Source organism: Diadema setosum, chromosome 12 (assembly GCF_964275005.1).
Source record: "Diadema setosum chromosome 12, eeDiaSeto1, whole genome shotgun sequence".
Classification (NCBI taxonomy): Eukaryota; Metazoa; Echinodermata; class Echinoidea; order Diadematoida; family Diadematidae; genus Diadema; species Diadema setosum.
In genome coordinates, this window is record NC_092696.1 from 18,929,840 (window position 1) to 18,980,378 (window position 50,539).

Here is a 50,539-nt window from a genome sequence, read left to right on the forward strand (position 1 = left end):
CCATAGTTATGATAACATGATAAAACTTTCATTTTACGACGGTTTTAAAACCATGGTGAAAAAATCATTGTTATACCACAGTTCTAAGACATTAAAAAAACAATGGTGAGAAAACCACGACAAAACCATCGTTCTACTTTGGTAAAAATAACATAATAATATAACAATGGTTGTAACCATGGTTTCACAATAGTTTAAAAACAATGGTTAGGAAACCATGGTGTAACTCTCGTTCTACCAAGGTTGAAAACCATCGTTATTAAACCATGATTTCATCATGGTTTTATGATAGTGTAAAAAAGATAGTTATAAAACCATGATTTTAACCATGGTATTATGATAGCACAAAAACACTAGTTATAATACCATGGTTAAACTTTCGTTTTACAAAGGTTAAAAATGATGGGTATTAACCATGATATTAACCATGGTTTTATCATAGTTAAAAAATGATGGTTATATAACCATGGCTCTAACAGTGGTTTAATGAAAGTGTTTTAAAACCATGGTTAAAAAATCATCGTTATACCACAGTTTTAAGAAATTAAAAAAACAATGGCGAGAAAACCACAACAAGACTATCGTTCTACTTTGGTAAAAATAACATAATAATATAACAATGGTTGTAACCATGGTTTCACAATAGTATAAAAACAATGGTTAGGAAACCATGGTGTAACTCTCGTTCTACCAAGGTTGAAAACCATCGTTATTAAACCATGATTTCATCATGGTTTTATGATAGTGTAAAAAAGATAGTTATAAAACCATGATTTTAACCATGGTATTATGATAGCACAAAAACACTAGTTATAATACCATGGTTAAACTTTCGTTTTACAAAGGTTAAAAATGATGGGTATTAACCATGATATTAACCATGGTTTTATCATAGTTAAAAAATGATGGTTATATAACCATGGCTCTCACAGTGGTTTAATGAAAGTGTTTTAAAACCATGGTTAAAAAATCATCGTTATACCACAGTTTTAAGAAATTAAAAAAACAATGGCGAGAAAACCACAACAAGACTATCGTTCTACTTTGGTAAAAATAACATAATAATATAACAATGGTTGTAACCATGGTTTCACAATAGTATAAAAACAATGGTTAGGAAACCATGGTGTAACTCTCGTTCTACTAAGGTTGAAAACCATCGTTATTAAACCATGATTTCATCATGGTTTTATGATAGTGTAAAAAAGATAGTAATAAAACCATGATTTTAACCATGGTATTATGATAGCACAAAAACACTGGTTATAATACCATGGTTAAACTTTCGTTTTACGAAGGTTAAAAATGATGGGTATTATAACCATGATATTAACCATGGTTTTATCATAGTTAAAAATGATGGTTATATAACCATGGCTCTAACAGTGGTTTAATGAAAGTGTTTTAAAACCATGGTTAAAAAATTATCGTTATACCACAGTTTTAAGAAATAAAAAAAAAATGGTGAGAAAACCACAACAAGACTATCGTTCTACTTTGGTAAAAATAACATAATAATATAACAATGGTTGTAAGCATGGTTTCACAATAGTATAAAAACAATGGTTAGGAAACCATGGTGTAACTCTCGTTCTACTAAGGTTGAAAACCATCGTTATAAAACCATGATTTCATTATGGTTTTATGATAGTGTAAAAACAATAGTTATAAAACCATGATTTCAACCGTGGTTTTATGATAGCACAAAAACACTAGTTATAATACCATGGTTAAACTTCGTTTTACAAAGGTTGAAAACGATGGCTATTAACCATGATTATATTAACCATGGTTTTATCATAGTTAAAAAATGATGGTTAGGCTATATAACCATGACTTTAACAGTGGTTTAACAAAAGTGTGAAAACAACGGTTTTAAACAATCGTTCAAATTCCATTTTAGCAAGGAAAACGATGGTCATAGCTACACCAGGATTTGCACCATGGTTTTATCATAGTGTGATATAGGAGGGGCGAATGAGGGCATTGCAAGAATAGGGGGAAAGGCGTGTCGATGCCTACTAGATACGGGCTCACAGGTCAGTACTTTGTCAGAGGGGTTTTACAGACGTTATCTATCGAGGTTCCCACTACACGAGATAGGCAACCTGATAAGGGTTGAGGCGGCAAATGGGAATGCCGTCCCTTGTTTTGGCTATATTGAAGTAGACATTTCATTTGACGGGGCCCTCCCCCAGGCAGGGAGAACCCCAGTAAGTAGTTTGATTTTAATTGTACCCGAGACCCCGTACAACAAAACCGTCCCCATGTGTGTAGGTGTCAATGTAATACGCGAATGTGTTAGGTTATAGGGAAGGAGACCGTAGGACCCCGTTTTCTCGAAGAGTCTGGGACTATGGAGGGCGTGACTGCCGCCTGGAAGCTAGTCTACGCGGCCGTCAGCGGCCCAAACTCCCCGAACGCTAAGGGCAAATTAGGTGTAGCTCGAAATGCCAGCCGGAAAGCGGTCCCCGTCCCGGCCCAAAAGGCCATTATCGTGTCCGCTAAGATTAAGTTACGTCCATCCCCAGTCCAGTATGACGTGGTATTTGAGCCAAAATTTCACAACCTCCCGTCGGGGTTAGTTGTCGAATCAGGCTTAGTGACGGTTAGTGAAGAGGTGCAAAAGGAGCAGAGTATCCCAGTTGTAGTTCAAAATCCGACAGACGGCACATTGTGGATTCCCCGACACGCCAAATTGGGGGAGGTATATTTGTGTGAAGAACTCGTTACTGTACAGTCACAAGAGCAGGTAATTGAGATTCCCCCATCTCAAGCAGAGGTAGTTGCCTCCCAGCTAGACTTTTCGGAGTCTGGCGCCCCGAAGGCAGCTATCGACCGCGTCAAAGAGCTAGTAGGGCAATATAGTGGTGCGTTTAGCACCTCAGAGACTGACATTGGCCATAGCAAAATCGTGGAACACAAAATCCCTTTGGAAGACCCCACCCCCATAAACGAGAGATATAGGCGAATTCCTCCCGGGGTCCGTTTCATGAAAGTCTTAAGAGAGACTTTCTCTCTCCTAAGTCACACTTAGGAGAGACTTTGCTAAAAACCGTTTCATGAAAAAGCTATCGCATAAAGCTATCACATAAACTCAGACTTAGGAGAGACTTTTTCTACAAACCATTTCATGAACGAAGCTAGCACATAAAGTCTCTCCTAACTTGGCAAAGCTATCACATAAATCTAGGAGTGGTCAGGAGCACTCCTAAGTTTATGTGATAGCTTTTTGAGAGTCATTGTATCAAACTTTTTTCTCATTTTTGGAGTAATTGACCCCAAATTTGGCATGTGTGACCACTGTCAAAGGTAGATGTGCAAGACATCTTTTTCGTTAATATCGCGTAATGCTTTGCCATGGCAACGACATATTTTCATAAAAATCATACAAATTATTGTGGATTACACTACTACACTCAGTTTTAAAGCAATGCAGTTGAAATTCAGCATAGAATCAGATCAATGTAATGTGTAGTTGTGCAAGACGCTTTTTTTCCCTGTGTGGATGTGAAGAAATCTGTTGCCATGGCAACAACAGTTTTTTCTATACCAATCATACAAAGAAATATGTGGATTGATCTAACTTCGTATAGTTTTTTAGCATTTGACCTAAATTTTGGCACATGTGACCGCTACAGTATGTAGATGTGCAAAACTAATCTTTTGTTGATGTTGAACAATGCGTTGCCATGGTAACAGCATTTTTTTCACTTAAAAGCATCTAAAATATTGTGAATTCAGATAAATTTGTCAGTCTTTGAGCAATGGCTTGAAATTTGGCACATGTGACCGGTATAGTACGTAGATGTGCAAACTTCATTTTTCGTCATTGTTGAACAATGCGTTGCCATGGTAACAACAGACTTTGAATAAAAAGCATACAAAACTATTGTGGATTCAGCCATCTCCCTCAGCTTTTGAGCATTTGGCTTGAAATTTGGCACATGTGACCACTATGATATGCAGTTGTGCAAACTTCAATCTTTCATATATAGATATGGAACATTGTGTTGCCATGGTAACAGCATTTTCAATGAATACAAAAAATTTGTGGATTCAGTTTACTCCTTCAGTATTTGAGCATTTTACTTGAAATTTGGCACATGAGACTGCTAAAGTACATTGACTGATGTGCGAATTTCTTCTTTGATCGTTGTCAATGTGTTGCCATGGTAACAGAGTATTTTGAATGAAAATCATATAAAAATACTGTGGATTCAGCTAACTTCCTCAGCTTTTGAGCATTTGACTTAATATTTGACACATGTGACAGTCATAATATGTATTTGTGCAAACCTTTCTTTCAAATTTTCTTCCATTAATATTGGACAGTGTGTTGCCATGGTAACATCATTTTTTAATGAAAATCATAGGACTTACCAGTTTATTCATCCAACTCCCTCAGTTTTTGAGCACTTGATTTGCGATACGTAATTATGACACATAATTTAATGACGAACAGATTTTTTTAATAAACAAAACATGACTTTATTCTATGTTGAACAATGCGTTCCCATGGTAACAACTTTTTATAAAAAATAAAACCGTATAAAGTTAGTGCTGGTTGAACGAACTCCCTCAGTTGGAGGTGGGGGTAAAAATCACAATGAGTGATAGTTCAAGTTTCTGCAGGTATTCATGGTTTCATACTTGGATTTGATTTTACTCATCAATTGCCACAATTGAAACACATTTCATTTAAAGATGCATAATGATAAGCGCCGATAATGATTCAATTATTTAATTCATTCACCACTATCAATTTCATACTCATTAACCCTATTAAGCCCAAGCTATTTTGACCCTTCCCAGGCCCAAGGGGGGGGGGGGGCACATTGTGCCCCCCTATATAACTTTGTTATTGTTTGATGTCTCATCGTCATATCTAGCACATGGGTAGAGCAACTCATACTCTACATGACCGCATACTTGAGTTGTTTCAAGGTCACCCATAGAGGGCGCTATTTATCAAAATATAAAGAAATACATAGGAAATATGCTAAAAACATGATTTTTTTTGTATAATTTCTTTATCCCCAGTATATATGTCTTATCATAGACCAATATTTTTCATATTTGCCACAAATGATGTGCAAGTCAAAGCTGATTATTTGTTATGGTTGAAATTTCTCAAGGTCACCACATGGGGGCGCTATTCATAACAAAATAAAGAAATACATTATGAGACCTATGATGTATTGTTTGGGATAGGTACATGCATAGTAATCATATTTCATATTCCCATAATATTGGAATTTTAAGTTTGCAGATTGATAATGTGATAAACAAATGATATTAGAGGTATAACTTGGGTGAAGGAATCAAAATGACACAAAATAGAACGTCAATCTTTGGAAAATACTGTTATTTTCAAGCATCTCTATTATATCTATTGTTTTATGCTGTTGGCACAGAAAAACAAAGGAAATAATAGGAAAAACATTTCAAGGCCATAATTACTTCACATTCTGCTTCTTCAGCAAATTTCAGCCAAGAAACGCCCATTTCATACATTATAATATTGTAAATTTGAATTGGAATAGAAAAATACGCAAAAATCTGACTGAGATGGTTGTCAGTTTATGGTTGCCATGGCAACCAGCAATATCAAATATAGCTAAATTATATATCAAAACGTTCGGAATAAGATTTTAGGAAAAGTCACCAAATTTGGTTAAAATTGGATAAAGGGCGAAGGAGTGGCGAATGAAAATCTGGTAGGGGGGGGGCACAATGTGCCCCCCCCCCCCTTGGGCTTTATAGGGTTAATATTAGTTCTACACAATTTAACTACATGTCATGTGACAGATTATGTAACTGCAGAAACTATTGAAACAGTTGTTGCTGTCAAATTTTCATATTCTGGTTGCCTGATTCATTGGAAAATCTGATCTTGAAAACATGTATTTCATTATTCAATATCGTCATAATCACAGCACAATTATCATAACCACAATGATGATACTGGTAAGAGTCTTTGTGAAATTATTATCACTCACAGTATTTTCTGGTATTACACTCTACTTCATTTCTACATAATAATTTATTCTTAATTATATCTTTCTGATCAAATTATAATTGCCCGCATAGATATAATTTTCTAACTTGGTTACATAAAGTTTGCCGTCACACGCCTGGAAACAATAACAAAAATAATGCACTGCAACGTTCACTGATGTATTTATGTTTGGATCACTTATACCTCAACACATCTTTCATAATCATTTGAAATATTTTCATGGTTTATTAATCAAATTGTGAAAGCAGCTGAACTTCAAGCAATTCTATCATTGCAAATATTTGGTAAGCATACAATGATATGTGTTGCAATCCACTGTTTTTGCACTCTGAGGTTCCCTACATCAGAATACTAATTATGATAATAGTACTAATAATAATGACCTTGTCTGCTACACAATAGCTTTTATTCATCAAAGCAATCAGAAATCAGACTGTTATGTGCTGACAGAGATTTGCATTTGTCCATTTTAAAATGGTTTCTTCCACTTTACTATAAATCTTCTTTTCGGTTTTTTTTTTAATCTTTTTTTTATTTATTTATTTATTTTTTTTAGTGTGCTTCGATTCACCCGTTTGCTTTTCACCGACTTTTTTGCATGCTTAGCTGTTCTGTTTTGTTTTGCAATGCATTTGTTTCTCTTTTCTTCTAAGGGGGATTTGTCTCATTTCTGGTTTTGGTTAATGCCTGGCAAAGCACTTATGCCATCACCAATGGACTCATCTATGACAAAACTCTGAGTGAAGTTCAGCAGTCAAACTGCAATAGTCTGATTGTAGCTTCATATCTAACACTGCAATTGCGACTCTGCATCACAAAACCCCCAAAAAGTCACAAAAAGTCACCAAACATGGATTTCTGGTTAAAGGGATGGTGTAGTTTTGGTTGAGACCTGGTTTCAGATTTTTTTTTTGTGTGTGTGATATAATGAGAAACCTCTTCTGAAATATGAAAGGGCACATAATTCCAAGAAGAATTCAATGTTTACTTGATGAAATTGGTTTTGAAATGGCTGAAATATGCAAAATAAAGCGATTCCTAATAAAAGGTGGAACCAACCTTTCATTAGAATCGCTTTTACTTTGTTTTACTTTGTTTTCGGATGTCTCAGCCATTTAAAAATCGATTTTCATCAAATGAACTTTGAATTCCTCTGAGAATGGTATGCTCTGTAGCACTTCATTAGTGGTTTCTTAGTATCTTCCAAAAAGTTAAAAGCTCAATCCTCTTTCTGAAAGAGCAGACTCTAAGATTTAAAATGATGTACAACTCAATTCAGATGGACTCTCCTAACCTATTTGTATATTAGAAAAGCACAACCTCTGCAAAATCATAATCCTTTCCATGTTAGTTCCGACTTCCAGTTGTTTTGCTGGTTGTGAAACATTGATGTGTATACTACGTAAAAGATTACAGCCGAAATAATTAATGAAATCATCGTGATGTTCATATTATTTCACACTGTATTTTACAAATGAATAATTTCATTCTTTCAGAATGGTCCGTTATAATGAGGAAGAGATAGTCGTAAAAAGGATCACGAATTCAACCATGTCGTGTACCTTTCAAGGACACATGTACAAAATGCGAAGAGATTTTGGGGAGAAAAATACAAAATGCATTTTCAACCCCTGCTGGTGCAAACATCATGGAATACAGCCTAAATAATTAATAATGTAATCATCGCGATCCCGCTGGGCGCACACAGCGTAAAATAAGTTTAATAATGCATGTTACTCTGCTTGCACCCATGTTCAGAAAAAAAGTAACACATGTTTTTAATACAATGTGATTTTGTTTATTAAAATTTTATACTGTGTTTCACAAATGATATTTTCATTCTTTCAGAATGGTTCAATACACGAGGAAGAGATACGTGTAGAAAGGATTACGAATTCAACCCTGCCGTGCACTTTTCGAGAAGGCATGCACAACACACGCGAAGAGATTTTTCAGAAGAAAAACAAAGAACGCGTTTTCAACCCCTTCTTTTTTTTTTTTATTCTTTTGGTATCAACTCACAAATGATTCCTTTTTATCCTTTCTCAATAATAATGATCCATTTACTTGTGTAATAACAACACAAAGACTGCTCATAAGTTTGATTGCTTGGTATATGTGACTCCATGCTTATGTTTTCTTTGTTTTTAGTGCGTACGGTTATAACGAGGAACCGGTTATAACGAGGCAATATTGGCGGTCCCACGGACCTCGTTATAACGGGGTTTCACTGTATATACATTGATTTTGAAAGATTAAATTCATATATATATATATATATATATATTTACAGCCGTAAAAACTATCATATGTTGCATTCAACCTGTCTGCATCACCCTCGGCAAGCTCCATGCCTTGAGAATCTATATGAAAGAAAAAAGAAATACAAATATGGAAAAACAAATATTGGTTACATACTGAAATTTTATGACACGCCATTCATCCCCTCTGCCTGACATTATACAGAGTGTTAAATATGTGGGCTTACAGTTGAATGAATACACACACGACTGGCACACATATCATTACACAGAACTACTTTTCAGCAATTTCTTATACAGTATATTAGAAACAGTTTAACAGCATCCACGAAAAAAAACTAAGAAAATCGTCTGGGATGTCATACACAAGAATTAGTGTAGCAGATTCTTCCTGATAACAAAAAAGGTGTGACACAGACTCAAAATGAGAATGTGATTGTGACTTTAAACACTCGTCTCACAGAACGTTATACATTCATGACTTTTTAAAAAGGATTGTAACTTATGTCAGGCAAGCTGGGGGTTCCAAAATAAACAGAAAGATGATTCAATGGGTTATGCAATAAATCAGCTGCATTGCTATGTCAGTGCGTTAATCAACTAATGTAAGCCGTACTGAATTCCCAATTGTGGCTGATATAGACATAAACATTAAATCAACTCCCAACTGGGGTGTATAAATGCACTAATTTCTTCATTTCTCGTATGGAACAGTTCACATATAGAGGTGACATTGTTTGTCCACCAAGTCTACAATAATTGCTAAAATAAGAAAGACCGAATTACCTGTAACTGATATGTCATCAACAGAGGTTGCCCTTTTTCAACTGTTCTTCAAGTTGTTTATTTTGTAAAATCTTTATACTTTCAAGTTTAATTTGAGAAAAGCATACCTGTGTTCTGTCGTAGATAAGATGCTGCTATACAGTTTGTAGTCCAATTGTAGTCTGACTCTGACCTGGGTGAAGTTCAGCTGCAGTTGTCTGTCCCAAGGCTTGGTGAGGTTCAGCTCTCTTCAGGCCTTTGGGTGTGCAAATTTAAGAACAGTTAAATACCATACAAACAGAAACATCGGATGCACAAATGGGATAGTTGGAAAATATTTGAGATGAGTGTACATCTTTATTAAAACAAGCAATAATAACAAAATGTTCATTAATGATTATCAATTTTGTAAGATATATTATGTGAACAACAAGTTGTAATTGCCAGTTTTCAAAGTTTGAATCACTATGTAATGAGCCCCTGTTAGCAAATTGTAAGAGTATGAGGTAATTTTAGTAATGAATGAGAGGGTAAATTAATAACAAGCATTCACTTTATTCAGTTGGCAGCAAAATTATTCACCCCCCTTGCATTATGGACACTATAGCAAAATAAATAACATTACAATTACTAAATCATATACAAGTGGTGAACAGATAGTTTATGACAAATGCCTACCTGATCAATAGTCTTTGATTTGCATATAGTTAGAAACTTTGATCATTCATGCATGAAGAGATAAGGTCCAGTGAGCACATTATGGTCATTTCAGACCTTTCTGTGATCACTGAATCATGACGTGTTATGGTCTGATGATAACGATTAATTTCTTTTGTTTTTATGGAATTTTAAATAGTATCTTGCCATTCTATGCACAACTCTTAGCATTTCATTGGGTTATATTCATTTTGACATGACTTAAACTTTGAATTATTAATATCACGGCTAAACCTCTGTACAAACTCTATGGTGGCAACTTTCACTAGAAATGAGTTCATTTAGATATTTTTGTACAACGAAAAATGCCAATTGAAATATTAAGAATCCTACATCAAATTCCATCATATTGTGTCACCTATCAAAACATTGAGTGAACAAACCATATTCAACGAAGCATTTCAGTGATCACTGAAAGGACTGAAAATGACCATAAATGTGCTCATTGGACCATATCTCTTTATACATGAATGATCAAAGTTTGTAACTATATGCAAATCAAAGGCTACTGATCTGTTATTTACTTGTAGCAAACTATCTGATCACCACTTGTATGATTTAGAAATGATCTCAGTTATAATGTAATTCATTATGCCAGAGTGTCCAACATGCAAGAGAGGGGCTGAATAATTTTGCTGCCAACTGTAGATGATCAAGATAACATGATTTCTCAACTTGCTTCAATAGCTAAAAATAATCATTTAACACACCAAATGAAGATGGTGGAATATCCATGACACTGTCACTTGACTTTTCCATTTGCATCTTGCCCCCAGTCCTTAACTCTGAAGTGGATGAAGTTCACATGTTGTCTGGTCCTTGGCTGTTTGGCGTTTATTCAATATACAAGAACAGTTAATATCTTACAAACAAAACAATAGTGCAGGACATGGGACATTAGAAAGTATGTTAGAGATGGTTGCTTCGCCTTTGCTATAACAAGCTATAGCAATCAAATTGAAAAGCCCTACCATTGATTTTGAAAGAATGAATTCACTAGTATCTACTGATCCATAAGCTATAAATAGGACTTTTCACAGTTTAAAATGATTAGCTATGTCGAATATTCTTGTTTCAAACATTGTAAGAGCATAAGGTGGTTTTGATACTAGAAAAGGGAGAGGGTAAATAAACAATCATAGTAGGGCCTACATTATTAAGATAACGTGACTGCTAAAGTTTGTTTCAGGAGCTTGATACATGTAGACATGCAGGTACCCCCCCCCCCCCTTCCATGAATTATCTCTTTTCAATTGGATCAGTATGTAATATTCTACAGATAGTGAAATAAAAAATGCAAAAAACAGTTGTTTCTAGAAGGGTCACTATTCACTGGATAACAATGTTTGTTTTCAATTACCAAGATGGACATTACAGCAAACATTGTTTTCAATATTTCCTGTCTAACACTATTCAACTAAATATCCAGAGACAATTTGATGTCCAAATGTAAATAATGTTGCAATTGTAGTATTTGAAAATATACAGATATGATGTCTGCTAAAATAGTATTATAAGCTAAAATACTTGCATTCTGTTGAAGGTGACCATGCTGGTAGATACATCGTAAGTCTCGACGAAGTTCAGTAGCAGTCTAGCTGTGGAGAAGATGGAAGTTCAGCAGTTTGGTTCTGTGTTCAGTGAAGTTCAGCAACTGACTCTGGGCTTTATTAGATGAAGAAGTCTGATTGTAGCAGTCTGACTGATGTTCCATATCTAACATTATAATTAAAAATGTGAATACAAAATAGAAAATGTGTTTTCAAACTGTTGTTTGATTATACAAGATTTTACACACAATATCTAGAATCTGCATGAAATTTGAAATCAGTTCACATGTTTTTGCAGTTTAAATATATAAAGGATCTTATATTATTATTTTTTTTTTTTTGGGGGGGGGGATGATTAAAAGACATAATACTAGTATTTGAGTTGTCTCAATTCAACATGTGTAAGCCTATAGTTTAGGGTATTATGACTTCTTGAGGTTCTAGATCTTGTCGCTAGGCATCCATGTTGCAAGGTCTACATCTACCTAAGATCTGGTAGGACCAGCTGTACTGTGGCTTCACATTCGGGTTGATCACAGTTACAGCCTGAGATGCAGCCACAGTCTGACTCTGATCATCAACTGTTGTCATGTCATCATCATCAGTTAAATTGCTAAAAGAAGTTGTGTAAGCGGTATTAGCATCGGAGTATGGACCTATAGAATCTACTAACTGCCTAGATAGATAGCACTATTAAGAAGACCTATTAACTTCCTTACTGATGAGTGATAGGCCTACTTATGTTAATGATAATATGTTTAAGAATATCAAGGCAAAGGGTCTAGTCTGGTTATACTTTTGGTATACACTGGTTAAGCAGTATCTAGGTCAGTAGGTGCTACTCAGGATCACTATACCACTGGATTCTAGATCTATAGACATCTGGTAGTATAGCAGTAGAATTCTAGAGGAGCCATGCCAATGAATTTAGGTAAACATCATTCTCTATCTTATTGTGACACATGCATTGCGATTACAGTGCTGTATGCACTTAGAATTGTTGAAGATAGCTTTCAAGTCTGAACCAAGATCTGAACCATGGTTTCCAATTCATATTCTGTGTAGACCTGGATCTACGTACTACTACTAGGCCCTACTATTACTACCGCACTTGATCTAGTTAGTCTAACCACTGTCGGACTCTCCAGATAGTACTACCGGCCCTAACCCCAGGGCACTCCCTGTTAGTTGTACCAGTACACAGTGCTTCGCGTTCGGGCTGGTCGCAGTTATAACCCCTAACCCCTAGTATTTTACAAGTTTTTGTTGTAGACCTATATTAGTAACGTTAGATAGTAACATTAGGACTTGTAAACGTAACAATGACACAGGTAACGTACAGCTGGTTCTCTGTAGTGTAAATGCTAATGCTATAAGTTCACGTTAGGGCCTAAACTAAAAAACATTAGGCTTAGGCTAGGCCCATAATTCTGTTGGACAAAATAACCTGAGATTTTCTAGACTGAAAAAAAAAACCCAGATCTTTCCTGTCGATTTGACACAAAACAGAAAATTTGTATCACTTCTGAATACTATCCACACAGCTAGTGACAGTGTAATTATTCAATGTTAGACACGTCTTCAAAAATATAATATTAATAATAAAATGCAGACCAATTCTTTACTTTTTCCGGTTTCTTCTTCGATCCCTTCACTATTCACGCCTTAAGTTACCTGCAATTCACCCATACATGAACAAATCGGGCAATTGCTCTCATGAAATATCTGCATGCTAAAAATCAACCCACAAACATTTCACTATTACTTGTAGAAGTTGTAGTAGCCCTAGACCCTACCATGCTAACATTAACAAACTACCTAACTCAGCTGGCCATTTGGTCATTCAAACAAACGGCGATGTGCCTACGTGGGACTATTGTGATAACGCTACTACCGTTAAGATTAGATCTACATCTAGCTAGCCCTTGGAGAATTGTAGAAGATTCGAACAAAAATATATCCAAATAATATCACATTATGAATCCACATGCATTACTTTTTAATTGCAGACAGCTTTAAATATACTCACTAATAGAAATATGTACTGGTAGCGGTGTAGAATGCAACTTAGCCTTCAGGATCTTGCCTCCGTCGTAGATCTGTTACCTCTGCGCTGTATACACTGTGTGTATACGTGCTATGTCTAGGTAGCGAGTGCTCACCGCATGTAACACAATAGGGAGAATACGTTAATGATATGCTAATGATATGTTAATTAGTATTACCCTCGAACATGACGATTGAAAAAATTAAAGTCTCTCATAGCTTAGGAGAGACTTCGTGAAATGGTTTTTACTTCTCTGTGAAAGTCTCTCCTAGCTTAAGAGCGGCTTGGCCATTTTAAGATTTATGTGATAGCTTTTATGTGATAGCTTCATGAAACGGACCCCAGGTCAGTACGAGGAGGTGCGTAAACATTTACAAGAAATGCAGGACGCAGGCGTAATTCGCGAATCCTATTCCCCATACGCAAGCCCAGTAGTCTTAGTACGTAAGAGAGACGGGTCCATGCGCTTTTGCATAGATTTTAGGAAACTTAACCAACGCACAGTTAGGGACTCCTATGCCCTGCCGCGAGTGGACGAGGTGCTGCAGATGATGGGGGGTGCCCGGTGGTTTAGTTCCCTTGACCTGAAGGCGGGATATTGGCAGATCGAAATAGCGGAGGAGGATAAATCCAAGACTGCCTTCGTTCTGCCACCCCCTTTTGGTCATTGGGAGAGTAGAGGGTTAGATACAGAAAGGTCACATGTTCCAACTATACCCTTATATTCTTATATTCAGGTCTTCATAAACATAAATATATATGAAGAGTTTTTCCAAATTTATGAAGTTCTTCCGTCGAGATGTTTTCATTGCAACTGATTGACAAATTGCCCTACTTCGACGTAAATAAGCACTGAATTGATCAGTGTTTTAGTAGTAACTCGAGCAGGATTCGAACCCACGACCTCGAGGTCGTGGGTTCGAATCCTGCTCGAGTATGTACGCCCATGATTTTTTTATCATGGCTACTACTAAAACACTGATCAATTCAGTGCTTATTTACGTCGAAGTAGGGCAATTTGTCAATCAGTTGCTATGAAGAGTTTGTTTGCAAAAACCGATAAGTCCATATTTGCCAAATGGAGATATTTGCGATTAAATGTCAAGAAAAATAAAGAGAATAATAAGAAAATTTTTGCTTCTTTTGACCCTAACTTCAAAAATATACCTTTATATGTAGTGACCAATATATCATTTAAAAGGTATTATTTTGTACTTTATGACAGAGATCGTACTTCAAAATCTTCAAAAATGGACTTATCGGTTTTTGCAAACAAACCCTTCATATATATATATATATATATATATATATATATTATACGCCTATATACATGAAGCTTTCTTCTAAAAGGCGCTAAATCCATCATTTTTCACTGGATTTAGCGCTTTTTGGGAGTAAGCTCAGATTTTATACAGGTATGATTATGCCGGTAGATTTTAGCGTTGCACAATAATTTAATGAGAATACCTATGGACTATGTGTACGAGAGTAAGTGACTGGGTGCTTCGTCAAACCTTAAATAATTATTATCAGTATACTGTTTGGATAGCCTCACATTATTTAGCAAACACGATCCATCTCGAGCCCACCTCCCAAACAACGATGACACAGATATCAAAGTGATTGTCTTTGTAGCCTTGGAATAAGGCGTCCTGTGCATGTTTCCTTCTGTACGTCTGGATCCGCCACTGCATTGCAGTAGCTCCATGCATAGGCACCCTACACAGAAACACACACACACACCCACACACGCGCACACACACACACACACACGCACACACACACACACTGATGAACATTAGTGATGAGAGACATTGTGCTATATCATATATAGGCAGCTACATTTTTGTATAGGCCATACAGACTTACAACTGCAAAAGTAACACAACTGTCTTACATCCCGTTTACCATTACCATCAACATAGCAGCATTCAGAAGCAAGATAGAAAAAAAGCCACCTTCGTTACGATTAATTTAGTTCGCGCCCTCTCTCCCCGCTGCACTATACCACACGGTCCGGCAGCGTATTGATCCAGATCCAGATCCAGATCCAGATCCAGCAGCCTATTATGATTCAAAAGAACGACGCAAGTCCATCATTATGATTTATTAAAAGAAAACAAATGTCCAAGTCCATCACACAAAATGACCCCTCCACAAGTAATGTAGGCTAAATGTTAATTACGATGATAATATACGTGATAATTTTTAGATGCAATGTTGCCATACCATCATAGTTAAATAAAAATAGGCATATCATTTTTTTACAGTTTACTAGAAATGAACTCCCATGGACTTGGGTCGTTTTTATATTCAGATACTCTTACCCATTGGCGGATCCAGGCCAGCTAGAGGACCTCACCTTGGGCACGCCCCCTCCCCTTTATTTTTTGTTGAAATAGAAGAAATTAAAAAAAGCAATATAGGGGAGGGCAGAGCGGGTTGCAACCCGCTCTGGGGGAGGGGTGCGTGCGCCCCCCCCCCCCCAAAAAAAAAAAAAAAAAAAAAAATTGTAAACGCGCCCCCTCTTTACGGAATATCTGGATCCGCCCCTGTTTACCGTATAAACATGGCTAAACTGTATAAACTGCAAATCATATGGATTTAAACGTATTCAAATAATGTGGTTGAGTAATCGATTTATTTTTGCGTAGTATGTGATTATATCTAATTAGTATAGTACTATTACCAAGTACTATTATCATTGACAACTTTTGACAGCAGCTCCAGATTGGGGATTCCCGTAATGTCGGGCTTGACCAGAGTTCTGTGGGCTTGACAAGTAAAACACAATCGCGCCATCTAGCGGTACATCACAGACCGTCTTTTGTCAACAAAATGAACCCTGCCCATATCGGTGTACAAGGCACGGCACATAGGAGGCTATGACCATCATTTAGTTTCCCTCTAGAGTGTCTTTCGGCGTATCTAATGGACTAACCAAATGGTCAGGAAAGGTGAGTATCGTATATAATGCAAGATGCATCACACATTTTAGATGTCTGACTTTTACTTAGCTGAAAGGAAGGTCAACTACCAGCAATGTCGGAACTAACATTCCTCGAATTCCATAGTCCCACCCGTAGATGTGCGTATTATTATGCTGTCAATGAGCAGCCGGGAATTTCGACATAAAATGAAAGTAGTCTACTGAGTGCTGTATGCTGCTGTTCGTTAGCAGGACGTAATATTTGTACAAGGTACTTGGTAATTGGTAGTGCTCCTCCAAAAGACCCCAAGCGGAGTTTAAACTGGAGATGGCGGCAGAGCCCGAGGGTGGACTCAATTTGGGAGAACATATTTTGAAACGGCAGTATAAAAGTGGCTGAGTTAACTTGAGAGATTACACATTGAGGCAGAATATTACCCAGGCAAGTAATTGATTGGCTGCAAACGGATATATTTGACGTCCGCGTGATTTGTTTTTCTATGTTGAGTTAGGATAGAATGATGATTTTATAATGGAATAAATGGAATGCTGTAGTATTACCGTAGCTAGAATTCTGACTCATGCGTGCATCGTCATGATCACTATACGTTAGATCTAATTCAGATTGTCAATTAATTATAATAGGAATTAGTGTCGTCTATTGTAATTTTAATTTAAAGAAGATAAGTGACACTGACAGTGAATTCTTGGACTTAGCTAGGCTAGTAGTAGTAGGCGGTTTATAGCATGATTGTGAAGAAAAGATGGGTAGAGATCCTTACTCTAGTCTTAGCAGTAGCAGTCTAGAACCCATGTCACGTGTGCGCGGTACAGTACCCAGTACAAAATACAGGTTTACTGCGGTAGCCTAGCTAGCCCGACCAGATGCCGTGCAAAGTCTGTCAAGTATTCTGTACAGAGTCTGCGACAGGGCTGTGCATATAGTTAACCCTAGTAACTTACTTAGTCATGTTCATGCAACAATTGTTCACATGAACAATCGTTGGCCCCCGGATAAGTGGAGATTGCAAGTAAATTACAAAATTGTGTCATGATTTTGTTTTACTAAAAATCACTTAGAACTATGAAAGCTATTTGTAGGCAGCTATCATTACAATCACAGTGCTTTAGAATGGCATGCGCATGTATGCATAGTTATATTGCATACATGAAATAGTTACAGTATTCTCACATTTTGGGACACAGTAGAAAGCATGTCTTTTTCCTTTTGACAGTCGGGCACAGGCGCAGAAAACTGCGCCTCCCACCAGGTGCAGTCGTCTGCTACTTTTGGGTTATCCGCCCGAGCGACAAGCAAATGTGCCCGCTACAAACGATTCTCGTAGTTTCTGCGAACAGTTGGTTCCATTCATACCGTCTTTGTACCAGGCACACATTACTGCTTTTCTACATCTCTCTCCCTTCCCCCTATGCCTCCCTAACCCTTCCAGCCTGTTCCACTGATGTGCAGTGTACTCCTGTATGCAAGACAGTCAGTGACAAGTGTTAAACGTCCTTAGAACAAACACGATAGTATGTATACTACATTGTATCACCATGTCTACCAAAATACGGCATGTATCAGGCACATCACAGAGCCACACGCTCTCACAAACAAACGCCATCGCCATGCACAGAATACAGATGTACCGGTAGCTCTCCACACACTGACCATACTTAGCTCATTGATACATCAAGAAATAGGCTAGTAAGAATGAAAAGTAGGATTAATTGTGATTACCTTGCTTGTTCTGCCTTAATCGTAGAATCATCTGCAAATAACTCTGATAACTCTGGTATATTATGGGCTCTCTGGTATAACTCTGTCTCTCTGGAATCTCATCTAAAACTGCAGTGTATGAGCCTTTCATACCCATCGCATAGTCCCTGCCTCTGTGCTTTGCCCATGGTCTAGGGAGGTATATAGGCCCCACAGAGATGAGGCTTGCACTTTCACAAAACGTTATTTGTTTTAAACTGCTGCCCTATGTTTACAGAACAGCGATAAGAACCCAACCTGCCAGGGAGAGTACCAGGCAGAAGAGAGAGGGGGAAAGAGATGATGTGTTAAGAGATAGAAGGTGGCTGTGCTGGGGGAGAGAAAGGGAAAGAGTGTCCCTACCAGTTGTTAAAGATAACATTTCTGTCATACATTATTCGACGTCTGTTGCGCGAGGCTAAAAAAGAAAGCAAACCGTTAGTCATTCAAAAAACATTTACCTAATTATGTATTCCGACCAGAATTATGCCAGATGTCATGGTTTTTTTCTCCCTAGAAAGGATTATTATGCAAGATTAGGTATTTAGCTTACTACAGATGAAAAATCAGAAAAGTGTCAGGGTTCAAATTTTCCTACAAAATTAATATCGATTTGGTGTCTTCATTACCAAAATTGTCTCTATACCTTTTACACTACGAGCATCGCGTTGCATGATGGGTATTGTCATTATGATATTCATGATAGCAGAATTCAGCGCTTTTCGACAAACTGCGCCTGGGCCTGACTGTTTGAACCTCCTGAGAGCTGTAGCCAGTAGAGCAAAACTCTGCATCTATAAGATGCTGACTTTAACCCGTTGAGGACGAGTCCCGAGTATACTTGGGCAGGTGTCAATGGGAAATACGTGTTGTAGCAAAATCAAACCGTCCTCAACGGGTTAAAGGGCAAGTTCACCTTCATACTAGTGGGTTGAGTGAATGCAGCAATATTTCTAGTAGAACACATCAGTGAGAGTTTGAGGAAAATCAGACAATCCGTGCAAAAGTGATGAATTTTTGAAGTATCTGCTCATTCACGGCTGGATTAGAAGACTACTACAGTGTGTGACGTCACACACGTCACAAACTTTCACTGATGTGTTCTACTAATGTTGTTGCCTTAACTCAATCCACATGTATATGAAGGTGGACTTGTGTTTTAAGTTTAAGTGCATGTGCATACCACTAGATCTACTTGTGCTGTGAATGCCCCTTGAACAATGAAGCTGTGTAGAGATGATGCTAGAAGTACCGGTAGTTATTTTGATTTTGTTCCATAGTCCTACTATAGATGTAGTCTACCAAAAAGTGAGTTCTATAATGTCATTCTTTCTTCTTGTTCTCCATTCTTGAATTAACCTGTTGAGGACGGTATGATTTTGCTGCAATACGCATTTCCCGTAGACGCTTGCCCGAGTATACTCGGGACTCGTCCTCAACAGGTTAAAAACGGGTGACTCCTTGTACAAAAAAGTCCAAAGGACTGGCAGTTTTCTTTGATTATCAAAATTTTGTTATAGCCACACGAACTAAATACGAGATAGGCCAGTACCTTCGTAATTGTTTGGAACAAGCAAATGCTACTATTGGCTATTAAAGGATCGTTCACAGCTAGAATTACAGCACACATTAGGATAACAGATGCACAATTTAGATAAAGAAACACTTGTGTGGCTAATACAGTGCCAATAAGCAATTAAAAGCACTCAGAGAGGAAGAGTTTCTTCAATCATAAAACCCACCATGGTGGCCAGACTCATTCATGAATTGTTTGTGAGCAGTTAAACTTGATTTAGGTACATGTACAGACTGCGTTCTATTTCATGTTTAATTTCTAAACCTGAAATGGACTTTGGTTTTACAAAACCTCGCTAGCAGAATGAAAGCTAAACGATGAATGAGTCTAAATTGAGTGTAAACTTTGGTCTACAGTTTGTTTTTTTTTTTTTTGTATGGGTCATTGTTTCTGTAAGTTACAGCTGGAATTTTTATGTGTGATCATTGTCATTGATGTTGACACCACTTTTCCACTTTTGGTTTTTGCAAAAACTCCAACAGGGCAGGTTCATGCTGGGCAGCTGTCACACCACACAGGAGCAGGATTGGTTGGTGCAGAGGAGGACGAGGAGATAGCAGAGAACCTCCCGGTCCAGGGAAGTATGGATCCTCGAGATGGGGGCCCAAGACAACTATCCCATGACACCCAACCATACCACCACAGTGACGAGAGCTTGCTCCGCAGAAGTTATGGGGGATTCGGGGTCAGCATGCACCCGCAGGGCTTCCCAATCAGCTACCGGACCAACGAGGAGGTGGCCCCACGGGAGGACCCGCGGAACTCGATGCACCGGCCGTACGAGCAACGGGAGATGATGAACATCCACCAGCCTGTGGACACGATGAGATGGACGCGGGAGGAGGAGCAAGGGTATGAGGAGAGCACAAAGCAGCTAGCTGTTGCGCAGATGATGGCAGAGATGCACCAGGGAAACATGCTGCAGCCGCGTGGGAGCAACCTGATGATGATGGCCAGCCAGATGGGTCAGGGGCGATACCACCCAGAATTTCTGCAGACTGGGGGAAGGATGCTCTTTGGTGCCCCTCCTCCACGGGTGAGCTCAGAGGAGAGATTCCCGTACCAGGCTGAGATGATGAGACAAAACCCAGCAATGATGTTTGGCATGGGGGGACCTCCCATAGAGAAAGGTAGGTTCGAAGAACTCTTCCAGCAGCAGAGGGGAATGATGTTTGATATGGCTGCAAGAAGCGTTGACATGGCCAGAGGGAGTGTCGGGGAATCCCGGATGCAGGATTTCTATCTGAGCAGAGGTAGTGTTGTTGATCCCGGTATCCGAGAGGGAGTGCATTCAAGGAACCATGCAGAGTTTAGTCATCCAAGAGTGGGAATGATGATGGGTATGGGACAAGAAACTTGGAGAGCATCAGCAGAGAGTGCTAATCATGGTACTGCTGAAGAACTTGTACATGATGTAGCGCTCGAAGTGGTCCATAGGGACCATCCCAAGGTTGAGGAACATGTGGTTGAACATAGTACAGATCACTATATCGAGGGTCCAAGCTTGCCACCAACAGAGGAACATACAAGTTCCGACAGTACTCGCAGCTTAAGCATTATTCAGCCCAATCACAACCAGGCTCCAGAAACTGTTGTTCCGGAAAGGGTGGTCGTGCAAAGAGTTCCTGAGGAAGTCGCCAGTGTCGCCAACCCTGTGCCCATCCCATCTGTCAGTAGCCTTGGAGTGAGGGACAGAGTAGCGGAGATGGTGCTGGAGATGGAGAGGCGAGACAGAGAGAAGATGCAGGAGTTGAGTGCATCTGATGACAGCAGTAGTTCAGAACAGTCAGATTCAGAATCAGATGCTGAAGAAACGGAGGGTGTTGATAAGTCCAAGCACAGTAGTATTCCCGCCCAAGTACCAACCGTTCAGATGGACGAATCAAGACAGATCGTGCATCCCGTCATGAATGAACCCAAAATAGAGCAAGAAGGTTACTCCCAGGAGAGTGGCACTGAAAGTGATGATTCTTCTAACGCTGGTGACAATGAACTAGATAAAAACCCATCATCTGTGAGTTCCAGATATGAAGCTGATTCACCGGCAGCGTCTCCTCCACATAGCCAGGCTGCCTTGACCGCAAATCACACTGTGTCCCATGTACAGCCAAGATTGCCACTTAAGAAGGAGCACAGACACATTGTGACTGAAGAACTGCAAGCATCGGAGTCCTCCTCCTCCTCCTCATCTGAAGAAGAAGAAGATGATGAGAAGGAGGAAGACAAAGAGGTACCCCCTGCACCCCCGGTACCGCTGAAGAGAAGAGTGACGCGGAAACTCGGCCGGCGAAAAGCCCCCAACCCAAGACCAAAGAGCCCCAATAGCAGTGACGATTCCATCCACGTCCAAGACATCAAGTCAGTCCGCATGCCGATGTGGCGCTGGATAGGTCCCAAGCAGACCAGGAGCACCCGCGTCACCAGGCAGAGTGTACGAAAGGGCAAGCTCACCATCAGATTGGTCAAGAGGAAAGCGGCCCCGAAGCCCCGAGGTAGGAGGCGCAAGGCGCCTGCTTCCAGCGTTCCCGTTACCACCGAGTCTGTTCCGACCGCGGTGCCGTGTGCACATCCGACGTCCAAGCGGAGAGGAAAAGTCTTCCAGAGAGTGGTAATGGAGGACATGGTGATGATGGATGGACAGATCATGACTGTTGCCAAGCGAGGGCGCCCCAGGAAAGTCAGACCGGAGGAGCAGGGTCCTCCAAAGAAGGTATAATTTGTCTGTGTGTCTTTGTACAAACACTTATATAAAATGTATCCAAGAATATAAACAGCTAAATGTGGTTACAACGTACATGCCTACAGGGAATGTCTTTTATATTTTGAAACTTCATGTGGGCCCATGGAACTGCAGAGCCATATTTTCTAACTGCATTTTAAACGATCTTGTATGTTCGGATGGTGTGCGAATAGTGTACAAAGTCCGTGGTCTCCTCTGAAAATCAGTGTATCAAATGTAGATATCATGCTTGAATGATGTGCTAAAATCAATGTATAAGGGCACCGCTTCATGAAAGTTGTCAGCCCTGACAAGTTGTCGGTTTCTGACACTTCCGTAAAATCCGTAAAATTGGCTGAGAAGCTCTGCTGTCTGTCTGTTACCATGATGATTTTCAGAAACTGACGATTTGTCAGGGCTGTCAGCTTTTCTGAAATGGTGCCTGAAAAACAATTACCATGGTAAATGCCAGAAAGTTGTGCTTGGTGGCACTTTTCCTGTGAAGATTACAGCCACAATTCTTTGGATCGAAGAGAGATGATTTTCCATGGTTGCTGTCTGACAAGCAAATTGTTTCACTTGGCACTTTGCTGGCAGTCCTTGGTTGCTGTTTTTAAACTGTGACTTAATACTTCAACATGACAGATCCATCAAATATCCCGTTGAAAATGAGTCTCGAGTATACTCAAGTAGATGTCTATGGCAAAGGCGTGTTGTAGCAAAATCAGCCCGTCCTCAAAGGGTTAAGGAAATATTCACCAAGTGTGAGACACTCTTGCTCTTTCTCATCATGATGCAGGACTTTTTCCCCCCTTTTCTGTCTCAGGTTGGTAGACCAAAGAAAGTCAAAGTAGAACAAGGCCCACCAAAAAAGGTGAGTGTACATGTAAAACCATTATTGCTGATTCCTTGAAATACTGAATAAGCTGTTATTTTTGCATAAAGATATTTTCATAAATTATGGGGAGGTCGCAGGCATTTTTTGGATATGGGCAATTCCGCAGTTACAACTACATCTGTAGGTGGACACGACATAGATAAAAGAAATGTGCCTCTTTATCTAACTCTTTAATTTAGGCATCAACTTATACCATGGATGTTAGCCAATCATTATGGTCTTTCAAATTCAGTAGATTTTATTTTTCATATTCATTGGTTTTGCGAGATCTAAAACCATCATTTAAAATGCACATGTGGGACTGGGGATTTTGAAATTCACTTAAATGCAAATTACAGTGGGTTCCTTTGAAAATTTTTCCTCAAAGTTTTGCCAAGGGGTAAAAGATGAATACAATTTCGATACTCCAGAAGTCATGTGACATTTTGTCAATTACAAAAGCGTGAAATGACCTGCGGAATTATTTCGGACAAATGTAATGTTACTAACCGTAACGTTACTAACCATGCTTTTGGGGGTCTAGCTAATAAATTTTCAGTCAAACTGCTAAAAATATTTGCGTGAACATTTGTCATGATGCAATAATTGACATTAATGCAGCACTTTGTTTGAAGTAACTAGCATTTTTGCACACTTTTTGTTACAAGACATTGATTTTTTTTGTCATGTCCTTTTTTCGTAATGTTACTAACCAGCCCTTTTAGTTGCCATAGCAATTCTAATATTTATTGGATTGCATTCATTCTTTTTTATATCATAAACCTGGGAAGGATGAACATGGTTTCAACATGATTTTGACTTGAAATGAATAAATGGTGATTTAGTAGTAAAAACAAATATCTAAATTTGTTTAAATGTAACGTTACTAACCGCGGAATTTTTGGGATATGTTGTTTTCACGAATTGACACTGAGGCTTATTGTGAATACGCTAGTGCCCAAGTGCATGGTGATTTTCTCACATGTTGTTAAATGTGCGGCCCTGGGCTACTGTGAAAATTCATGAAAATTAAACCCTCGCGAAAATAACAGCTTATACACTATTAATTCTTTCAAGTCGTTTATTTGTTAGTCTGCTGTTTTAGTTAATACTAAAACAAAACGGGATTCATATGTGTCACAAGTGCCACATACATGTATATCTTCATTGGTATTTAGAAAACATAATATCATACAGCAAGTTTTGGTGCAACAGTGAATTATGTTTAATATGAGTTAGATTGCATTTTGGCAACACTGTTCTAAAAAGTTCATTGATCTGTCAGATACTGTATACGCCATATATTCAATAATGGGTCTATTTTTTCGCAAATAAGGACTTCTCATCAAGTCTGCAAGTGGTCAAATCTCTGATTGTAAAGTACAGTAGTGAATGGAGAAATGTATGTGTGCACTTCACATTCATGGCGAGATCAGAATTAATATTTTCACGTGTTACTGAATGTGCAAAAATCACCCGAAACCTCCCCAAATTATGGATGTATAAAGTAGAAAGGTGACAAAAACAGAATAAGGAAAAGTAAATGCAGAAGATATTTTATTGACGGGTTTTACGAGGCAAGTATGTGATGTTCACTCTGGCAAGCAAAGTAATTTCCAGTGAAAGAGAGATACATGTAGATACAGATGGGTCAGTCCAAGGGTGTTGGGTCATCTTTTGTGATACAATAAGAACTAAAAATCAAGGCCTCATTAAAACCAAGCAAATATCTGCTAGTAATGGCTTCAGAATGAAAACAGTATTCCACCAAGTTTTACTGCTCAAGCTTCATGGTTATTGTAATGTCAGACCAGAGAATTTATTGCCAATGTTATATAAATGTGATGTCCATGTAACGGAGGTAAGAAAATTGGTTTGCGGAGCAGCAAATCAATGAAAGATTTCTCATTTAAACATGCATCACTCTAAGCAGTTAAAGTTTATAATGTTGAAGTTCATATTGACACAATAAAACTTAACTACATTTGAAGTGATCATCATGGTGAAATGAAAACGTCGATACCTCCGTTAACATGGACATCATGCAATTTGTTGACCTAACCTGATGGACTAACCCAATTAGGGAGAGAGAGAGAGAGATACACTGTACTATAGAGAACCAAAATGATCAAACTCTTATGACTGTGTTGAATGCCATACATAATAATGTTCAGCTGAATGAAAAAAAAAAAACACTCCAGTAGACCAAATGATTCAAAATTTATGCAGTCACCATCATGATATCAATGAACAGATATCACCTTCATGCTGGTAAAAAAACAAACAAAACAAAACAAAACAAATTCAAAGTGGTTTATTCTCTTTTTATTGCAACTGTTTGACAAATCGCAGTATATCAACGTAAATTCATTATTTTTACCACTCCCTGTGGTAAACTTATGTTTATGGTAAACTGTATGGTAGACTTGTTCACTCATTTGTTACTGTTTAGACTGCTCTGTGCTTTTGAAGCAGTCAAAAAATGTTTTCTATCACAGTGCTTTCATAGACAGCAGAATCACACACGCACCTGTAGGGCTAAAAAGTTTTCATTTCTTTACTGCAGCTGCATTTTTATAGTGAAAAAAACAAATTTATTCTTAAAAATTGTTTGTTTGATTGTTTTTCTCATGGTTGTACAGAGAGGCAGACCTAGGAAAGTACAAGCTGATGGAGAACCACCCAAAAAGGTAAACAGTCTGAAAGGAAATGAAGGAACTTTTAATACTTGATTCTGTATGTTGTTGCTAGATGATGTTGTTCACAGTAAATAGAATTCTCTATTTCAAGTTATCTTATTGTATTTTTCAATAAAAAAAAAAATGTGAAGCATTTTTGTTGTTGTCTTTTGTATGTTGTGGTTCATTAGTGCCTAATGACACTTTTACTTCTTATGGTGTATTTTATATTGCAAAGACTCCCTCTGTTTCAAAATGCAATGCAATTTTTTCATCATCACCAGCACCAGAGATTACTCCAGGGATTCACACTAACTCATTTCCCATACTGGTCCTGTACTGTTTTTTCAACTGGCTGTGGCAATGTTTCACTATTTTTGTTCTTTTACCCGTCTTCTTGGACCAGTAAATTTAGCACTCTGTGAAAAGTTGCTGGTCCCATAGTGATTTTTACCAGTCTGGGACCGTTGGACCAGTGCCAGTGTTCAGCGTTGTATTACTCATTCAATGTTACTACTTCAGTGCTATAGAATGATTCTAATCTTCAGTCACAGTGCTTCTGTCTCCCTGTCCACATTTTCTAAAAGCCAAACAGAACCCTTCTTGCAGTATTATGATGTCACAGAGAGAGTGTACACTGTCAACAATTTCTTTATTCAGAGAAAATGCAAAGAAACCAACAGCATGGGTCATTTTATGTGTCACTTACATGTATCTGTAAAGTAGGGAATATAGATAATGGTAATGGAAAATTTGAATTATCGTTTTTGAAAGCTTCACTGAGTACAAACTAAAAGTCTAAGCGTAAAGAAATCTGCAAGTTGATGGAAGGGAAGGAGTTACATTTGTGTTGGGTTCATGGTTTGATTAAATTCCAGCCGCCGTAGATGTGTATTCATCAAGTTTGATCATGCATTGATTTGGATTCTCCATAAGGTGATAGGAAAACTGTACTCTTCTGCTCATCTTTAACAGCCAATTGAAGCTGAACCTCAAAAGCATATCCATATATACATGTATTATATATATATATATATATATATGTATAAAGCTTCAATCGCCACTTTGAGAGATTATTCTTAGTAGTGATGGATGTTGTTATCGCTCAGTTGTGATGGTTTCATTTTTGTGGTTCTCCTTACATTCGCAGATGAGGAAACCAAAAGAAAAGCGGGCCCGGAAACCCCCGTTGCAGAGGAATATCAAGCTGATAAGGTAGGTTTGTGGGAATGATCTTCAGCATTTTTTATGTAGTTGTACAGTGGCGGATCCAGAGGGGGGCGCAACCGGCGCACGCCCCCCCTTTAATTTTCGTCAAAAACAAAGGAAATAAAAAAAAAAAAAAATGAAATGAAACCCGGAAGTGGCACCAGAAATATTAGTCACGCCCCCCCTTTACAGAATTCCTGGATCCGCCCCTGGTTGTAGATGCTTTGACACAGACACATGTAAGCAAACTCATGCACCCAGATATGATAATCTGTATCACGCTATAATTCTGTTACGCGAGTAGGCCTCGTTGCGAGGCTTCTTGACTTTGTTTGTTCAAGTCTCGCGCAACTTTTGAGACCAAATTTGCGACGTCCGCGCATACTTTTGCGAAGCCACGCCCATTTTTGTAACGGAATGTCGCCCCAAAACGGGCACAATTTTGTGATTTTGTGTACATTTCCTATGGAAAACAGTGCTCTGTCGTGAAAGTCACAAAAACCTGATTATTTTTACAATTAATCACTTTCATTGATTAGTTTTGTGCTAATTATGGTAGAAAAGTGGTCAGTGACAATTTCCAATGAAAAAACAAAGAAAAAACAAAAGTTGAAAAACAAAGAAATACATAAGAAATTCTGAAAACAATAAAATACATAAGAATTGAAATGAATTTTGGAAGTTTCTGTGATGTACAATCGTTGAATATGCTGCAACAGATTTACAGACCAAAAATTAGACTCTCAATGCTTTTAATTAGGCTAAAATATGATCTTGAGCTTAATTTGCATAATTAATTAATTAAAATTAGAAATTGATTGTTTAAAACAATCTTATGACACAATCTTGTAGATTATGATGCAGGTCTCACGCATGCAAAATTTCATCGCGATCGCGCCACTGATGGCCGAGATCTCAGGGGGGCGGAATCCATCCCCCCCCCCCCAGAAACGGGCCCCAGATCGATATTTTGCATTCTTCGATGGCACATGTACTTGACCGTGGAAAAGGGGTACATGTATACATGTATAATGATAATGAAAGGACATTTATATTGCGCAGCTACTATAATAATATACTCTACTGCGCATTACAAAATGACATGCATACAAGAAATTCAAACAGAAAATACACTACTTCAAGAGATGACTTTTTAACCTGGCCTTAAACTCATTAATTGTGACTGCTTGTCTTACAAACAAAGGGAGATTATTCCATAATTTTGGTGCAGCGTACAAAAATGCCCTGTCACCAAGAGTAACTTTTGATTTCCCCGATGGATATTTCAATAATGTTTGATCCCGTGAACTCCGAAGATGATAAAATGTTTGAAGTGATGTTTTTAACTCTACAAGTTCCTGTATGTACACTGGTGCTGTACCATGAATGGCTCTATATACAATTAGCAGAGTTTTAAATATGATTCTCTGCTTTACAGGCAACCAATGTAATGCACGCAGTAATGGACGACAATGAGAGAAACGAGGAGAATTACAAACTAATCTAGCACATGCATTTTGCACCCTTTGTAGTTTACCTAACTGATTATCAGGTAAGCCATAAAATAAACTGTTACAATAATCCAATCTGCTTGTGACAAACGCATGGGTGATTTTTTCAGTACTTTCCCGTGTCAAATGCTTCCGAATATGTGCAATATTAAACAAATGATAAAATGAATTTTTACATACTTCAGAGATATGTCTGTCAAAAGCTAGGCGTGAATCAAACCACACTCCCAGATTCCGTGCAGAATCAACAGGATAAATATCAACATCAATCACTTTCAGGCTTTCAGTGCGTAATTTTGAAACTTGCTGTTGAGTGCCACATATTACAAATTCGGTTTTCTTATCATTGAGTAGAAGATTGTTGGATAATAACCATTTGTGAAGATGCACAATACATCGCTCTATAATGGACACAGTATAATTCTCATCTGCTGCAGTAGGTGAAAAAGATATGTACAGCTGTGTATCATCCGCATAGGTATGACACATTACTTCTGGGAATTTGTGTTGGATTTCATGGAACAACCTACTAGCATACAAAGTAAAAAGAAGGGGACCCAGGCAGGAGCCTTGGGGCACACCCCAGGGTACATCAAACTCCTTGGACATACTGGAATCGACCTGAACCCTCTGTCTCCTATCATTCAAATAGGACTCAAACCATGACAATGCTCTGTCAGTTATTCCAAAATGTGTTTGGAGAATATTCACAAGAATGTCATGTCTAATTAAATCAAAAGCTGCACTCATGTCCAGTAGAACTAAAAATACCACCTGTTGCTTATTCATTGCTAACAGCAAATCATTCTTCACCTTTAATAGGGCTGTTTCTGTGCTGTGGTTTTTTCTATATGCTGACTGCATCGGTGGTAGTAAATCATTGGTTACAAGATGTTTCTGAATTTGACCTGCTACTGCTGCTTCAACCAGTTTGGACACATATTGCAAATTACTAACAGGTCTACAATTTGAAAACTGTAAATCTGCACCGGGCTTTTTCAATAATGGTCTAACTATAGCCAACTTCCAATTCCTGTGAAAGTGTCCACTTGTCAGAGACAGGTTGATAATTTTTGTAAGAACTGGCAATAAAATATCAATGTTCCTTACAACCAGCTTTGTGGGTATTGGATCCAATATACATGTCTTCTTGTTTAACTTCAGAACCAACTTTTGCACATCATGTGCACATAACGGAGAAAACTGTGACAACTTATTTTGAACGTCTGAATAAGAAGATTGGTTGGGGAATCCATCTGCTCTTTTTGACTGGATGTCTTCACACATTTTCACTACTTTCTGCTCAAAATACATACCCAACTCATTTACAAAATTTTCAGTTTATGTACCGCTTTACTGCTTTCGCACAGGTAGATAACAAACCTGTCCGTTCTCTGTCGATCTGCAAAAAGAATCTCGTTTGGGGGTATTGGAGGTGCTCATCGCAGAGAATTGCAGAAGGAACAGGTTAAGAATGGTATCACTCGGAAACTGGCAAAAGAGGAAATTCAAACTGAAGATTATTCACATCTCAGAAAATAGGATTAGGAACCAGGAAGGTGTATAGATTATAGCTTACATGTACTTTGCTTATTCTGTTGTCCCTCTCATAAAGAGAAATTCAGTGCTGGACAGCATCCATTCCGCTCTGCCACAAATTAATGCTTGATAGGGGGCCTGTTCCATGAAACATGTCATCAGTGACAAGTTGTCATAGATGTGACAAGCTACTGAAATCCTAGCATCTGATTGGCTGAGAGCAAATTTGTCATAGAAATGAGGCAGTTGTCACTGATGACAAGTTTTATGAAACGGGCCCCCAGTTGAATTGATGTGGGTAGCACCCTCAGTTTGGCACCCATCTTCCGTAGAGCTCTGACTTATCATTTCACCTCCCCTGTTATTAGAGAGCTTTAGATTTTTGCGACATGGACATTCAGAAGATAAAATCCTGTTCTGTGTGTGCACAAAATTGCTGATCAAAATCAATCTCGCATCATCTAAGTTTCCACTAGGCGTTCTTGGCCATTTCACTACGCAGAGAGCTACTTTATGCAATGATCATATGGGGGTGCCATTTTACTTTTCATAGGTTGCATCTTTGCGTAAACTAAAAATATTTTGCAACACGAGGCAGAGAGAGAGGAAAACGGCCAATGCATTGGTTGTCTAAACGTTTGCGCCACAAATCTAAAGCTCCCTATTAACCCTAAAGGGGCCGGGCTTTTTTGGCTATGCTCAGACCGGGGGGGGGGGGGGGGGGGCGGATTCCCCCCCTGAGATCTCGGCCATCGGTGGTGCGATCGCGATGAAATTTTGCATGCGTGAGACCCGCGTCATAATCTACAAGATTGTGTTATAAGATTTTTTGAAACAATCAATTTCTAATTTTAATTAATTAATTATGCAAATTAAGCTCAAGGTGATATTTTAGCTTAATTAAAAGCATTGAGAGTCTAATTTTTGATCTGTAAATCTGTTTTAGCATATTCAACAATTGTACATCACAAAAACTTCCAAAACTCATTTCAATTCTTATGTATTTTATTGTTTTCAGAATTTCTTATGTATTTCTTTGTTTTTCAACTTTTGTTTTTTCTTTGTTTTTTCATTGGAAATTGTCACTGACCACTTTTCTACCATAATTAGCACAAAATTAATCAATGAAAGTGATTAATTGTAAAAATAATCAGGTTTTTATGCCTTTCATGACAGAGCACTGTTTTCCATAGGAAATGTACACAAAATCACAAAATTGTGCCCGTTTTGGAGCGACATTCCGTTACAAAAATGGGCGTGGCTTCGCAAAAGTATGCGCGGACGTTGCAAATTTGGTCTCAAAAGTTGCGCGAGACTTGAACGAAGAAAGTCAAGAAGCCTCGCGATGAGGCCTTCTCGCGTTACAGAATTATAGCGCGAAACGTCGAGGGGGGGGGGGGGGCGGATTCCGCGCCCCCCCCCCCCCCCCCCCCCCCCCGGCCCTTTTAGGGTTAACCCAGACCTCCCAAGGAGCCCAGTCTGTACACTTTAGTTGAAGAGGGACAGGGTGGATGGGACATGTTAATAAGAAGGGTGTCTGAATATGCAGGGCAGGAATCCAACATTTGGCTCATTTTCCACTTAACCATGTTGTGTTCACTATGCCATTTTCTTCCACTGTACAACATTCCTACCTGTGGCTCTACAGTCCAATTGTTTATTCTGTTTGATATCCTCTCTGGACTTCTTTGTGTTTTCTGTATCTTCAGGTGCTTTCTCTCCCTCTGTCTGTTTTTGTCTATTGCCTTTCTTTCTGGTTTCTCCATGTCTCTAATTCTCTGTTTTGACAATAAGGTTTTCACCTGTAATGAAACAACTCCTATGAAGCTCCTTTTAAACAGTTGTACCTTCAACTACTGACTTTTAACCAAGCTTTTATTCAGTGTACTTATTTGACCAGCTGATAATCCCTCTTTTTTCCCCATCTTTTTCTTTGTTGTTTTCATGTTGGTCTCGCAAAGTAGTGTGGAAGCAGACAAGGAGGAGACAATGGAGAAGCCCACAAAGGAGGGACCGCCATCACACAATGGCCCCGGTGGGAAGGACTTTGGCTGCCCCTTCTGCGGTAAGGAGTTCCGCTGCGGCTTCCGCCTCAACAAGCACATGCAGACGCACATCCCGCAGGATGGCTCTGAGGAGAAGGACAAGGGCACCATCAAGATGCAGCTGGCGCTCACCCCGGACCGTGAGAAGCGGATGGTGCGCTTTGACCAGTGCAGCTTCTGTAAGCAGCTCTTCATGGACCTCAAGGCCCATGTGCGGCGGGTGCACAACGAAGCGGAGGAGCACCTGTGCAGCATCTGTGGCCACGTGCTGCGCAACAAGGAGAGCCTCGTCGCCCACGAGAAGCGGCACAAGGTGGTGGCTGCGGGCAAGAAGGAGTTTGTGTGCAAGATCTGCGGCGCCGATTTCTTCTTCCAGACGGGGCTCAACCAGCACTCGAAGCGGCACCTCGTGGAGCGGGCCTGCATCTGTGAGATCTGCGGCAAGGCCTTCAAGACCACCAAAGACCTGGAGAAGCACAAGTTGGTGCACACCAAGCCGCACTCGTGCCCAGTCTGCAAGCGGCGCTTCGGCCAAAAGTCCAACATGAAGGCCCACATGCGCCAGCACTCGGGCGACAAGCCCTTCAAGTGCGACCTCTGCAGCGCAGCGTTCACGCACAACGTCAGCCTGAAGACGCACAAGAAGAACACGCACGGCATCGACTGGTGGAAGGAGCACGGCAAAGTGGAGGAGCGTACACAGAAGGTAGAGAAGCTTGCCATCATGAATGCCTGCCTGGACTACTTCGGCAATACAACTGGCGGCAATAAGTGGGAAGGGAGTGGCCCACCCCCGCCCCCTCTTCCCCCAAGTTCCAACCCCAACCCCAATCCCCTCCACCCTCTCAACCCTGCTAATCCACTGAATTCCATCAACTCCATGAGTCAGTTCACACCGCTCAACCACAGCGCCATGGCACACAACCCCCACCACGACCAGCCGCTTCACCAGTTCAACCCAGTGAACACCCTCACCTCCCTCCACCCGTCACACCGGCCTCATACTCTCGAAGATATCAAACCCATTATCTAGTTGTAGTCGGCCCTCCTCTGCATCCCATTGTGGAATACTCTTAGTGGGTCTGCAATAAACAAGCATACAATCCTCCATGTACAGTTAAATTGTTACTACGATTGTCCACCAACTTTTGTTTTGTTTAGTTTTTATACTTTTACAATAAGAATGCAACCCTTACCCCAGTACAACCTCCGTCTGCCCAGCTGACGTTACCATTCCAAATGTGTATGAATGCAAAAGTTGAGTGGTGACTAAAGTGACCTGGATGTTAATTTGTATAGATATGAGATGTAAGCAAGAACAAGATAACTTCTGGCATAGAACATCTCATGGTAATTACTGACTTTTTCATATTTTGATTTGATATGTTAAGGTGTTTTTCATGGTAGGGAGCCACACACACTTGTCTGAATATGGTGGCAATATTTTCAAAAAAGCTTTTCTTCTTTTTTTTTTTTTACCAATGTGTTCTGCATGCCCAAGCGTGCATGTTTAGAAATTAAGTTTATTTTCAGAAGTGAGTTTGCATTGTTTTGTTCTTTTTCAATATAAGTGTATTACACGTAATATACAAGAATGACTGCTTAGCAGCATCGGCTGATTGTAGACGCATGTCAACTCATGACACTCACTGGCCCACGTAGATCAGAATTTAGATGTTTATTAAAGGGGTTCCTTTTTACTGTACTTGCATGCATTGAATGTAACTGGGAACAGGATGGGTGGTAAGCGGAGGCTTTAAAAGTTTGTTATGTTTTTTTCTGATCCACCAGTGAAGTGGAATGAGAGCAAAACTCAAATCTTTCAAGGGCCGTCACTGATTTGCTCCAAGCCAACATGAGAGGATCTCTCCAAATTCACAATGTCTTGACATAAAAACAGTTGACAGTTCTGTACCCAGCACCCTTGAGCAAGGCAACCTTATAGTGGGGGCGCTGTGGCATAGTGGATAAAACTCTCGACTCTCAATCGGAGAAATCCAGTTCGATTCCCGCCCAGTGCTTACGTCCTTGGACGAGAATACTCATCATGTCCCTCTTGACCCAGGTGTATAAATGGGTACCTGGCCACACTTGGGTAGGACCCTAATGATAGTGGCAGGGCCCTCTGGTAGAGCAGTTGCAACACTGAAGTTCTATTAAAGCTTGCCTGGATGAATAAGACCTTATTATATATTATTATGATACAACTCTGTGCTTGTCCAACTGTAGACATCATTGACTAATATGTATAATTGCAATGTTTTGGCCATTAAAATAAAAAAGCGCACACACACACACACAAATACAAGCAAATCTAGAGGTCAAAATAATTTGATGTGAATTTACTCCACTCGGCTTGTATCAAAACTAGATGGTCATGAAATCTGGGAGTAGTTTGCTCCTCCTTTTACACAGTTTGTTGGATGCTGTAAAAGCATCCCATCTTTGGCAAAGATTTTTAGGTGGGATTGCTCATGGTACATGTAGCATGGTGGCCTGTTCAAATTACACGCAGTTTGCAAATACATTGTAGTTCATTTGCTGCTTCAAGATATCATTCAAGACAAATTAAAATGTCAGACAATTTGCAGTGAAATCCTTTTTGCCACTGATTTGACACCGGAGATTTACATCCAAACTTGCAAGCCAAGTGCAAGATGGTACAAGCTGTGCAGTTGACTGAAGACACATCAAATTTTGTCTGTTTTTGTTTTTGTGTGTTTTGTTTCATTCTGTTCGTTTGATCTAACTGTCAAACTTAAAGCACAACTCATACAGACAGGAAATAGTCTGCAGAAGAAATCATTTGGCCAGACTTCTGTAAAGGTTGAATATTTACATTCTGTGATATAAGCGTGTTACAACATCTTGTTACAGTCAATAGCTTTTGTATGCAAAGATACAACTGACATTGATTTGTAAATGTGGATTTACTTTTTTTTTTTTTTCTTTGATGTGGAAAGGTTACTGATATGTGATTTGTCAGTACATGTTTATTGCCAGAGCATGAGCTCAAAGTCGCTCATTAGGCGCGGTCAGACTGACAAAAGATCGAGAAGTTTAAGATCGCGAAGTTTGGGCAATTCGTACGCGCGCAAGAAAGAGTGCGCCGTCCGATGGCTAGTGATTGTGATGTAACAATGCACATCTGTACATGACAATGGCCTCGCGCTTCGGAGACACTGCCCGCAAACAGATCGAGAAGTTTCCCGAGAAGTTTCATGGGAAGTTTGCGGTCACACTGGCAAAACTTCGAGATCTTAAAGATCGCAATCTTAAACTTCGCGATCTTTTGCCAGTGTGACCGCTCCTTCTGTCTTAACCTTATCTGCATATATGTGTTGTGTAGCGTCCTTTTTTTTTTTTTAAATGAGATTGAGAAGTAGCAGCATATCTTTGAAGACAAGAATTTCTGTGTGGACTTTCAATAAGCTTTCTGAGTGGGTTCCGAACACAAGAGTGTGATAATACTCCTCAAGGAGTTTAGAAGGCAACAGCTGGGCACCATGTCATGAAAGGTGTCAGCCCAGACAAGTTGTCAGTCTCAATTGACAATTACCATTGTAACAGTCAGTGACCAGAGCATCTCAGCCAGTCAAAGCAACGGATTTTACTGAAATTGTCTGAGACTAAACGATTTTCTCATGAAACGGTGCCCAAAACACAAATCCAGAAGAAATCCAGAAGATTTTCTTCACTGTGCCAAGCATTTTGATCTAAAGTGCATTGAGTATGTGTAGTGAGGTTAAAGTCTAATGGTTAAAGGGTAGACTTTTTGAGAGTTAAAGGGAAGTGCAAATAAAAATAGACATCTGAATACAAACTCATAGAGGCTGTTTGTCAAGACATTTGAGAAAGTTGACATTAACTTTTCTGTTTACAGCAGACAGCTGTCATATGTTTTATGTCCTGAGATTTTTTGGTGTAGTTATGGTCCCCCCAAAAAAGAGTTGAAGTAAAAGATTTGGATGTTCTTGTCATGTTTCTCCTTGCCTTTACTGAAGAAAGTTATGATTGGACTGTTTACATTTTAATATCGGAGCGTTCGTCAAAATCCGTGGGCGAGCCTTCTGATAGATTGTAAGCCTACGGAAAGGCTTTCGAGTTGTCTATGTTGCATAACGTGTGTGGCGGTACACTTTACTGGAGACGAAATATGATTGTGTTTAATGAATTTTTATCACAGAAAAACTTCCTTCTACCAAGACAAACAAGCAACTCCTTTTCTTTTTTCCCCCTCTTATGGGGAGCTTGTTCATATTGGTGCGTGTAGCTACATAGAATTCAGTGTTTTGTTTCGTTGTCTGTTATGGTGCTAGTAAAATTTGATTATTGATGTAATATAGGAACACACGTTGACTATTTATATTTCATGTTATATTAGATTTTCTATTAGACAGTTTTGTACAGTCAAAAGTAACAAAAAGTTACTCTAAACTCTTGCATGAGCTTTGCATTTATATATAGTTATACTATACTATGTGTTTTTAACTTGATTTTCTTGCAATTGAATTAACATAAAGAGTAGGCAAAGTAGTTATGAACCAATGGGCAATACCGCCTACATCTCAAATGCATTTGTGTCACAAACATGTATAAAAAGAGAGCTGTAATGATGTTGTACACATGCACTAAGTGATATCACGTATAACTTGCATGAGATAAAGCCATGACTTGCGCAACCTTTTTCCAATTTCACAAACTCATCTGTGTCTCTGAGCATGTGTAGTCGTGCATGCAAATGTTGTTTGGATGATGATAGCCATTTCTTACAATGATGTACATAGAGCTTGTCCAGTTTAGGCTGCTGGCTTAGGATTCACATGGATTATTTCAACCAGTCATGGAATGTTCCTTTTTTTTTCAGTGTTTGTTTTTGTTTTTTGTTTCTGCACAAACTCATGTTGGCTGTCACTTTGATCTATGGAAAGACTCTTTCAATACCAACAGAGCTGTAAAAATTGAGTTCCAAAATGATGATGTGACAATAGCTTGGGTTCGAACCAGGTGCGAGCATGGTTAGCATCAAAAGTGTTCCAAAATATTCATTGAGCTTTTGTAGAAACGGTTACCATGGCAATGAATGGTTACAATGACATTGCACTTTATTACTGTATGATGGTCTTGTAAATGAAGCAAGGATTCAGACATTTCAAAACTTATACTTGTTTTATCAAGAAAAGAATATAACATCACCATGCCAGTAAGCCATTTCTGAAATGGTTTATTCTTAACATGACTACCCTTTTTTTTTTTTTTTTTTGGGGGGGGGGGGATTGTAGACTTGTCGACCAAATCACATACAAATCTTCATTGTCTGTAAGCCTGTAGCTAATATTTTCAACTACTCTTTCATCACAGCTTCAGTTACTCTCATGTGAGAAACCCCACTAGCATGTCGGACCATCCTGCTTTGCTTTTTGTGTTTTTTTAATAGTCATACTGGAATTACTGTTCAGTGATGGAGACAGATACCAAAAGGTAGACATTGTGTAATATGTTGTTTCCCAATTTGGCTCATTGGTTCATGCATTGCACACAACAGACTGCAGTTCTTCCTTTGCTTCTATTTTTCCCATCCCTTTCCTCTAAGACAGAAGAAGGTCTACAGTCAGTAGAAGTGAATATATATTCAAATTTATAAGTCATTCCATACTTATGCTTTGGTATTGCAACTGATTGACAAATAATTGTCCTACATCGACATACACGTATGTTGTAATTAAGTACTAAGTGTATTGGTGTCTCAGTAGTAGCCATGACAAAAGATAACATCTCGACGGAAGGATCTTGTCACTTTGGATTATGCTTTGATATGCTGTTCAATAGAATAATACATGCCCGGTAGTTTTCTCTGCCACCGAAAAAAATCCATCAACTTTCCTACCCTTCTTTACTGTGGTTGCCTTGAGTTGAAAATCCACTGAAATGACATCTATCGAACGTCACATTTTCTTTTCTTTGATCCCAATGAATTTTAATTCAGTGATGCTGACTGGAATACTGCTGTCTGTTTTCTGTGTATACGCTCCTCTTTATCAAAGCTTATGTCTGTATAAAGCAAACCAGTAGATTGGTTTATTTAAGTTTTCTTTCTTAAAACCAACTCTTGCACACTTATGGTACCATTCTCAATTAACCTGATTTCCATTAAACTGTGATGGGCAAAACTCTCTGTTAAGCTTATAAAATCTGTAATCAAACCAATAGATGGGTTTGTTTAAGTTTTTATTCTCAAAAACAACTCTTGCAAACTTATGATATCGTATTAGATTTGCCTGATTTCCCGTAATCAATGATATGCCAGATTGCAATATTTCAGTATCTTGTAAAAACTCACAACTTCAGTCAAGCTGTTTGTCCTTGGTAAACTGAGTGTCTCAAGTTTGACAGTTTTGGCAGCTCACGTTCATTGGAACAGAAATAAAGAAGCGAAGTCGATCCATGGCGATTGTTCATTTCAACTTTGCCAGTTGATATTTCAAGCTCATCGTTACAAAAGTCACTGTACTTCTACCAAGTTGGTCCGTGAGGTCTGCAAATTTCAAGTTACACTGTAACAGTTTGGTATTTCACATTGACTACAACAGAGTCACATGTGCAGCCAAGCTTGTCCATATAACACTGCATTTGAAGTTTGGGGATTTGACAGTTCCAGTTTTATCATGGTCTGTGGTAACTATGCACGTCATAATTATAAGCCTGACTGAAATGATCAGTTTCTGCCAGAGTGCACAATTTCTCTTTTGGTAGTATGTGAGCATTTTTTAGTCATATTGATTGTAATGATGTATTGGTTACTTTTTACTGATCGATACTTTTCTCCTTTGGATTTAGTGAGTTTTGACTGTAGAGGTTGTCCATGCTTACTTCTCTTTGGTTTTGTATTCCTAGCGATCATGGAGTTGAGCCATACAATAGTTATGTGTATTTCATTCTTCCGTTGTCATTGTGGAGACTGGGATTTCCTTGGTAACGAGAGTTTGGAAGGAGAACTCTTCTTGTTATATATTCCCATGAAGGAAGCATACCATTAATAGGTAATACATATGAGTATGCTGATACACATCATGATGGCCTGTACTTAACATCAGAAGAAGAAGGATGTGTGATAATCACTTTGTCCGCACCTTTGGAATAGATTCCACAAGCTCTGATCCAACCCGATGTAAAGCTCTCCAAAGAAGATTGCACGATGTCGTACGAAATAATCTTAAAAATTGTCATCCCATTCTCCTGTCTCTCCTTTCTGTTCTGTTCTGTCTGTCTGTCTGTCTGTCTGTCTGTCTTTTGTCTGTCTGTTTGTCTCCTGTCATGGGTGTTTTCAGTTTTAATGGAAGGCAGGACAGAGATAAGTGTGAAGAAGCTCAAACTTTAAAGTAAGGTGTAAGTAAATTGACTCCTCAGAATGTCACAATCCACCATAAATTGCCAGTGAATAGCGTACTGAGGGGAATTTAAGGGAAAATTGAATGGGCAACCACATCGTTGCAAGTGGGCTTTTTGTTTTCGTTTATTAAATGCAGTTTGCGTGATATGTTTCATGAGAGGATGTTTTCTTCGCCTTTGCCTCCCTTTCCCCCTCTTGTTTTTCTCTCCTCTCTCTCTACCTTGTTAATGTGCTCAGTCTTGCCTGCGTTGTTAAACAACATAAGATTTTAGTCATAGTTAAACTGTATTATGCTCTCTCTATTTTTTTTTTCATAGTAGGTAACAAGTAGGAAATGGTAGCTGTAAATCAGTGACATATTTTTTGCCTGGTTTGCTATGCAGCATGTTGCAATTACTGTATAAGCCATATATTTAGTGAGTCTAATTTTTTGCAAATTGGGCCTTCTGACAAATTCACAGATGGTTAAATTTGTGATTGTGGAGTACAAACCCGAATGGAGGAATGTATGCAGGATGAGAGTTAGCATTTTCTTGTGTTTTTTTAATTGGCGAAAGGCTCCTGATTCGCCAAAAAAAAAAAAAAAATCCTCATGAAATATTCAGCGTATACAGTATGTGGAAAGTGCGTATTCCAATGTCACAATGAATACTATAGGGCAGTCAGTGATGGCAGACCCTTGTGTATACACACATATTGTAGGTGTGTGTGCATGTCTGTTTGTATTCAAAATCTAAGGAATAAGTCTTTTGTCATCTCCTCTTCTGCAGCAGCATTAGTGTCCCCCCCCCCCCACTTCAGTGCCGTATTATGTGACCATTTTAACCCTTTGAGGACAGGTTGGTTTTGCTATGACATGCATTTCCCATAGACACCTGCCAGAGTATATTTTGGAATAATCTTCAACAGGTTAACCCGTTGAGGAGGAGTCCCGAGTATACTCGGGCAGATGACTATGGGAAATGCATGTTGTAGCAAAATCAGCCTGTCCCAAATGGGTTAAATGTTTGGTGGCATCAGCTTGGGATTCTCTTGCGAGTTCGGAATGATATCATTGCAAAACCACCAGGCATCGAGCTCAAATTGGTGTCAGATGAAGTGAAACGTGTCTAGAGTGGCCACCTCTCTGGTAGTGGCCACCTATCGCTACAGCCCTCGCACAACGGGGGAGTGTGTGTGTGAAAGACTGTGTGCCCACAAACCACCTGCTGAGTGCGGCCATGTAATTTGTCTTCCCATGGTTCATATTTCACTACGTGCATTGGTCACTTAATTCTGCATTGGGCCCATCAGCTTTGGTCTTACATTGGGACAGCCCCTGCAGGGACACCCAAAATGTTGAAACCAGCAGAAGAAGAGGGAGCAATAAAACCTAAAATTTTAAAAAAGATATATAACAAAATATTTGGTTTGTGTAATGGTATAGAATGGAATGAAACCCCTCAAACATTGCAATGTTTGGCTAAAGCATAGCAATAAATAAGGACACCTTATGAGAGAAGTTTAAAGAAAAGATAAGTTTAGACTGAAGGAAACAGTCATAGCAGTGTGTAAAATTTATCTTATCGAGCTTTAGATAAAAGAAAATAAGAAGACAAAAGAATCATGCTTTTGCCACCAAATACTACACACTGGTTGTTTATAGGCTGTATTGACTTTACAAAGTCTTCATGAAGTTTTTCTCCTGTTGACCACATTTCTTCTTTTTTTCGCAAGGCATGATCCAGGAAGTATTGATTCTAAATAGGAACTTGTTCAGCTGACAATCCATGAATACAGTAGTTTGTTTATATTCCATGCATTGGTAACAAATGTTTGTGTCTGCTTTACATTTTGATTACATTTATTGCACTTTGTCCAATCAACTTGTTAGTATAGCCTTTCTTTTCTGTTGGAAGTTTTGTTGTCAGCAGTCATGAATATTTCATTGTTTTAAAAAAAATCATACGAGGCAATAATTTATAGATGATAAGTCACTATTTTCATAAATGTCTGTGCCTGAATTCATTCAGTTAGGTTGTGTTTTTATCTCTTCCAATTTTTACTGCATATCAGTGAGTTCTTTCTGTAGGTTTGTGTTCATGGCATAGCCTTTAAAGATGAGGGGATCCCTGTGTAATACAAGAAAAGAGAAAAAAAAAATCAAAATCCATTTGTTGACATAGTTCGCACACTGTTATGTTATGTGTGTATAGATGGCATATGCATGTATCAGAGCTAACCCCATCTTTCATTTGAAATAACAAGAAATGGACAAGTTTTGTCAGTTTGTGTTTTATTTCCTGCAAATATAATGAGCTGTATGTCTTCCAGTCGATGTAGAGTTAAATAGAAGCCATTTGTTGCCATTCAACACTCAGTAGTAAAGAAAAATGTTGTTTAGCTATGAATGGATGATGAGTCAGTGTTCCTCATCAAATCTTAGAGACAAAAGAAAGGGAGGAAAAATGGAAAATATGTGTAGGTCCTAGTGATTTTGCAGACCTACCAAAACCTAATGACATTATTGCTTTTGACCCTGTCTTCTAATGTGGAAGAAAGGCAAAGCTTGTAGGGGCATTGTGCATCCCTCTTTTGCATTGTAGAATTGGGCCCTTCCCGTGGTAGCCTCACAATCTAATGTTCTTTATGATTATTTTTCTGTAATACCTTGATACAGTGTATTACCTTCCCTAACAGATACATCTCCCAAATACTTTTTTTTTTGGACCTCCAGTCAGTGAACTTTTCCTTTTCCAAAAAAATCAGTTTCCATCTAAGGTGGATAATTTGCTGTTGGGATGTGATTGTTTCCTTTGACTGGAGCCACTGGCCGCCAGCTATGGTGTAGTATGCAGTCTCGCAGACTGAGTCAAATGGTTAGACTGTGTCGTAGAAGTCCATGAGGTCATGTTTTTGTGACTAATTCCAAATTCCAGCTGCTTTGTGTTCTTTTACATGCCATCCCAGATTCCCAAACTTTCTGATGTGAATTATGACACAATCCAGCTGATGAGAATTATGACATAATCCAGCTGATGAGCTTGTTAGTCTCGGTGTAAAGTTGTTCGCGTCTCCTCTCAAGTTTTATTAGGGAGGGGACAACTTTTCAAAGCCTGAGATGTGTACTTCTTTGCTCCTTATACAAAATATATTCTTCTAAGAGAAGAAGCAGGCCTTAGATTAAGGGACAACCTAGCAGTCAATCATGGCCTTCTGAACTACACTTGTATGCTCTTGTCAGAGAATAAGATCCTTGCCACCTACTTGCTGACAGGAGACACATGAGACTAGGGAGGCATATTGCAACAGAGGGCCTTGGCCTAAGACTAAACATGCCCTGAAATTTCTTTTGACACCCAACTTGAGTACAGCTGCTGATACATTTGTGAAATTTCCCGGACAGTGGGAAAAGGAAAATCATAATTATCATACTGTTCTGTATTCTACACTCGTGATTCCAATGTTTTGTGAACTGTGTGTTTGTTTCAACTTGATTGGTACCCTTGAGAAGTTGAAAATTGTACTCTGCTCACAGAATTTAGATAGCATGTGACTTTAATATTGTGTCACAACTTACACTGTGCGCCAAGCCTTCCATTTTCTAGACGAATAAAGTGTGTACTGTTATGTAATATATATCTGCTTATGAATATACACTATGCGTGTCTAAATCTTTAACTTTGTTTTTTATGGAAGACCGATGTTAACTGTGGTTTGCCTTGTGGCAATGTGGGTGTTCAACACTTGTGACATTTGGTTGTTATAGATGCATGTTCTTGACTGGTTGTGTCGATTAAGTAGTCTTTGAGTAGAAAAGGGGGGAGGGAGCTAAATTATTTCCAGGGCAATCCTGAGATGGCACTGTATCTAAAAATGCTGAGCTACATTGTATTTCTGAAAAGAAATGTATTGAAATGAAAGCTTTAAAGAGTTCTTTTTTGTCAGTATTATAGATATTTTAATGATTTTTTTTTTTCCTTGTAATGTCATGCAAACTTTGTCTTTAGCAATCATGAACTGTCTCTTGCCACGATAGAGAATTTGTATCCTCGTAGATTCTTTATTGCCTCTAGATTATGTGATGGTGGATCATGTGAACAGCATAGAAGAAGCATGGTTGAAATAGCAATATGTATTTAACATACAAGTAGCAGCTATGGTGGGATGTGTACACACTGTTGGGTATATTGTGTAGCAGTTGTTTTTTTTTTTTATTAACATGTCACTCTAACCAGCAAATCTTCATTATTAGAAACTCTGCAGCTGTGCACTGGTTGAGCTAGTTTCAGTTTTGTATTCGTGCTGGATAAAACCCCTCACTACAAAATGCACACCTGTGATCCATTAACTTGCCCATTTCTTCAATATTGTTATCCTATCCAATTTTAAGTTTCCCCGTCATGAGAGTGATTTCAATTGTGAAAGAGTGTAGAATATTGTTCTTGAGTTTGTAGTAGCTGGAAGAGAAACTAGAGGAAGACGGAGAAATTGAAGGAAAAGAAGAAGAAGAGGAGGAGGAGGAGGAATTGGAAAAGGAAGGAATAGAAGACACACACAAAAAAAAAGAGAAAAGGTTCACTTCGATTTTTACTGAAAAAAAAGGTATTGTTGGAGCCGTTATAAAGGAGGTCCTCCACAAAAGTCTTTCCCCAGGCTCATTTGTGTTTGCATGACTAGCATTATGTCTGTCTGTCTGTCTGTATCTCATCACATTTTCAACTCTTCCAGTGTTCAACAATTTCTTGATTGATTGGATGTATGAAAGGAAATTGATTGACATTGTGACCTGTGTAAGTAAAAAAAAAAAAGTGGATGCCGATTGGCGCAACTGTAGGGTCATTCAAAATGTTTTTGTGTGTATCAGCACATGGCTATTCACCTATAGATGAATTATGTAGGGCCTACACTGTACATTGTTTAAGAAATTGCCAAGCAATTTATCCATGTAACTTGAGCAGTATTTCATTGTTTCTGGATTTATGTTTTTTTTGCATAGAGGTAATGATCATACAGCGTGTATTTCTGCTGCGTTCTTGTCAATGAAAACATGAAAGGTAATGATAAAATGCATTTTTTTTTTTCATAGGTGTGCAGAAGGTGGTGATGAGTTTTTTTGGTCATTATTTCCTTTAAATGGTGAAATAAAGGTAGCCATTATATCTTGCATGTAGAATCTCTGTGAACTATTAGATCGACTTTTCATCATGGTATTGAGTAAGACTATTTTCACCTTCAAATAAATGTAAATGTCTTAACCATGGATGTGTCTTGCCTCTGGTGCTTTATCTTAATTTCTGTTAAAAACAATGTGGTTTGCTTGAGTGTAGTTTCTCATTACAATCTGAAATCTTATCTCATGGGATTTTTTTTTTTTTCTAAATGAATCTGTCTTTCTCTATCGGACTGTATCTCTTTGTATTGCTATCTCCCTCTCTCTTTCACAGTATATCTCTCTGTATTTGCTTGTATCACTATCTCTCCCCCTCTATCTCTCACTGTATATATCTCTATGTATTTTGTTTTCATTGCTCTCTCTCTCTCTCTCTCTCACTGTACATCTCTGTATTTGTCAGTATTGCTATCTTCCTCTGTCTCTCTCCATGTATTTCTCTCTGTATTTGTGTATACATGTATCACTCACTATCTCCCTCCGTATCATCGCACTGTATCTATCTCTCTCTCTCTGTATCTGCTTGTATCACTCCATCTCCCTCTGTATTTGTCTGTATCGCTATCTCTCTCCCTATCTCTCCCTCTGCATTTGTGTGTACTGCTATCTCTCTATCTTTCACTGTACATGTTGTATATCTCTCTTCCTGTATCTGCTTGTATCACTCTCTCCCTCTCTATCTCTCACTGTATATCTTTCTCTGTATTTGTTTGTAATGTTATCTCCCTTTTTATCTCTCACTCTATATCTCTCTCTGTATTTGATTGTATTGCTATCTCCCTATCTCTCACTGTATATCTTTCTCTATATTTGTTTGTAATGTTATCTCCCTTTTTATCTCTCACTGTATAGCTCTCTCTGTATTTGATTGTATTGCTATCTCCCTATCTCTCACTGTATATCTTTCTCTGTATTTGTTTGTAATGTTATCTCCCTTTTTATCTCTCACTGTATATCTCTCTCTGTATTTGATTGTATTGCTATCTCCCCATCTCTCACTGTATATCTTTCTCTGTATTTGTTTGTAATGTTATCTCCCTTTTTATCTCTCACTGTATAGCTCTCTCTGTATTTGATTGTATTGCTATCTCCCTATCTCTCACTGTATATCTTTCTCTGTATTTGTTTGTAATGTTATCTTCTTTTTTATCTCTCACTGTATATCTCTCTCTGTATTTGATTGTACTGCTATCTCCCTCTCTATCTCTCACTGTATAGTATCTCTCTCTCTGTATTTGTTTTATCACTTTCTCTATCTCTCACTGCATATATCTCTCTGTATTTGTTGGCATCACTATCTCCTACCCCCCTCTCTGTATATCTCGTTCTGTATTGTTTGTATCGCTATCTCCCTCTTTATCTGTCACTGTATATCTCTCCCTGTCTCTCACTGTATACATATATCTCTCTATTTGTTTGTATGGCTATCTCCCTATCTCTCACTCTTTCTATCTCTCTCAGCATACTGTATCTCTCCCTGTCTCTCTGTGTATCTCTCTCCCTCTGTGTGTGTGTGTGTGTGTGTGTGTGTGTGTGTGTGTGTGTGTGTGTGTGTGTGTGTGTGTGTGTGTGTAATTAACCACTGAGGATTTTAGTCTGTGAGTTGGTTCCAGTACACAAAAGATGAGAGGAAGAGGTTGTAATGCATTATAAGTGTTCAGCAACTTTTGATGGCTGCACCAAATTTCCAATGCATCATGTGTCTTCTTCAAGGTTTTGAACCATTACCCTGAAGAACAAGGATGACACATTGAAAATTTGGTGCAAATGTTAACAGCTGTTGGACACTAACAACGCATTGCAATCTCTTCATGAACGAATGAATGAATGAATGAATAAATAGATAAATAAATACTGTATACGCCATATATTTTGCGAGTCTCAATTTTCACTAATTGGGAATTCCCGACGATTTCGCGAGTGTTTAAATGTGCGATCGTGGAGTCCTGTACTAAACGGAGAAGAGTACATGCGCATGTCACATTCACATCGGGATCAGAGTCAATATTTTAGTGTGTCTTTAATTTCGCAAATACCACCCGACTCGCCAAATTTGCAAAATGTTCGACGTATACGGTACATATACATTTAAAGTGAATACATAAATAACTAAAGAAAAAAAAAGTAAATGAGGATTTTTTTTTTCTTTTTTTGGGGGGATTCTTTGTTCCAGATCACCCCATGCATTATTCCTTGTTAAAGGACAAGTTCACCTTCATAAACATAAGGATTGAGAGAATGCAGCAATGAGTAGAACACATCAGTGAAAGTTTGAGAAAAATTGGACAATCGATGCAAAAGTTATGAATTTTTAACATTTTTGTGTTGGAACCGCTGGATGAGGAGACTACTATGGCTCGTGATGTCATATGAGTACAACAGTATAAAGAAAATGTAAAGAAAATTCAACATATTTTCACTTTTTTCGCATGATTAAAGAGCACTTGACTTGCCTCTTTCTAAAGGCAATGGGAATACCCATACCATATATCAGTAACTAGTCGAGGGAATGTGTACTTTCTTCAAAAGCTGAAATTTTGTGAAATTCTCTTTATATTTTCCTTATATTGTTGTACGCATGTGACATACATACTCTGGAGTAGTCTTCTCATCCAGCGGTGACTGCACAAAAACTTAAAAAATTCATAACTTTTGAACGGATTGTCTGATTTTCCTAAAACTTTCAATGATGTGTTCTACTAATATTGCTACATTCTCTCAATCCTTATGTTAATGAAGGTGAACTTGTCCTTTAACAGTGGATATGTGTTTGAGAAAGTCATTTTCACATAATTGATAATACATGTGCTGCAGTCATATCTAATGGTCCATATGTAAGATATTCAATACTGTTGGTGTATAGTTTCCTCTTCATATTATACAAAAAAAAAAATTACCTTTAAATATGTATAAAAATTCTTCGTAAAACATAAAACATGTGTTAATGAGAATTATTACTATGCACTTTCACACAAATCACACAGTCCAACTGAATGGCTGAGGTTTTCACTTTATGTAGGCATCCATTTAGCAGATAGCTCATTGATAGCAAAGTTATGTATACACATACATTACTTCTAGATATACAAATCAAGCAAAAGCCCATAAGTACATCAAGTAATTACATTGTACATCCATCTGATATATTAGTGGTACTGTACTGGCAAATCATGATCCCATGCAATGGTATCAAAATGGTAAATTTGTGAATTGTCCATTATCAAAAAAGTAAAAGGCTTGGCTGCCGTTCACTTGTATGGTAAATGAATTAATATTTGCATGCCATATGAGATTCAACCAAAATTTTTCCACAGCATGGTTCATAGGACGAGATCAGTTGGTGTTGGCAGGCTTACCTTTCAGTAAGAATTTTAACATTATACTTTTTATGTTAACAATCTTTACTATAGATATAATGTAAATATAACACATCATAAGGCACTACTCACTCTCTTACAGCTGACAACATAAGGCACTCAAGGATGAACTGCATTGTACATGCCTGGATATAATATAAGTTTTGATGATTTCAAATGATTACAGTATTTAGCTTTTTTTTTTCCAACACAATGCCACAGGATTGGAAAGGATTAATTCATTGGAATGCCAACTGACAAGATGCACTAATTCATTTGATGGTTTTTTTTTCACTCTCCCCATTGTGCTAAAAAGACAGATTGAAAAAAAAAATGCAGAGCTGTCAATGCCTATTACAGAAGCATGTCCTCACATATTGTCAGATCTCATTGTGTTTATTCCTTGATTGCTAATTTACAACCTTTGCAAACTGCCACTACCAGCAATGCTGCACATGAGTACAACCTTGTACTACATATATGACAACCAAATTCACCCAAAATGCAAACATAATATACTATTCATAATGACAGTAGTGTATGATAAAGGCCCTAATGTAATCTTTGAAACAAATTCTGCCTCGGTCTCATTGGAGACAAATCAGCAATAAAGATTTATCATGACCAGCAAGTCTGCCCTTATCCAAATATATATAGGGAAGCATTCTTTGGAGTACACTGTATAGAGGAAATATTACCATCACATGTGAATTACATGAAGGAGAAAAAAAAATACAAAAGGGAAGAATACCATAAAAAACAACAACATAAAAATGTCACTTGTATGTCACAAATAGTGGCGCGAAGGCTGTCACTTGTATATCACAATAGTGGCCCAAAGGTGGTCAAATATAGAATTTTGGACTGCTTTGAAGACATCTGAAGTAGATGTACCATCATGTTTCCATAGCATTACATCAACAAGTTATGCACGAGGAGCAGCGACATGTGGCAGACATCCAGCTATCTCAAGGTACATGTATGTATAAAATAGAAGATAGAAGATATGTATATATGTATAGAAGTCTTTGGTAATCAATACATTTTGTTGCTTTAACCCTCTAGCCACTTACTTGCCTGTGGCTGCCTTTTGTAAATACCACTGAACCCCCTGCACCCTATCTTGCACGCATGTGTGTATGTGTGTGCGTGTGTGTGTGTGGGGGGGGGGGGGGTGTCATGGTTTATGGAAACTGGTGTAATTATTTGGTTTAAATCCTCTCTGTTCAATCCTACAACCTTGTATGGGGGAATTTGACCTCCATGAAGGCACAAATCAATATGCCTTAACCCACGAAAGGTAGGGTGTAATTAAAGTAAATAGATGGTGACATTTCTAGGTTATAAATGGTTAAACATATAAAAAATGTATATCAAATAGATGGTATAGTAAGTAGGCAAGAAAAGAAAATAATGTCAGCTTGATTATTGCAACTGTTCAGCACTTCTTACATGGAAACAAACATACTTGCAGCATACACTACATTTTACAAAGCAAAGGAAACCAAAACCCAAAGAAAAATGTGGATGGAGTGAAAGCAGCAACATTAGTAGAGCCCATCAGTGAAAGTTTGAGGAAAATCGGACAATCGATGCAAAAGTTACATGTATGAATTTTAAAAGTTTTGGTGTTGGAACCGCTGGATAAGGAGACTACCTGAGTTTATGACATCATGTGTGAACAACAATACATGTATAAAGAAAATATAAAGAAAATTCAACATGCTTTCACTTTTCTAGCACAATGAAAGGACACTTCACTATTAACTGCTTTCAGAAAGCAGGGGGAATAATTACTACTTACCATATGTCAGCATCAAATTGACGGAATGTGTAATTTTCATGAAAAAAGAATTTTTGTGGAATTCTCTTTATATTTTGTTGTTTCCCCCACGTGACGTCATGAATAGAACTCTGGTAGTCTCCTTATCCAGTCATTACAACACCAAAACTTTAAAAATTAATAACTTTTGGATTGATTGTCATATTTTCTCAAACTTTCACTGATGTGTTCGACTAATGTTGCTGCTTTTACTCAATCACATCGCTCTTTGGATTTTGGTTTCCTTTAAGTAATTACTTTGTCCATCTGAAGACAGCATCAACTATAATGTCTAAATGCAAAACATTGCACTTGTTCATGATAAATACTCTGTATTCAGAGACCCAGTAGGCTTGTTATGTTGAATGACTGTTACATCTGCAAAGCGGCAGACAGCAAATGTATTGTGTCATTTTCTGGCAGCTGTCTGATCAGAGTCAGACCTAGCAAATCTCACACAAAAGGTGTGAGTCTCACACAATAAAGAAAAATGCTAAAGAATCCAAAACATTGATTTCCGACGCATTTACAGAATCAGATGTGGAATGGGTAAAGATAGATATCACCATTAGACTCCCTCACAAGCCTTTTTCCAAAAGCTAGCACACAAAGGAA

At 38.4% G+C, this 50,539-nt stretch overlaps 1 protein-coding gene and 1 long non-coding RNA gene across 2 annotated transcripts; one reads left to right on the top strand and one right to left on the bottom strand.

Annotated features, from left to right (window-relative positions):
- Positions 1-4,297: 4,297 nt before the first annotated feature.
- LOC140236015 (uncharacterized) lies at positions 4,298-13,451 on the bottom strand. Its single transcript, XR_011901737.1, has 5 exons — positions 13,345-13,451; positions 11,297-11,481; positions 10,476-10,588; positions 9,177-9,304; positions 4,298-8,385 (listed from the first exon to the last, which is right to left on the bottom strand). It is a non-coding gene; the product is annotated as an uncharacterized lncRNA (long non-coding RNA).
- Positions 13,452-16,195: 2,744 nt separating this feature from the next.
- LOC140236081 (uncharacterized) lies at positions 16,196-33,237 on the top strand. The gene is made up of 6 exons (XM_072316055.1): positions 16,196-16,319; positions 20,109-22,336; positions 23,172-23,219; positions 25,865-25,912; positions 27,051-27,115; positions 32,124-33,237. Exons 1-6 carry the CDS (start codon positions 16,307-16,309, stop codon positions 33,235-33,237), a joined length of 3,516 nt encoding a protein of 1,171 aa, XP_072172156.1. The 5' UTR covers positions 16,196-16,306.
- Positions 33,238-50,539: the final 17,302 nt, after the last annotated feature.

Excerpts from the sequence above, each read along its gene's own strand:
- LOC140236081 (XM_072316055.1), top strand. Across the intron at positions 25,913-27,050 it reads ATGGAGAACCACCCAAAAAG|ATGAGGAAACCAAAAGAAAA; the intron begins GTAAACAGTCTG and ends TTACATTCGCAG. Across the intron at positions 27,116-32,123 it reads AGGAATATCAAGCTGATAAG|TGTGGAAGCAGACAAGGAGG; the intron begins GTAGGTTTGTGG and ends CTCGCAAAGTAG.